This window comes from Mercenaria mercenaria, chromosome 8, assembly GCF_021730395.1.
Source record: "Mercenaria mercenaria strain notata chromosome 8, MADL_Memer_1, whole genome shotgun sequence".
In the NCBI taxonomy this organism is placed as follows: Eukaryota; Metazoa; Mollusca; class Bivalvia; order Venerida; family Veneridae; genus Mercenaria; species Mercenaria mercenaria.
Genome location: NC_069368.1, coordinates 72,972,975 through 73,033,212, shown reverse-complemented (window position 1 = coordinate 73,033,212; position 60,238 = coordinate 72,972,975). Strand labels below are relative to the sequence as shown.

The 60,238-nt window shown below is 34.5% G+C and overlaps 1 protein-coding gene across 1 annotated transcript; it reads left to right on the top strand.

The window, feature by feature from the left end:
* Window positions 1-8,777: 8,777 nt before the first annotated feature.
* On the top strand, window positions 8,778-59,068 carry LOC123566091 (uncharacterized). The gene is made up of 19 exons (XM_053549187.1): window positions 8,778-9,048; window positions 18,088-18,281; window positions 18,678-18,908; window positions 19,665-19,867; window positions 20,472-20,810; window positions 21,297-21,431; window positions 24,856-24,941; window positions 25,843-25,960; window positions 26,990-27,073; window positions 49,730-49,869; window positions 50,077-50,267; window positions 50,837-51,067; window positions 52,276-52,478; window positions 53,136-53,438; window positions 53,994-54,128; window positions 54,740-54,825; window positions 55,414-55,531; window positions 56,221-56,293; window positions 58,697-59,068. The coding sequence occupies exons 1-19, from the start codon at window positions 8,910-8,912 to the stop codon at window positions 58,910-58,912; spliced, it is 3,225 nt and encodes a 1,074-aa protein (XP_053405162.1). The 5' UTR covers window positions 8,778-8,909; the 3' UTR covers window positions 58,913-59,068.
* Window positions 59,069-60,238: the final 1,170 nt, after the last annotated feature.

Genomic DNA, 60,238 nt, shown 5'->3' with positions numbered 1-60,238 from the left:
AATTCCGTTACAGTACATGATTCAATCCGTTACAGTAAATGACTAATTCCGCTACATTACAATACTTATTTCGTTACAGTACATGTCTAATTCTGCTACAGTACATGCTTTATTCCGCTACAGTACATAACTAATTCCGTTGCAAAACATGACTAATTCGGCTGCAGTTCATGACTTATTCTGCTACAGTATATGACTTAATCCATTACAATAAATCATATAATCCACTACAGTAAATGACTTATTCCACTACAATAGATGATTAATTCTCCTACAGTACATGACATACTTCTTTAGAGTGTCTGCGGTACATGACTTATCTTTTCATCTACAATGCATGACACATAAATTCCACGAATCCCCTTTTGCTGCAATATGTGGCCTATATTCCTACAGCACGATCGTGCACGACTTATTCTTTTATAACTTGACGTACCACGTGACCGCACATGATATTAAAATTTAAGCATTAATTTTGAATTAACAAAGAACATGTCTGGCTTTAAATACATGAATGAAACGATAATGGTTTACAGAATATCTGATTAGATACTACAATGAAAATGATATGTAGTTAACATTTTTGTTCAAATTGTAATGACTGTGTGCATGTGTGCATGAAAGTTATATTTGCCGTGTGGTTGACCTCGTTCTATGGTAAGGTCAGATCATACCCGGGTCTAATCTGATAAAGTAATACAATACTTTATAAATACATTTGTTAAACTATCGATATCGTATGGAAGCTCTGGAGGGACACTTGACTTCCGTACTTTCAACTTTTGCACTTCTCACTTCCAACTTCAGGACTTCTTACTTCCTACTTCTAGCTTCTGTACTTTTGATTTCCAGCTTCCTGACTTTTGACTTCTGATTTCCAACTTCCAGAATTCTTACTTCCGACTTCTTACTTCCTACTTCTAACTTCATCACTTCCTCATTTCTGACTTCTAACTTCCGCACTTCTGACTTCCAACTTCTTGACTTTCGACTTCTGATTTCCAACTTCCGCATTTCTTACTTCCGACTTCCGAAGAGGGAAAGTTGGAAGTCAGATGTTTTAAAGATGGAATCCAGAAGTCAGGAAGTTAGATGTGCAGAAGTTGGAAGTCAGAATTGTGGGAGTCGAAAGTCTGAAGCTGGAAGTCGGAAATAAGAAGTTTGAAAGTTAGAAGTCAGAAATCAGGAAGTCAGAACTTAGACGTTTGAAGTTGGAAGTTGAAAGAGTGGAAGTTAGAATTCAGAGGTGTGGAAGTTGGAAGTAAAAAGTGTGGAAGTTGGAAATCAGAAGTCAGAAATCAATAAGTTAGAAGTAAGAAGTTTGGAAACTGTAAGTAAGAAATGAGAAGTTTCAAGTTATAAGTGAAGAAATTGGAAGTTAGTAGTCGGAAGCGTGGTAGTTAGAACTTAGAAGTGAGGAAGTTGGAAGTAAGAAGTTGGAAAGGTGGAATTTGGAAGTCAGAAGTCAGAAAGCTAGAAGTCAGATGTGCGAAAGTTAGAAGTTGGAAGTAAGAAGTCGAGAACTTGCAAGTGAAAAGTGTGGAAGTCAGAAATTAAAAGTAGGAAGTACGGAAGTCAAATGTCCCCCCAGAGCTTCCATAATATCGATATACAAGTTGAAGACCCACCACACAATAACTGTATTCTTCTATGACAGTAAATGTGTTACATTAAATCATTGAGGAGATACAAGTGTAACTATGTTACAGATACAGAACAGAACAGAACAGAACATACCTTTACTACCTCGGAACTTGTACATAACAGTTATTTGAGTATACAAAGCAAAAATAATATTCAATTCAATTCAACATGACATGGTGATATAAGCATGTACGAAGTCAAATAGCATATATAGTTTTATCATGGTTGTTGTTTTGTAAATCATTCAGAAAGATGATTAAATTACAAAATATATATGTATATATATAAAGCAAGAGTGAGTGGACCAACAAAAAAAGAAAAAACAAATTGACAGTGACGTAGAGGAGGCCAAGAAAATGTGCATAATGTCTGTACATTTTATTGAATTAATGTAGCAGTATGCAAAATACTTTCAGATGTATTTCGCACTTTTCCATCCATAGTGTAGTTGTGTTTTTAGAAACTTTGAAATACACGGAAAAGGTATTGTGTGAATAGAAAAGCTGAAAAGAGAAAACAGATAAAGTTGTGAAAACGTCCACCCGCCATCGCATTATATCTACCTGTATTATCAGAACGATTTTCTTGACATTCATGTCGAGACGGTGGCGGGAGAGCAGGTCACTAGCTTGTGGATAATAAGTACCGACTGCAGTGTACATCACGAAACAAAAATAATATGTCGTAAGATTTGGGACAAAAGTAGTCAGACTTTACACAGAGCATCAAAATTGTACGTGCAGGTAGAAAAATATATCTGCAGGTAAAAAATAGAAATGTACATTGAGTTATAATTTGTACCTGCAGATATAAATACTTTGTGCCTGCACGTTTAAATTACAACTGTAGTTAAAGTTTTATACATGCATGTATAGTTCTCTTTTGAAAATTTATAATTGAAAATATATAAAGGCATGTGGAATTTATTCGACATTTGTTTAAAGGAATGGGGATTCAACTGGGAGTAATACATTTTACGCGCAGGTACAAATCAGAGGTGTACTAGAGAGGTATAGTATATTTTATACTGCTTGTTACATCTGCCTACTTTTGACCCAAATGGTATGCTATACATCTTCAGTATCAGTCTCCTACCCAGTGGCCTCCCCTTACAGTCAGTCAGTCAGTTTGTATTTAATAAGGGTCCATCCGGCCATAAAAACAACAATAAAGCAGTACGCTATGTAAGAGTACGGACCCCCGGCATGTCACCAGGCATGCCGTTAAAGAGAACTTTTGAAGCCAAATAGTGAAGACCTCTACACAATTCCCGTAGAGTATTAGCCAAAAAATCCAAGTAATTTTGAAGCCATAAGTGGGTCACTGTCACGGTCAATGAGTCCATTAACGACAGAGACCCGAGACGGGGGCATCGCAAGGTCGCCCTACAAGGGCGGTTGGAGCCGCAAGTCGCTGGCTGGTGCTGTCGTCGCTGGACCCTCGTCGTGGAGTAGATGTGCCCCTCCCCTCCCGCACCCAATGTTGAGCGTAGGGACTGGGAAGCTCGAGGTCTTCTCTGCATATCGTCTATCCGCAGAACGTCACCAAGACGGTAGCTTCTTTCCTCACAAACGGTCCCTTTCAGGGCGACTCCCGCCGGCTTCAGTAAAGAGCCCAATATAATTGTGACCTAGTTCCGTCAATGCCCTGTGCCTTCTCGAGACGTGCACTCACCGGCCCTCCCCTTACACCCACAGTGATTATCAATGTCACGTGGTAGACGGGGGTGTTGGCTTCAGTATTTATTGCCTATGTTGACCGCGCAGTCTGAAGGTCTCTGGTATCAACACCAAAAGGATCACGACTTTTTTCCACGAAAAGGCCTCGATGATAATTCAAATATTGTTCAAGCTTTTCTTTGTATTTGAGCTGAAACAAATTATTTTAAACAATGTGTAAGCATAAAAGGACTGCTACCAACATTAATTGTTAATAAAAAGGTAAATGATCCGTTGGAAATAATCAACAATCCCAGATTTGATTGATACTCGTAAATACCTAAAACTTATCTTTCCATTCATTAATCTTTACGCGGTAAATTTAAGGGATTGTCAGTGCTAATCAGCACAGGTACAAGATGATATTTTGGCGGTTAAATGTAGACGAAGAAAGGCACAGTTCAATAACGTAATGTGATAGTAAGACAATTTTTTCATTCAAAAATCATTTAGAGATTCTGTGAAAGTAGAAGAGTTATTTACATTTTCAAATTTTAGGTGGGAAAAACATCCGCGTTTTAGTCAGGCATTGAAATAAAAACCCTATGTGAAATGCTCAATTCACAATTGTAGAAAAATTGTAATTTAACTTTTATTCAACAATCTCAACAACATCTTAATTTTGGCAGGAATTTTAAAGCTTGTGTTAAATATTGATATTTTACAAATGTCATTTATTTCTAAAGTTCCACAAATATACTTTATGTTTATAGAAGAGGAAGCACGGACGATTGGTAAATTTTGTACAAGGTTAAGCTTTCTGTACGATCATGTTTGCAAGTTTTAAGTATTATACAAGTTTACTGAAAATGGTGGGAACGGCAAAATAAAAAAAGGAAGATAAATCGAGGGGAGTTGAAGTAATAAGAGGGCTTCTGTTATACACAAGTGGATTTGGCTTGTAGCAGATATTGAAAATTATGTAAGCGTCCTGGTGAAAGCAGATTTATTTGTATGAACATATGACTGACTAAATCCTACTACCGACTTCATTTCATTTCCTTTGTAATGTTTATTTTGAAGCCTGAGGAAGGCTGATTCAGCCAAAACGTTGAAACAGAAGCGACTTGCAATATTTTGTAGTTTTTACTACTTTTAATACCTACTTACGACATAGTAACTCAAACGCAGAAGTTTACTAATTCCTACGTAGGATGTAGTAACTTCTAAATAGCTCATTACAATGTTCGCTTGGCATTTAATCAAGATCTAACTTAAATAATATACAAAATCATTTATTTTTCAGGGTCAACACAATAATAAAAATAGCAAAAATAAACGATGGACGATATCTGAGTTTTAGTTTTTATTTAACAACATGGAATATCATTTTACTGCACAAGTTGTTGAAGGTAAACAAACTTCCAGACATGTATCACTATCAGCCAATGACTATTCCAGGATCGACTACAAACAAATTTCATATGTTCACAACTTTAACGAACCAGTAAGTTATTGCGGGACGCAAAATGGCTTAACTTATTATTAATAAGTAAGTAAGTAAATAAATAAATAACATGTTCATAATACATCGCAATAAATACTACAGCAAAGTGGATTATGTATAAAATATAATCCCCGGTCAATTTGGACCTAGTAGGTCACCTTCGTACAATAAATGGAAATAAATATCCATAGTATGTGTGGTGCTATGGGCACCTTCTATATGTATTCAAACAAGTCTTTATAACACCTTGCTGTCTGCGTAAAGTCATAGCATTGTTAAGACTACAGTGCTTTCAAAGATAAATGAGAACGGTTACAAACAAATATGACCCTGAATTCGGTGCTAGGGGCATGAGGAGTGTTCTCTCGTGAACAGACTCGATCAAACCGAGGCTTGCTTTACGTTCTGTGCTTCAATGGGATCTTTTCACAGATTTTATTAACTACCACAACAGCAGTTAAGTGCCGTCATGCGGCAGTAAAAGTCACCCCGTACTTTGACTCAGTGTTGTTATATTTTCTGCTTCTTTGGGATCTGATGATTATGATGATGGAGAGTATTCATTTATACTTGAATAGAATTCCGCTTAAGCAGGTTCTGGAGAGGATGAGGGATGTTGTACATTTCATTACCTCTCTCAAATTATACCGAATCTGTTTTTATGTTGCTTGGTACGTCCTATGCTTCAATTGGATCTTTTCACAGATTTTTAATGAGTACCCGACTGACCAATGACACGAACTGTATTCTTAGTACAACAGCTAAGGAGTTTCGCGTTCTGTGCAAGAAATCAGTGCCATTTTCGTATTTATTGATCGCCGCGATCATATTGAATAGGTAAAGTATATGCGCGCTGGGGAAAATATTTCATGATGGACCTGTGAATTCTTTACTTATGGGTGAAACAGGTCTCATAAGCGTAAATACGACTAGCTTCTACTGATTATGAAACATACCGTACGATTTGTTGTGAATTAACTGTTCTTGTACTTTTAGTAGTTCAGCCGCCACCCTTGTTTAAGAGCAACATTTAAAAAACACGTTTTTTTTCATCCTCAAGTAATAAGTAAGTAGACTCGCCCAGTTTAATCAATCTAGACGCATAATCTAACTCTATACATAGAGCGCCTACTTCACCCGATTTACATTCGGAACATTTTCACGCGTTTCGGGCTTTATTGTATGTTTAACATGGGATTTTTGAACCGTCCAAAGATGTTGGAAATGTTTGTCTCATTGTTTATTTTTTTTTAATAAAAATGTTACTACTTTCATTGTCTACCACTTTTTTCCACCCTTGCCTGAAAAAAAAAAACAGTAATGAGTTTGTACACTGTTCAGACAATTGTGCTCTGTTGAAATTTAACCAAACACAAGTTTACCTGCATAAACAGATAGCATGATATGTCACAATGCGCGGATCCAGAGGGGGGGGGGGGACCGGGGGTCCGGACCCCCTCTGGAAAATCTTTAAAAAAGGAAAGAAGACAAGAAGGAAAGAAAATGTTTTTCGAAAAAGGCAACATTAGGACTGCATGTAAAGTATATGCGGCTGCTGCTACATACGACCCCGACATAATTCATATTATTTATCTAAAAGAAACTAAGAATTTTACCTTCAAGAAAGCTTGATTTTATCATTTTCCCAAATTTAAGAGGTTAGTCCATAAAACTGTCCCAGAATGCAAAAAATGAAGTGCTAAATTTCAATATTTCCAGTGGGCGGTGGGGGGGGGGGCAGGGGATCGGTTCCCCTTTGAGAAAATTGGCTGTGTCCGTGCATGGTCACTATACCTGTCCAGTACTGGACATTATGGTAAACGCTTCTTTCCTGCACAAATGACAATTTCGCAACTTCTGTCCGGTTTGTACAAATTTCTGGCCGCGATAAACCATTTGACTTGTTTAATGGTCTTACTCTTAACCTGCTATGTAGCACTGCGTTTTTGTGATAGAGGTTTCTCTTATCGAGCATGCACCCGTGTGTCTATCAATTTAATGAATATTAAATTGTACCTTTTGTTCAAACTTACGCTAGCTATACAAATATTTGAATACACAGCCAATTCATCATTGATAAAAAACACAGGGTACCTCGTTGGAAAAAAATCCTGAAAACTCAAAGATGTGAGAAATTATTTAATATTTGCTATTGTTGTCACGTCTGCGAATGGTTTCGGCTATGGATGAAAATCTCTGAAAACCGCTGAAAATGTCTGCTTACTCTCGTAAAGTGTATCAAATTCGAAAACCCTCCAGTGTGGTACGTGTATTTTGGCATTCTTTCTTGAGCACACTCGCCACAGTACGATCACCCAGCGTTCGGGAGATCCTTGGTTTTTATGTTTCGTTCCTGGTGTTGTTTTTTTATAAAATGGATAAGAACTTGTTAAAACGTATCCATTGCGAACACGACATTTTCATTAGTGATCGACTGGCTTCGTCACTTGTGAAAATATTTCATCCGGTGTTCACTCGGTAGAAGGTATTTCGATTTAACTCCAAAGTAAACAAAATATTCCCTGCTTAATGTGTACAATGAGTCAAATAATCACTGTAAATCTATACAATTTCAACATGTTGTTTAGTAATTGTATCATAGATAGTAAACAGTTTAGTCTCTATGTATTTGATCCGTTGTTAGTTTAAACATTTGTATATAAGTAAACTATCAAATCAATAAACTTACTGATTAAAACGGCATTCGATCTTTTTAGAAACTAAATAGGAGCTAAAACGCAGAATAACGTTTTTCTTTAAAGTAAAGTTTAGATGATCTCTCTGATCCTTTTTAGTTTCGAGTCTTCCCGACAGGTAAGAGGGGAATCGCAATATTATTTGCTTTTGATATGCAAGACTCAGCCACAAAAGAAATGAAATATATTGACTATATAAATCGGAGGTATTTAGTAAATATAAAAAAAAAACAATGATTGAGTGTTTTTTATTTAAGAAAAACACTTTTATTGAATTTTATTTCTTTTGCCCAGATTTATACAAACACTTCATTACGGCAGTTTACCAGAATAAAAGTACACGTAACTAAATGGCAAGTTTAGAATTGTACAAAAATGACAACCGTTTTGTTTCTGTGGCTTTTTTCTAGCTTTATAAAAAATAATGTTAACTACATATTTTAAGAAATAGCCACTTATTTCCTATAGAATAGAAAAAGTGGAAAACCTAAGGTCGCCCAACATGACATAAACGAAAATGTTGCAGGCTCGGTTTTATTGAGCCTGTTCAAGGACGGTAGTGGAAATGCAAGCTACCTTACAGGCATCCTAGCCCCGGGTTGAGCAGAACTCAACATTTACACATGTTATAAGCGGAGTATGGTCCTCAGTAAAAAAATAGCTTTGCCCCTAAACGAGAAAACAATGAGCAGAACTAAACAATCTGGAATTTAGAGACGGGATCTGAGGTAATGGAGCCTGCATATCACAGGAACTGCCAAAAGCAGGCACCATATCCAAGGGGTGATTAAACGATAGCAAAAGCTATTAAAGCCACCCAAGCCGAAAAGTTCAAGTTGAAAAATTAAACAGTACTCTAGCACAACATAAATGTCGTGCTGAATGAATCTAAAAAGATCGAAATATAACAGCTCTGATTGAAGGTACGGTGAGACTGTTTACGGCCGCCACACGGCACAAATAACGCTGCTGTGATAATAAAATAGAAAAAGGCATTGCGTTACAACTAAACAAGAAAAATAACCAAACACTTCCCCTCTTTACGGATTATTTGAGATCTAGATATCGCCACGTACAAATTCAAAGTTGCATATCTGCATATATAGTTGTCCGGATGAATCATGGTCAAACGGAACCCGTTCATATATTTTTAACATGAAGTGGGACATTTTGGTTCCAAAATGAAGTATACATTTAATTGTGCAACATTATATGAGTAAACTTCTTTAAGTTCTGTAAGACATTGATATACGGCAGACCTTGACGATCGCTAGTCAGGGAATTACATATCGATATTTTCGTCTTACAGCGTAACAGTCTGACATAGGATTTGGGCAGAGGCAGATAACAGCGTTCGGAAATATTAGTGCATATTATAAGAGAAGGCGTGCATATCATAGGAGAATGAATCGTGGAATACAGGAACTGGATTCTGTTTGGAGGGCGATTAAACCATGGGGAAAATTTCAGCTTTTCCAGCTTTTCCTTCTTCTACTGGATTTTTCTCCAGCATGTTTTGCTATTTTAAGCGCTGTCCTTACTGGTGAGTAAAAAATATTGTTTAGTATTATTCTCAGTTTTATTTTATTTACATATAAGGACATTTACAACATTTACTTCCTTAATGAATCTTTAAGTCGACTGTCAAGGAAATTATAGGATTACATTTCATATAACACGGGGAAGATGAATAAATTAAAATGAAAAAACAACAATGCGCTGAATAAAATCAGATAAAAGAAATAGCGGGCTATTAAATATAATTTCTTTTTCATGTATTTCAATATTAGCGTGAACAATTTATCTGTACAAGTTCCTAACATGTAAACATTCTTTTTTTTTTTAACATTTTGAAAATTATTTACGACACTAACAGTAATTCGTTATCCATAAAGCAGGTCGCTGATCTTATAGAGTTAGTTAATTATGAACAGAAAATATTACTTTAAAACTCTCACGTTTCACTTTTATAAAAGAGGTCGTAAGACCTAACAATAAAATCATATGGTGACTGATTTTTGTATTTTTATCGTCAACGGCTAACGGGGTCGTGAGTTCGATCCCCGGACGAGGCGTATTTCTCGGTGACGATTTGATAAAAGACATCGTGTCTGAAATCATTCGTCTTCCACTTCTGATTCATGTGGGAAAGTTGGCAGTTACTTGCGGAGAACAGGTTTGTACTGGTACAGAATCCAGGAACACCGGTTTGGTTAAAGGTTATAACACACTAAATAGTTGTTGTTCTTTATTCTATATAAAACTGACCTATTTCCAATGACCGCAGCACACATCAGGACTAATGTCTGTAACTTACATTTTCTTGAAGAATATTGTCAGTGCTAACTAAAAATCAAAAGAAAAGTGGGGCTCATGTTTGATGCAAGAAGAATAATTTCAGTCAAACACACAAACTGCAAAATCAGCTAATAAATGAGACCCCGAATTATACTGGTGGTGTATGATCTATGTTTCCATGAAAATTTTTGTCATGTTGTTATTTCATTATGAAAATGCTACCTACATGTCAAGCATAGATCTGTCATGTGATTTTAGCAAAAAAATTGCAAAGAAAATAAGGAAAATAGCTCTACAGAGCAAAAACTGAGGACTATTTGTATCCGCCATTATGCGACTACCATTTTTTTTCGCGCCATTTTTTTATTTAGTGTCTGTATGCCTATAAGAAAAACTTTTTTCTCTGACACTCTGCCAGTTTCATTTGAAATGTACAAGAAACCCAAATGCATGAAAAAATACAAGGTTTTAGCTTGATATCAACAGTTTCCAAGTTTTTACGGCAGTTTCAGTACCATAAGACAAAGCGTCAGATTTTGTCAAACAAAATTTTCGCGCCATTTTTCTATTTAGTGTCTGTATGCCTATAACTGCCCGCCGTTACATAACTGAAATACTGTTGAAAAACGGTGTTAAACCAAAACAAACAAAACAGTATTCAGTTAATCGAATGTAATCAAAATGTATTTGTATTTGTAGCTAAATTGTATGTTATGGTATAAGGCTTTATGTCTCACTTTACCAATTAAATTACTATATTCAAACAGGGCTTTAAGTTTAAGGTTAGAAAATGTACCAATTAATTGATTTAAAGGTTTAAGGTTTCCACTCTGTATCAATTAACTGGCTATATGCAGATAGGGCATTTAGATTTAAGTTATTAATTGACAATATTCCATAAGGTTTTAAGTTGATAAAGCTAAACTCTTTGAATACCAGATCAAACTCATTACAGAATTTCATTGCATAATTCTAAAATACTCGACTATTCAACAGCATTGGCAGTTTATTGAATATTACAGTCGAAAAAGGGCCATAATTTTGTGAAAAATGCAAGATAGAGCTATGGAACTTGTGCATTGCATGTCAGATCGTTACAGTGAACAAGTGTGTGAAGTTTCAATCAATTCCCTTCAGCGGGTATGCACTAAGATACCAGCTTACGCACAAAAACTTAACCAAACTTACTAAGTAGAAAAAGGGGCATAATTTTGTAAAAATGCAAAGTAGAGTTATGGATATTGTGCACTGCATGCCCGATCATCACAGTGAACAAGAGTTGAAAGTTTCTATCCATTCCCATCAGTGGGTACTGAGATACCAGCTTACATGCTAAACTAAACCAAAAATTTGAAGGTGAAAAAGGGGCATACTTAAAAATTTTGTGAAAAAGCAAAATAGAGTAAGTGAACTTGTGCAATGTAAGTCCTAATACACGGCCTGTAAACACTGGCTCGTCCTCTTTGAGGAGATGAGTTGAAAAAAGAGCCAATGATACTTCCGAGGAGGCGCTAATGACCGGAACTTCATGCAGAATGTAAACAAAGAAGAAGGGTGAGTTGATTGTTTCCTTTCTCAGATAAATGTAAGGCCCTATTTTAAAAAATAGCCAATGTAGTTCCACTTAGAAATGATTATATTTTTTATATATGCAGGCCATTTTGCAAGGTAAATGCATTCTTTGACGTGAGAACTTTTGAAAGTTGGAAAATACAGTAAGTCCAAACCAAAAGTGGACATTTTCCCATATATTTCACCCTAATTTACACAAATTTAAGATTTTATAGTCCCTGCATCAACCTTGCTGAAAAGCATATCTTACTACTGCATGACTTACGTGGTTTACTAGCGTGTTTATCCCGTACACGTGCATTTATCACCATGTGGAGGAGCCAACGCCGCAGAGGAGGCGCTAAGAACCGGAGTGGGAGCCAAAGCACTTTGAAATTTAGCTGTTTTTTTTAATGTGTCATCAGTTCTCACATACCAGATCTTTATCATGATTTCCTTGGATTGTGACAAACATCTGATGGATGATGTTTTAACAACATCCTATTCATTTCCTTAGAATGTATTACGAGATATTTACACTTCTCTTTTCTTTTGCACTTGTCTAATGATGGGCTATCATGGCGTTATAAGTTGTATAGTTATGATATTTTCTGTGAAAGGGACATTTCCTAATGCACAACGGTTTTCATGTCCAACGCATTTTGGATTTTTTAATAGTTAGTGTTAACTTTGTGGTAGTCTTGAAATGCAATTGCAACATGTGCTTCACTAGGTACTTACAAATGCTAAATAAATATAATTGTTTACTTGTAAATTGCTTAATTCGATTACATATACGTATATGAAAATGCTAACACTTAAAATACCTCTCCCAGATGTTCTAACGATAACAAAGAAACTGAAAACGTTATATATTTATTCCCCTGTCGAACCGCATGTATCATATAGCTTTTGTCTTATCCTTGTCCGTTTGTCAGTCGTCGTTCTGCAGTCAAAGTCATATTAATTAGTTATTATTTAGTACTGGGAGGGTGCCATCTGTTGAGGCAATATTTGATGTCAGATTTGTTTTTAATTAATGCTACGTAGTAAGAATGGGTATTGACCGTTACTGAGCTTACAGTTACAGAATTATAAATACAGTTTTCTAATTTTACTTAAATAACGTTTGTAAGGAAACATGTATGTTGATACTTAAGAATATCGAAAAAAAAATCATTTCTTATATTTACATTATATAGTAATGCTGCCTTTCTCGATTTTATTTATGCTTTCAAATAACTCTTAAAAAAATTGTTTCTAAATGAATTAGAAAAGACATAAATATATTGAAAAGATAAAAAAAAAAAAAACAAATTAGCAAAAATATCGAGGGAGTTTTATAAATAAAGTGTACATTCTAACATGACCAGCAATGCTTAAATCGTCAAAACGATATTGTGTTCACGTCGCAGTCGGAGTCGGCGTCGCCGTTGGATATTTATTTTTTTATAAAGTCAAATATCTCTGTTACTATCAAAGCTATTGACTTGAAACTTAAAACAGTTATTTACTATCAAAGTCTACACCAGGAGAAACAATCTCTATAACTCTGATTGAATTTTGACAGAGTTATGCCCCTTTTTAACTTAGAGTTTTAAGTTTTATAAAGTTTTACTGGCAAAGCTCTAATTCAGAGTCAAGTACTGAGAAAAGTCGAGTGGGCTGTCTTATGGACAGCTCTTGTTATTTTAGGTAGATTATGTGCATTTGGGTAGTATAATACAATTTCAAGCATCAAATTATAAACATTAAAACGGAATAGATATTACATTGCGAGAACGAAACCGCTTTATACGAGTGTTCATCACCCAGGAAATGAACTGGTCAGTGGCTCCGACTCTGGACTTTTGCGCCTCCTCCAAGGCTTTGGCTCCTCCTCTTAGCCAAAATTGAGCATAGAGGGGTAAAACCCGCCGTTAAAACACATAAATAATACAGATTTAAAGAGAATTCCTATAGTTTTTTTCCTTTCATAGAATTTTTTTAAATTCACATATATGATAGGAAAATTTGTGCTGAAAACAATGAACAAATAAAAACAATAGGTCACCAGGCTTGTTATTGTGAAAAATTGTTTTGTACACACCCACTGTTGCTGAAACTGCCAGCGATTTTTCAACATTTTCATAATTTTCTGCTTTTTTATAAATACCAACCAAAATATACATCCAGGCAGCACAATACGGTTTTTTCTTTTTACAGATTTTATTATATACTTATTTGATATCATAGTCATATTTGTAATACTCTATCCTTACAATAATGGATACAAATGAAAAAAAATATTGTTTCATATTTACTTTTGTAAACTTTTTTCAATGAAAAATACCCATAGTGAAGAATATTTTTTTTAAATTTTGAAAAAACTCTTTCATAGAATTTTTTCTTTTTCTTCTTGTGTATAGATAATTGCATTGTGAGCATAAAAATGGCTAAAAATGTATGGGTCACCAGGCTAAATTTTATGTTAAGACCGCTAGAATACAACACCTGTTCGGACGGAAATGGCGCGAACCTGGCCAAATTGATTACATGTATGTCTGCTAAAAGTTAAAAAAAGTTTTAAAAATTCTTAATTCTTTCTATAATTGAATACTAAATAATCTGAAAGGTGATATTGTCTTATCAGTACTAAGTAAATTATCTTACATTATATGAACAACACTGTCTTTGTACTAAAATGCGATGTGAAAACACAACCACAAAAATAGCAAGATACCTGTCAGGCATGATACTTGTCAATACAACATAAACCAGTATCAACATTTGATTACTGATATAACTTTTCATTCAAAATTCCTCATATTTAAGATTGTCTGTAACATGTTTCAACAAATGTTGACTTCAGTTCAGTTTTCCATAGAAAGTGTCGGCTGCGCAGAAAGATGCGCATAAAAAACTATAGGAATTCCCTTTAACATACCATTATGGGAAAAATTGGTACAATGTATATTTACTCTTATATGTGTAAATTGGGACGAAATATATTGGTAAATCTCCACTTTTGGTTCGAACTTGCCCCATTTTCCAACTTTCAAAAGTTCTCACGTCAAGGAATGCATTTACCTTGCAAAATGGCCTGCATATATAAAAAGTATAATCATTTCTGAGTGGAACTACATTGGCTATTTTTTGAAATAGGGCCTTACATTTATCTGAGAAAGGAAACAATCTACTCACCCTTCTTCTTTGTTTACATTCTGCATAAAGTTCCGGTCATTAGCGCCTCCTCGGAAGTATCATTGGCTCTTTTTTCAACTCATCTCCTTAAAGAGGACGAGCCAGTGTTTACAGGCCGTGTAATAGTAGGTCATCAGATTGAATAACAGAAAAAAACTTGCCTAAACTTAATTGGTCATATCTACCCAATATTTATAGACAAAATGTCAGATTATTTGTCTGTATAAAATCTAGATTAAGTTTTAATCCGGGTTATATATTTGGACAAAAACTAAATCACTACGTCGAGTGTAAGAACTAGTTTACACTAGAGGACACTTTCCGTTCTGTATCTGACCTTCATAGATTATTGACAGAATGCGAGCCTGCATAAACTAAATCAAAGCATTGTAAATACTGTAGGACGGATTGTCTTGAAATGTATTGATTCTGTCAGGTCCGAGATCAGAAATGTCCCTTTTCTGTTGGGACTGTTAAACTATTAAATGTCTTTTTCAGTTGTTTTTTTTTACAACAGTGTAACCATTTCCTTGCCAAATTTCTATGTTCATTGCGAATTTAATGACTAAATATGAACAATGCAGACTATCATGATCAGACTGCACAAATGTGTATATAGACACATACACACAATTACAAAACAAGTATACATGTTGTAATAATTATTGAGCAAATATACACCAAACTATAATAACATAGGGATATGAACTGAAACACATTTTTTAAGGTCACTGATTATAGCAGGGACGATCAGACTTTTAAGGAATACACATATAGGTGATTACCGTGTTTCAAATTCAAATAGACTGTAATAGCCAATCATTCGAGCATGAAATATTTTGTTTTAGCTCTAAAATAGTAATAACTTTTACAGATTTACCGAGAGCTGAGTAATATTCTATTCGGCAATTTAATGAATTCCTTTCTCAATAAATTTCCAAGTATCATAAATCATTGGAAAAGTCTTTTACTTCTTTTGATTATCAAAAGGATCTATCAAAGTTCTATTATTCTATTTCACTTCTTTGTGGTGATTAAAAATAACAAATATCCGAGCTTTTACTTCTCCTAAATTCTGAAGTTTTTAGTACAGCTAATTTATTTGTGAATTCCATTTACGTAAAATCTTCATTATAAAAACCGTCATCCAGCGATAAGAACACTGTCTCGTATATAAAGCGTGCTTAGTTTAATGGTCAGCGGGCTCATCGTCTGCTCACGATTATAGTGGACGCAACTTGACCCCGATGGTTGACCTTTGTATTATAATACATAATGAGGCACACCCTATTATTGAAAAGGAGTGTATGTAAAACGCTTCATCTCTTTGCATTCATAAATTTAAAATTGACGTAGATTTATCGTGATATAGATGTACTGCAACCCTTATTTCTACAATGAAATGACCGATATGAATAATCAGCCTAAGGTCAACCATCGCGGTCAAGTTGCGACTACTATATACTATACTAATCCTCTGCATTCAATTAAAGCGCGCAGTGAAGCGTGGTAATTTCAGATGTTCTATGTGCTGCCATTTGAGAACTATTTTCTTTCAGCGGAGTGTGAAATCTATGGTGGTTATCAAAAAATCGATTAAGCCGAAATTCGTATATGTATTATTGTGGTTCCACTGGACGGAATTGTCTTCGACAATCCGTCCAAAAAGTGGAAAACCGTATGTCGCCCAACACGATAAAACTGGCGTCTTTATTGTAACTGGGCACACTAGCGTCTAAAATCCGGACAGTATGTCAGATCATAGGAAAAAACTTGATTGCACTTACGAGGCAACATCCTCTCCCTGATCGTCATGAAACATGGCGAGAATGTTGGTCTGTATAAAAAATAGGGTTAATTTGTACCTCGGTCTGAAACCTTGTCATTTGTTAAATGTTAGAAATACCTTTTCAACACTCTGAACAGATGCCACATTCTCCATCCGGTCTTTATTAAGCCTAACCTGAATATATCTGTTAATGAAATAAAGGTCAAATTTGAAAATGGGTCAGCTAGAGTCAAAAAGAAGATCACTTGGTCAGGTTTAGACACCAGTCTAACTTTTGTTCTTACGAAGTCTAGGTCGAACTTGAAATTTGATCAACTGAAATCAATAACTAGTTGAAAAAACTTGGCTACGATAGTTTTTTATAGGTCACGCCAATATACGAGATGCTTGCATTTTTTCCGGACGTCAAACATGGAAAGAGTGCTTTTTGAACGATATCTATTTCAACAGCAGCTTCTAGAAACATGTCTTTTTGTATTTTCTTGCGGTAATTTATTGCATATATTCTGCACAACTAGGGAGGCATTTCAGCGTGTGTATTCTATAAGACTTTAGGTACTAGGCTATATGATGCAGTTCACAGCATAATTTAGTGCTACTAGATCAAACTCATTTTGTCTACTGTATAAGGCTCATTGTTTATATTCTTTATATATCAATATTAACTTAGTATCTTATACAGTCAGATCCATTTAGGGAATATCAAACTTATTTTCTCTTCATGACTTATCGCGTTGAGCTGCATAACCGCATCTAAATACAGACATTATGAAATTTCTAGATCCAGTATTAAAGCTACTCGCCCACAGTTGGGGCGAAATTTTAATTTTTCAACATATTAGTTTCCTTCAAGTTTGAAATAGAAGGTGTATATGACACTGAAAAAAATGATCATGTAAGTGAAAATAAGTGTTAGACGTTGGTGAAAAGGCAAGAAGAGTGTTGATTTTCTCTGTTATTTCAAAAGTGTTGCAACGGTTTACTCCCTTCTGCACAATAGTTATTCATTAGGATAGCTTGCAAAAAACAATATGGCAATAAGTTTGTGCCACTGGTCACTTTCACAGCACTTATCTTGATCGATTTATAGAGAAAACTGTTTTACTGAAAAAGTGTGAATAATGTAACAGTATAAAATGTAAATAAAAACTTAATTTACCCAAAAATCAGTCAGTAAGTAGTCATACGGGATATACGACTGCAGCAACTTTTTTTGTGATATTTTTGTCTGTTAATGGCAGTGTTTTGTAAACTATCATAATTGTCTTCACGAAGGTTGTGCTTGGTTTATCTGTTTATTTTCTTATATTACTGTATTAGGTTATCCAATGTTACAAACTAACTTGCATTGTATTACATGAGTGCTACAATGGTACCGAACGTTTAACCTATATATGATTTTTTAAATCATAAAAACGTTATGCAACATTAAACCACAAAGATTTGTTTCAGCCCGTCTCGACGGGTCGGTATTACGATAAGATTTTTGTAATAAAACAACGGAAAAGACCGAAGCTTTCGAGTACCATGGAGGCTTTTTTTACCTTGCTTTCTGTCCGAGATATTGCAAAAATGCCAGCTATTGCAAGAAATAAACCCAAAGGAACTCTTTATAAATGAAAGTTATTTCCTTTTTGCCTAGCTGGTCGATGGTATAAAAGTGTATATATTATCCAGACTCAGTAATGCATGAATATTAGCGTAAATAACGGACTACTGACTAGCTTTTGCATAGAACTAACCTTGTATATTCTACTTCAGGACATATTCCTGAATACACTTGCGATGTACCAGAGACAGGTGATAATGAAACGGATCTGCACGACAATTTCACGTATAAGGCCTCTCAGTGTGAATACGACGTCTACAAACATATTGGAAACACGTCGGCACTTGTAGAAACTAGAAAATGTGACAAGTTTACATTTTCAAACACGCTGTCATATGCATATGAGGTATGGGGTTTTCATGAAAACTAATCAAGTGATGTTATTATTTATATTATCACTTTATTATTTATTTTTTCAAATGCAAGTTGTCTGTATATGCAGAGAACAATAATAGATGATGACATTACATCTATAATATACACATCATGCGTTTGAAACATTAGGTATATAAGATAATACTGAAACTTTTATTTCTGTTTTTGACATGAAAAAAGCAGTATGAAGTGTCTTCTGGAGATAGCCAAGAAATAACAAATACCAAGACAGAAAGGGACAAGCTCCTTTGAAAATCAAGTAATCGGTCTCGTGTTAAACAATCACTGAAATAGTGGCTCTGTACGTCTCGTCATTTATACGTAACTAATTTTCAAATGTTATTTGTTTTATGCTTTGTCTTTTTAGTGGAACCTAGTATGTTCTCGGGCAAATCTAGCCGCTCTAGCACAGTCTTTGGTACTTGCCGGACAGGGTCTAGGAGCTTTGATAATGTCTCATTTAGCAGACAGATACGGCCGCAAGACGGTGCATGTGATATCTCACATAGGTGTAATGGCAACAATGGCAGTTATGGCGTCCTCAACAAATATATACATGCTACTTACCCTGAGGCTAGTAACTGGCACCTTTCAACAGGTATGTTCAGGTATTTGTGTCTCCTTCGTTTCAAGATTTATAAAAGAAGAGAGAATATATAGTTAACAAATCTGACTGTCTTTAGACGGGTAAATAAAATATGTAGACACGTGGTGTAAAAAAATGAAAGCTGAGCTTCGTTTCAGATAAGTATGTTTAATTGACATTTTATACAATTTCTTCGTTGTGAGATCAACAAAAACTGGAAATATTTTGACAGGATGGTTGTATCAATAAAATCTAGATCAAGTTCTAAACAGGAGTATCTGATGTCAAAAACAAGGTCATTAGGTTGAATAATAGAAGAACCTTTTAACACTAGTGGTCACATTTGCTTCTTGATCTTCATTAAATTTTGACAGAATGTTTTCCTGTTTAAAATCTTTCTTTGATTTCTTGGGTATGCAACTCTATCAAAAGGTCATATTGAAAATAAAAACTCGTGATTTGCCTGATTTACATTAAACATAGTCTGAATGTATATTTTAAGGTCATTAAGCAGTATAAGTAAATCTGGAGAATGAACTTGGTCAGGTGATCAAAAAAAAGGGCCTTCGTGGCCCACTTGTTGTGATTGTCAGTGTCAAATGCATGGGTAATTTATATTTTGTAGAAGATGTAAGACGAAAAAGTTTATCTGACACACAAAACTGAAGGTAATCGACAAATTATAATATCATGGCATGTTCCGAAATGAGTTCCTTTCATACTATGAAGTACATTTACAATTAGTTTCTATACTTTTAAATTCAACAGGGAATTGTTTGCACTGGAAAAATTCTAGCACTAGAAATGTTTCCACGAGAAGTCCGTTCACACACAGAAGTTGCAACTTTTCTGGCATGGTCAGTAGGCATAATGGTCCTCACAGTATTTGGATATGCATTCCGCGGACTTGACTGGCGCTACCTCCAGTTAGGACTGGCTGCATTTTCACTTTATGCTCTAGCCGAATGGTGGTAAGTGTATTCTACAAAAGAAGTAAACTAATGACAAAACAAATATTAATGCAGCATAAAACACTTTACAGAACTGTTACGTTTTGCAGATATTATTCTGTCTGAATAAGCGTCAAGATTATGATTTCTCATACTTGTATAAACGTTTCAAGATAGGAATTGTAGACGGAGTCAGTATATATCAAATTGATTATTATCTGTACTGTAAACCTCTCGACAGATGATAAGAGTTATACACCTTGTATGCCTATCTACTATAACTAAAGTCAGCTTCCTGACTATGTTCATTAATTGTCAGGAAGATATGATAAATTGCAAAGTGCTTTCCATTCGATGAATTCTTACATGAGTGAAATAATAAGCATTACTTTTTTCTGTTATTCGTAAATTCTCGGTTAGAACTAATGCATGTAAATGTGTACTGGGTAAGAAGTTGAATGGATGGGTTTCTTGCTTAAATACGCAAACTGTATTTAACTAATAGACAATATGAAAAATTGTGTAAACACATTGTCTAGATTGTCTAAATTTTCTAGTACTACAAAAAAGGCGATGAATAATAAAATTTGTTTAAGATCTGCTAATAAGTCACTATACATAACAGGATGCTAGAAGAATCCGTCAGGTGGTTAATTTCAAATGGAAAAATCGACAAAGCGAAGAGAATTTTGAAAAAGGCTACAAAATGGAATGGAGTTGGCTACAAGGAAACAGAAGAACTTCTTAATCAATGTGTCCATATTCCAACAACAGAAGCTGAAAGGTCAGACTCTAGTGACACGGAGATGGATTTATTTGGCAGTAAAAACGACACTTTATTAGATGGAAAGAAACCTCAAGTTGACAATAAGCTGCGTAACCCAACAGTCGAGAAATACAATGTCATTGACATTCTCAAAAACCCTGCCTTGAGAGCGAATACACTTATCCTGTGGTATTCTTGGTAAGCATCTCTTGACCACACGTTTCCTACTAAAACAAGTAAAAAATATGTCGTTTTCTTCGCCTCAAACATTGACTGACTATAAAATAATCGTAGAATTTTGAAACAGTTTTCCAAATTTCAGCATTCATTGAATATCACAACATTAATTTTGATTCACTGTCACGATCTTAAGTACAAGAAGATAGGATAAAACAATTCAAGAAAGAGTATTATAATTATAAAAAAGAGAATCCAAAAGATATTGTTCCTAAATTGATGAAAAAGAAAAGAAAACATTTAGATGTTAACTTTAAGAGGTTTCATCTATAGGAAATACCAAATGTTATGTTTTGCATTTTGTACTAAAGCCACACGTTTTTTAAATTTTAATCTGCGTCAATTACTACACGAATAAAAACAATAACAAAAACATAACGAAGATCCAAAGAAAATCTAGAGACTTTGTCTCATTTTGTAATATACAGTTTCTTAATATTTTTGTAGGATAGTGGCAACGGGGACATACTATGGTCTCACACTTGTGTCCTCTCACTTGGCTGGGGATCGATTCGTCAACTTCTTTTTGAGTGGCGTTATCGAAGTGCCCCCACTTCTTCTTGAAATTTATCTTTTTAACAAGTAAGTTGGATTAACTTTGTTGTTTAAGTTTATATGTCCTTTGATGGTCACCTTCACTCCGACGATATGGGTAAACTTATATGTAGTCATTGTATCCTTATCATCCATCTATGGGATGAGGTATGTATGAAGGTCTTGATGTTCTGATCGAAAATGTTTTCAGGCATTGTTTGGCCATGCGCTGTTTGTCAGCCTGTAACTTGATGTGCAATAATTTGTGAAGTCATTATGTAAAGATTGCCTCAACTTTGTTGCTTAAGACGGAAAGTCATCTAGTTGTGTAGATAATATGTTTTCATGGAGGAAAATGTAGTCCGATACGTTTGTTTTGTATATTTAAAAAAAAACTTCAATATTGTTGATTACTTCGGCGGAATAATACCGATATTATGTTTAGGCGGCAGGATTATCTGTTTTAGACATAGTGGAAATAGCGTATATCTTTCTCTCGAACTGGTATTTTGTTGTGAAGGATCATTGTCATTAGACATTCTTCATGTCGTCGGTCAACCATAAAGCAAGCAATCAAGACAAGGGAAGCTGCTTAAAAGAGTGACACCAAATATGGTTCAGTTTCTGGCATCTGGAAACTTTCGTATTCCCCATTTTTGCGTGTTTGTAAAAACGTGCAAAGTTGATTGCTAAGAGATCGCATTTTATGGTAGTAGTAGGCAAAGATGTTCGTTTTAAATACGTAGTTTTTCACCTCGCTTGTCAACCGTAAAGCAAGCAACCAAGACAAGGGAAGCTGCTTAAAAGGGTGACACCAAATATGGTTCAGTTTCTGGCATCTGGAAACTTTCGTATTCCCCATTTTTGCGTGTTTGTAAAAACGTGCAAAGTTGATTGCTAAGAGATCGCATTTTATGGTAGTAGTAGGCAAAGATGTTCGTTTTAGATACGTAGTTTTTCACCTCGCTTGTCAACCGTAAAGCAAGCAACCAAGGCAAGGGGAACTGCTTAAAAGGATGGCACCAAATATGGTTCAATTTCTGGCATCTGGAAACTTTCGTATTCCCCATTTTTTGCGTGTTTGTAAAAACGTGCAAAATTGATTGCTAAGAGATCGCATTTTATGATAGTGGTAGGCAAAGATTTTCGTTTTAGATGCATAGTTTTTCACCTCGCTTGTCAACCATAAAGCAAGAAGCAACCAAGGCAAGGGGAACTACTTAAAAGGATGGCACCAAATATGGTTCAATTTCTGGCATCTGGAAACTTTCGTATTCCCCATTTTTGCGTGTTTGTGAAAACGTGCAAAGTTGATTGCTAAGAGATCGCATTTTATGGTAGTGGTAGGCAAAGATTTTCGTTTTAGATACGTAGTTTTTCACCTCGCTTGTCAACCATAAAGCAAGCAATCAAGACAAGGGAAGCTGCTTAAAAGAGTGACACCAAATATGGTTCAGTTCCTGGCATCTGGAAACTTTCGTATTCCCCATTTTTGCGTGTTTGTAAAAACGTGCAAAGTTGATTGCTAAGAGATCGCATTTTATGGTAGTAGTAGGCAAAGATGTTCGTTTTAGATACGTAGTTTTTCACCTCGCTTGTCAACCGTAAAGCAAGCAACCAAGACAAGGGAAGCTGCTTAAAAGGGTGACACCAAATATGGTTCAATTTCTGGCATCTGGAAACTTTCGTATTCCCCATTTTTGCGTGTTTGTAAAAACGTGCAAAGTTGATTGCTAAGAGATCGCATTTTATGGTAGTAGTAGGCAAAGATGTTCGTTTTAGATACGTAGTTTTTCACCTCGCTTGTCAACCGTAAAGCAAGCAACCAAGGCAAGGGGAACTGCTTAAAAGGATGGCACCAAATATGGTTCAATTTCTGGCATCTGGAAATTTTCGTATTCCCCATTTTTTTGCGTGTTTGTAAAAACGTGCAAAATTGATTGCTAAGAGATCGCATTTTATGATAGTGGTAGGCAAAGATTTTCGTTTAAGATACATAGTTTTTCACCTCGCTTGTCAACCATAAAGCAAGAAGCAACCAAGGCAAGGGGAACTACTTAAAAGGATGGCACCAAATATGGTTCAATTTCTGGCATCTGGAAACTTTCGTATTCCCCATTTTTGCGTGTTTGTGAAAACGTGCAAAGTTGATTGCTAAGAGATCGCATTTTATGGTAGTGGTAGGCAAAGATTTTCGTTTTAGATACGTAGTTTTTCACCTCTATCTCTCAAAATGAATGAGCCAGTTGACTCTGCTATGCTCTATTTAAATTCCTATTTTGTTCTGACGTATTTATAAGAAGTGTATTCCTGCATCAGACATGATATCTTCTCCGAAGGTAAGTGCTTATTTTTTCTATGTTTTTGAATATATTGTATATGTACACACTTGTACGTTGACAAGTAAGTATGTTTTTTTATCAAATTTTCTGATAGAATATATCCATCAAAAAACCGATGGAATTTTATCTCTTTTACAGGAAGAAGTATATTTTTCAATGTGGCTTCATAGAAACTAATGGAATTTTACCTATTCAGCAAGTGCGTGTATATTTGAGTGGTGTCTAAGTGACACCTTTGTACAGACGGTAATGTATCTAAACTGCAAGTAGGTTTTTCATTTTGAGTGGTTTTAAACATATTGTGTAAATGTCATCAAGATCTTATATATTGTGTGCTGTATGATATTTCCGTTCGACAATAAACATGTACGTGTATGTTCATGTTAAACCTATTGTTTGGACAACAGAAGGTGTATGTGCAAATTGTGTGTGAAAATAGATGTGTTAAAGAACATTGAATTGTTTTCTTGTTTTTCAAATGCAATATACTTTATTTTTATTTTTCTATAATAATTGTTGGCCAAAAGGGCATTTTAATATTTTCAGTGAATTAAAACCTTTTATCTTTCGACAGAACTAGATGTCATCAAGAGTGAACACAAATTTCAAACCCAAAGAAGCAAATATTCTTTTCTTTTTGTGATATTGTAGCTTAGTTTATACAGAACTGACAGTTTTTGTTTCACTCCTAGAATTAAAGATCTTAACTCTACTAAAGAGTTCCAATGGCTTTTAAAAATGTATTTTTCTGTTACCAGACTCAAAGAATCATCAGCAAAGAATTCATTTCATATCTCGCTAATTATGTTATAAATATATTTTAAAGGGGGTGTAGAAGTCTAAAAATTATACCAAGTAATTTTCTATTGCCAGAAATAAAGACCTACATCAAAGGAAAATTATTTTTTTATGATTATGTTGCATTCTGTGTCAAACTATTATTTGGTGCGGTGTTAAATTATGGTATTGAACATAATAATGCAAAGTAATTTTCTGTTGACAGAATGCAAGACTTCAAAGAATATAGAATAATTTTGTGTATAGTTAAAATTCTGGTATTTGCTGTTTACTCATTGGAAGTAGGATGAAGAAGATATTTAAGATTTTAATATTCTGGCATGGTGTTTTAGGATTGGACGTAAAAGAACGATGGTTTTGTGGTTCGGTACAGCGGGAGTGTCTCTAATCATATCAACGGCACTGCTCACTGTATTCAGTAAGTAAATCAAATCGATACAAAGATTCAATTCAGAGATAGCAACCAATTCGGTAATATCAGCAACTAGTTCAGTCTTAGTATGAGGCGCTACACAGTTTAAAACCAAGCTGGCGGATTTTATTGTAGGTAAATTGTATAATAATACCTTACTGTATTGTGTAGGTATATAAGACAGTTATTGGAGTAACTCACTGTTTTAAATAGGTAAACAAAAACATTGTGCTCACCTATCTAGCAAGTAAAGAAAACCTCATTTATACCTACACTTAACAGTGTTTCATTGGGAAAAAAAGAAATTTGGATCTGCACTACACATATAAAGAAAACATCGGCGTTGCATCTGACACATGTAAGTTAAGACACACTGTCTCTATCCATAGGCAAGCCAATCAATATCTATCTTTTAAAATTCATTGTAAAGAGAAAAGTACATAATCTGTAAAATACACCATATTTGGCAGATGAACTTATACTGCATCAGTATTATTTCCTACATTTGATTGGTAAACAAAATTGCGTTTATTTTCATTTTCTGTACATTGAAACTAAATTTTTGCTTAAAATTGTGTTTGCTATAACATTAGAATACAAATACCATTCGCCGTTTTGTTACTAAGTAAGCAAAACATTTATGTGTCCCTATTATATATAACCTGTTAACAAAGACATATAAACCTTTTTGTAAGAAACGCATAATTATACAGAAACTTGTTTGCACCAATTTTATCTTGTAGCTGGAGCCAGAAAAGTATATTACTGAGAGTAGGATACTCATATTAGTGACATTCAACAGTAATTCAATGGATTCAAAGTTTGCATATGATGTTGAAATGGGAATGTTTCGTAGATGTGCAAATTATTTAACTTTATTGCAGCAGAATAATTCTATATATTCCAGAGAACAATGCAGGCGAGACAGTGGCAACAGTGTTTTCTCTCATAGGGAAAGCTTCCAGCACTGGCTGCTTCAGCACTGTGTTCTTGTATACTCCAGAGATATATCCTACAAATTACAGGTAAAAAATGGCGGATATATAATTATTATGCAATTTTGTGTTTACCAGTCCTAAGGTGCAATTCAAAAAAAAATATGTTTTAGTATCATCATTTTTAGTATCCAAGGCTGTCAATTGTTTCCATTTTTGATACCTATCGGGAAAGGTTATGCACGTTAATGATAAGAAATGTTGTCGATTGTACTGAGAGGCCCAAAGAGTCCTAGAATACACTTGTATAAACCGGAGAGAAATATCGCAAGATTTAAATGTTGATCCATTGGGAAGGTGAAAAGATAAGAACTCTATACTGACTTGCATATAAACACCCTGGAAACGGCTTCTTTAAGTTTTATGGTGCTACTGTAACATTCCTTCTTATGTCCTTTTAAAAGCCATGCCACCAGGTAAAATACATGTACATATAAGTTGTGCAAAACGTTTTCTTCGTACATAATGATCATAAGTTAAAGAGATAACATTTCTGAATTGTTTATAGCTTTTAATAACATTGTTTTGTTGATCAGGTTAGGACATGAACGAAGAAATATCTCAGTAGGGTCAAACTTTGATATTCTGTCATTCTATTACTGAAGGGTAAAACTTGCCTTTCTTCCAACATAACAAAATCAGTTGAAACAAACTATACCAGTTGTTCATTAGACTTATTAGTACTGTTCTAAATGTTCAACGCCTAATGCAACCTTGTTGTCCTTTGGGAGACGATTGATACTGTTAATTAAAGGAAATTTGAACTTGACTTTGCAATACAAGAAAATATGAAGTGAAACCAGTCACCAATTACAATGCATACTAATACTGTAAATAGGTTGTGTCAAACACATAGCAAGATCCCGAGTAGTGTTTGAAAATTGAAATTCTTCTGAATCTTTCATGCTATGCCAAATCTTTATTCTGTTGATCAATAGAGTGATAATAATGAGAAATGGACTAGCCAGTTCATATATTCATAAATATTGCTGTTTGGACATGATATAATCGAAATGCACTTCTGGTTTTGGCATTAAATTTTCTTCTTTTTATTTTCAGAAATAGTGGTCTCGGTATAGCATCTTCAATATCACGCATCGGCGGAATCTTAGCTCCCTTTGTTAGCAATTTGGTAAAGCTTTTGTATATTTTACACGTATTTCTGGTACTGTTATAGTTCCAGGATGATAGAATGTGTTTTAGAGATATAACACGAATATTACAATCCTAAAAGTTGCAAGCGCAGACATTTTCTAAACATAGTAACTGACGCCCGCTTTAAAATTTCGATCTAGAGCAAAAACGTTTTTAAAAGTCTGTAACAATTTGGAAATTGTATTTTATGAAAGTATTCTATCAACGCTTCATATCATTCTGTCAGTCTGTACGTGGAAATAGTATGAATATTGCAGGGTCGTAAACTAGACATCAAACACCGTTTAGTAATATAGCAAAATTAAGCCTCGATCAAGTTTTTCGCATCCATTCAAAGGCCACACTATTACATTCTTTTTCTTCGTCTAGAATTTCCATTGATCCTTACATTGTGGGCGTTTTGTTTTAACTGCCGCTCTCTGAGAAAATATTATTACATCACTAAGTCAATAGCTGAAGTAAACAGCTCCAGAAAAAATCAAGTGAAATCAAATATTTATGAACAGTTTCTCTTAAAGACTGCTTTCAGAACACATTGTCGATATTTATCGTAAACGTCTACGAAAAAAAACGAGAGGTGCTAAAATTGCGGAACAGAATTTGAAGAAACGTATTGTAGATGATTACTCTTGTTTGGTTTTGTTACAGTTCGAGTGTTTTGAAATTAATTTGATTTTTATCTTTTAAACGATTATGTAAAACCGAATCGTTTGAGGCTGCGAACTATAATTGGCCATATCTTTAATATAATAATAAATGTATATAAATTCGAAGCCAGTTAGATGACCTCTCTCAGATTTTGTAATCATTCTTACTGGTTTTAAGATTAACAGTGTGATATTATGTAATTGTAAGTTTTTGCTTGTAATATCTGCAGGATAATTGTTTTTTTTACGATTTTTTTATTTTTGTATTGAATGAATTCGGGCAAAGGTTTTAGATTGCTAACGTTAGTACAGTAATTAGTTCGAATTTGAAAGATACTCCAACTAATACAAGTGGATATTAAGGTTATAAAACAAACTTTATAATTTCTAGGCAGTTCCTTTTCTATATCTCAGCTATATAGAAACATATTTTGAGCGACATGACTGGCCATTGTTTTCTACGTCTTTACAATACTTATTATGTAATTTTGCAAAGAAACTGTCTTCAGTCTAGACCTTTTAACCTACTTATTTACGTGGTAATTAAGTGTATATCAGCTGCAGCCAACAGCATCCAATAAAGTATATGAAACATCCTTTGGAAGCGTACACCCTAGTTATTTACATGGTTATATGGTGTATTTGATATTAGCAACATCTCACAAAACGTATAAGCTGATCCCTTTGACGTATAGACACTGGTTCTTTGTGTGGTTATCTAGTGCATCAGGTATGGCCTGTTACATCTAATAAAATAAGTTTCAGTCTATGCTGAAATCAGCTATTCTGCTTCACACTGAACATTTAAAAACATCGTCGCACCCCGCCCGCTCCCAACCCACCCCCGCTTAGCTCAATAGGGAGTGATGTGCAGGATCTCGCGGACTTGGCGGGGTCCCGCGTGAGTTCGAAATCGTCGCCGACAGGAATTGACAAAACAACAAAAAAATCTAAAAACATCAAGAATAGCTGAATGTCTTTAGAAGAAAGACTTTCTGAAAATAGACAATAAAGCTTATGGATTTAGTTGAAGAGGTTTTACTAATAATATACTATTTTTTGATGGTTTGGCATTTGATAGCTTCGGATCCGGTGCAATATTTGCGGATTGCTGTTGGATAATGGGTAACGTTCGTAGCCACGACGAACTTGGCTCTACTTCTGATGACGTTAAAAGGACTTTGAATACAGTATCAATACTGAGTTACAATAATCTACTCTAGAAAGATTGAAGCAGTTTTTGTTTAATCATTATTTATAAACGCTGAATAAATTATTCAGACGTTAACATTTAAAAGTCTTTTTTCTGACACTGGTGAAGTTTTGCAGTGATACAATATAGTGACGTTTAACTAACTACTTTCAATCAAAGTATTGAACGATATTACTATGTGTAATTCTGTAAGTTTTCTGTTTATACGGTTTCTCTACATAGTGTAAAGCTACTTTTTTAAAAAAACAGGATGTTAAAAAGAATCATCACGAAACGGAAACCTTTTCTGAAACTCGGTATAATACTTACATTTCTTACAGTGTGCATGTACATACAGTATACTTCATCAGCAATGAGTTTTTGAAAGACAAAATACGTTTGTTGTAAAGATGTTTGAATTATACTATGTACCTTTCATGTGTTGCGACAATTTACATTGCGTTAAGGCGACATTACCGGTCGTTATCTGTGGTGTTTTACAATGATATTTTCTCAGATCTTTTTCATTTTCATCAACATTTTTTTAACGTTTAAAATGCTTAATAATTTAAAGATTCACCCTGCATAACCTAGCGTTACTGGTAATAACTAATTTAGAGATATGTGAACAATCATTTTATTTTTTCATTACTTATTGATGAACATACGTAAACACATACATTTCTTCTTACTTAAATGTTGTGTATTACGTGCCTGTGAGCACGTGTGTTGTGCGCAAGTGTGTGCATGTGCGTGTGCGTGTGTTTGTGTGTGTGTCTCATGATTATTATAGGTTAAACAATGTTGGCCCGTGGATTTAGATATGGAATAAACTATATCAGTCATCGTTTTTAATTTCTATTTTTTCCCATTACTACCCCGCAGCCCCGGACGCTTCCAGACATGACAAAATCTACACCTAACGAGGTTTTGAGTCCACAGGGGTGAGGGGCAAGTAATTTGAACTCAGCGACTTTGACCTCTCGATTACGAGGGTCCCTCAGATTAGCAATAATCGGTACTGATACTGTGACCGGAAACAATGAGATTTTTTTAGCAGAATACGTTTAAATTTCGTAGTTTCTTTTAAATAATTGAAACTGTGGACACTTTTCTCTGGTGCTATGATAATTATGAATTCTAAATCATATATATCTATGCACACACATTTATGTATGTAACGATAAATGAAAAAAGGGAAACAATCTACCACGTGCTACAATTTAAATATTATTATGCGAACGTGAATTACTTCCCCTCAGCAGTAAATAAGCTCATTTACGTGGCTTTTTATTAAGAGTGTTGATTTCTCTTGGTTTGGTCATTTTCTTTCAGTTGATACATTGATACGTACCCTGTACTTTTATATTATGTATACATTGACGGGTTCCACAGGAGATCTTTCACCGAGACTGATATCTGTTGTGGAAACACCGAGATATATACCTCGACCAAAACGCATATATGAACTTGTACGACTTTCTTTACATTAACTGTTTATGGCACGGAAAGTTTTTATGTAAAGAGACTGACAGTAAGAAATCAATTCCTATATTTTCAGAAATATTTTATTCTCACTTTGAATCCCCATGAACTTTGGTACAAATTATAAAGATTAATTGATTAATTGCGTTATTTTAGAGCACAAGGGTTCAGTCTATAGTAAACAAATTAAGTATCACAACAGCAATCTTTCAGAGCAGTTTAGCGGCTGTAAAAAATCTCCTCGTACTTGGATTCAGTGTTGGTATATTTTCTGGTTCTTTGGCACCATGGAGTCTATTCAATGCTTGTTAAATAGAGTTCCACTTCACTCCGTGCTATGGAACGTGCGGGGTATTGCACTTTCCATTACGTTTCGCGAACAGACTCAGTCAAACCGAGTCTGCTATCATTCTGCTTGGTTGCCTTCTCTGCTACCAAAGGATCTACTTACAGATTTTATTAACTATCAAAACAGAATCTTTAAGTGCCGTGTGATGGCTGTGAAATGTCTCCCCGTACTTAGATTGATACAGTGTTGTTATACTTTCTGGTCCTTTTGAATTGCGGTTTCCATTCAATGCCCTTGGTAATAGTGTTCCGCTTAACCCGGTGCTTTTTCTTACATGGTCTCATCTCGAAATGTTCTATTTCCAATTGATTTAGTGAATTAAGGTCAACTACACGTAAAGGCATGCTTTTGCTAGAGACAACCTGTGAAATTAACATACCATTAGTTTCACTCCGAAAATAAACATATTCGTTTTATGTTAATAAGTGAACAAAGACCAAGGTGCATAAAGGCCAGCTTTTGACTTTCTGAGCATGGTCTTAACATTTAAAACTGCTACAAACCATCAGTGAATAGATACCATCTAGCTCTGCAGACCATTAATTTCATTTACTAATCAAACATTTCAGTTTATTCCGATATGTGAATGAATACAACAACCACATAAAGAGTATTAAAGACCACTATTTTGCTTGATACTATCGTAATCCTTATCAAGTCTTAAAATTTAATAGTAAAGTAAAGTAAAGACACTTTAGCGAACAATTATGTCAAAACCTGATTTTAATAGGAAATTTGTTTACAAAATTCGTAAGATTTTGGGTCAGTCAACCTTTCAAACGTATTTCGTGAAGTTATAAAGCGTTTTAGTAGAAGAGAATTTAAGCCGATTGTTTTGATACACACCAGATGTTTGGTGTTCAACCTTTTTGAATTTGGACGCTACGTTATCTTCTTTGATTGGGTCTGTTGTAACAGGTGGTGGACTCCATGAAAGGCAGTACTAAAAGCCCATCGGAACTGAGCTGCTTTGGTCTGTTTCGTCAACCCCTTTATGGTGATGTTGATACTAGTTCTGTCTTCTGCATTGACAGTACGAGTACATGTGTTTATAGTTCTTCAGGCTTGCTTCACCATGCTTTCTATAAGCAGTATGTATATTCACCCATCGGCGATAACATTTTATACTGTCCTTTAACTTGGAACATGACTGGAATTCAAAATAAGGTTTGATATCTTCTGGTCTTTTGGGACCATGCGTCCATTTAATGTATATGTGTTTAATGGAATTTCATTTAAGCCGGTGCTTTGGTGCGCGACAGGTGTTTCGCATTCATCAATAGACCTAGAATCAAACCGGTTCTGCTGTTATTCTGCTTGGATGCTCTCTATGCCTCAAAATGATCTTCTTGCAATTTTATTACTTACTACTTTCGCACTATAAACTACCACTTATTAAATTGCAGAATCATCATATATCAACATACAGAACCACCATATACTTACGTTATCAAAATAAAATCACAATAAACGCTAAAGAAGTTTTTAAACAAAATCAGTGCGATCAAACACAATATGTACAGACAAAAATACACTTCTTTATATACAGCTATGTACAATTTACGTGAATATTTTGCCACAGTTGACAGAGCATTATAGAGTATACTTACTCTGTTGAACGTATGTCCTTTTAAAGACATATTACTTTAAATGTGTGCAGCATTAGGTCAATGTGAAGGAAAGAAAACGGAAATTTGTAAATATATGGAATAAATTTCGTTTATGTAGCAATAATCTGTAAATAAAATGCATTAGGATGTTTATAGTAAGCGTAAAGTTCTTTGACCTCCATATTTAAACAGACAAATGTATTTGATATCCAGAGTGTAACTTTATATCTACAGTCTATTCCTTAAGCAAAAGCAAACAAATTCATTAAAAGCAAACACAGTAAAAGCATACAGAATTTTCTACATATAATCATTATAATAATAAACAGTAAAAGAACACTAAGCTTCCATGCAAACTCATAATTATAAAACACAGTAAAGGCACACACATTTTCTACACAAATCATTATCATAAAACGCAGTAAAAGCAAACTGACTTTCTACTCAAAATCATTAGAAAAAAAACATGTTAGAAACATGAAATAATTTAACCCAAGTAAAACCATTATGTCGTAAAGAGCCTCGTAAATCTGCTTTGAGCCAAATTACTTCAAAACTAAGTTCTCAAATCAATGGGTGTCGAAATGTCCTTGTCGCAATAGATTTTAGACATCTTCTATGTATCATATTGAGCTTGAAAACCTGCCATTAACTTGTCAATTACAACACTTGGACACATTATAATCTGAAATCTGGTAGTTAAGTTGAACGAACATTCACTTAAAATCACTCCTAAGATCATACCCTACTCAGCACAAAACCAGTACTTCTGATTTTCTGCCATGTTTAAGTGTTTTCATATGTGGTATAAGATGAATACTTATCTGATATATAATAATGTACCAATATAGAGAAATCGAAAAACTAAAGGGCCTAAGAAGCTGTAGCTTAACTCCAGAAAATGGAGTTCTGGTCTCGATTTCTACATAGTAAATGCATATATTTAGTCTGGCTCGACTAGATAATCTTTTAAATTTCTTTAATCATTTCTCTTATAATCTGTCTTGATATTTGCTCTGATTATCAATGTTTTGAGAAGAAAAGAGACACACTCGTACAAATTTGAATAGCCTCGGGAGTTATGTGAACAAAACATACCCAGGATCTGAACACAAGACTAATAAATATTGTGTATATTTGCCTCCAGAAACTGTAGTTAGTTACTTGTTGATTGATTAGGAAGAATTTTCCGTCCTTTGTGATGAAAACAAAACGTATTTCGTATCCGCTTTAGAAATTTATCACATTAGAAATGCTTAAAACTTCGTCAACAATGTGTAGGGAGTGTTGCATGTACATAACGGTATTCGTAAAAACTGATGTAATGCATACAAGTCTGTAAAAAATGTTAACAATCTAAAGAAATCAAAGATGCGGGACGAAATTTCCTCCAGTATCATAATAAAAGAGAAAGTTTGAAACAGTTCTATTTCAATGTCTGTGACAGGTGTTACATTTATACATGATTTCATTATACATCAATCTCAGCATGTATCCAATCGCAGATAACTTATCTTCTGATTTAACAATTTTAAAACTTTTATTACCACATACATCTAACAAATTAAAGGAGGCCTTCAAAAAATCTTTTTTGTTGATTTTCTGAAAATCAAGATAAACACATCACATCCTACATGTTTACATTGAATTGAATATGCATAGATACTTCCTTTAACATTTACCTAAGATAAAACCTACCAAAATACACTTTGATTCTATATAAAAGCTTTTGTTAATTATATATTAAGTGCGGTTATGTTACCGAAATTTGTCTGTCTCATCAGATTAAATGTATTAAATTAACTATAAACAAGAAATATCTTTAAAAATGATGGTCGGCGAATTGTAATAAGGAAAGAAGTTTATGAATTTTTCATCTAACATTCATCTTTCATCTAACATTTTTCAAATTGCAAAACTAAACACCGCATTTTAAAAATTTAAATGGTTCTCTTTTAATTTTTCGCAAAGGTTTCGTAGGGTTGCAATTTTGTTTCGTTTATCCTTAGACGAATAATTACAGCAGTAGTTTGATGAAGATTCATGAAGCGGTCCATGAGAAAAGGTCTTTAAACGTGTTTATATTTTTAGCTAAATTGGTCCCTATCCCCATTTGTAACAAAATAGCAGGAGACCTTACGATATTGTTACACATCGAGTTTGATAAAAATCCATTACATTTTAGTGGTTAATGCGAAGAAAGGCATATCTACTTTTAGCTATAGTGGTCCCTAATAGGGCCCAAGTTCCTATATAAATAAATTTGGAAGAGTACCTTATAATGATGCTCCAGACCAAGTATGACAAAGATCCACCAAGCTGTTCATGAGACGCTGTATAAAGGCATTTCTAGTTTTAGCTCTAGCAGCCCCTAAAAGGGGTCAAATGTCCCAGCTAAACAAAGTTGGTTGCGGACCTAATGAAGATGCTACAAATCAAGTTTGATTAGAATACATGAGAAAAAATCAATTAAAGGATTTTTTCATTTATTATTTTTATTTATTTCTAAAATAGGCCAACTGATCCCGCTTTAACAAATGCATATTCGCTATTCATGAATCTTTGGACAATAACGTCACTCCTATAAAAAAGTGAAGGTCAAGCAAAACATACAATTGTAATTATTTCAATATTTTTGTTTCATAAGCAAAGTTTGACCGTAGTCATATCACATAGATAAACTGTATGCAGCGTACCTTCATTTCAGTGTAATGAGATTCAGTCATAAAACAGATTTCAACTGAGTTCAATATTTGCATACCATACTAAAGAAAAATATTCATATATAATAAATCAGTTAAATAATTTATAACAAATATATCAAAGCAAACAAGTACTCATTTTAATACGCAATCTGAATAAGTCACAAAAGCAAGAAACCTTTTCATATACAGACGACAATTGTAACAAGGAAAATCTTTTAAAAAGCACTTCTCTACATAAAAGACTCTTATCACACCCTTATTCATGTGATACGCAGACCGTATCCAGCTCTTTCTTTAATTTGATATATGTTGGTATTTGAACAGGTTTATTATCATATTTATTAAACTTACTTATCATTTTGAGATATATCAGTATTCTTGCTAAATATACTGAGCCAAAGTTAGCTTTAAAACTGTGAACAGCGTCGTTTAGGATAAACGCTTTGTCTACATTTCACTCAGCGTAGCACAATCAACCGAGTCAAAGAAATTGACACTCTCGTCCAATCAGGCAGAGTGTTACATAAATCTTCCATTTTGATAAATTATCTATAATGCGTTATCAAGTAGTTTGATTTGCAAACTGAAGACACGTGGCATAGGTAACGAAAACCAATTTAGACGGCGTTCGCCGAAAAATTGCTTTGTATAAACTCGAAGTGTAAAAGCTGATTAATATACGTTATAACGAAAAAACTGGTCCGAATCATGTAAAAGAAACACACACTGAAACAGCGAAGAAGTAAACTAGAGAAAGTATTTATATATCCTGAAATTGTGTAGAGACAAACCGGTACACAGCTACATATGTCAGCCAAAAGAGACTTGAATCCGAGTTACCAGAGGACATAAAATTAGTTTTAATAACTGATTCAACCTTCATAACGTCCGTTCTTTTAGTACATTGTACCGACCGTAAAATAGTGTACGGTTTTTAACTCACTTGATGGAGTTTATTCAAGGTTACTATAAACTAGAATTTCACTCTGGCAAGTGCTCGGGGCTTGAGGGTCTTGCAAAGTTAATTACTCCAAACTGGTTTCGCTTTTATTTCGCTTGTTTGCATTATATGCTTCTAACTGATTCCTTGAAACATTTAGGAAGACAGTTAAACAAGAGCTGTCGGAGGACAGCAACGCTCGACTATTCAACAGCCTTGTCAATTGAATGAATACAAATGTCGAAAAAGGGGCATCATTTTGTACAAATGCGAAATAGGGTTATATGACCTGCACGGTGCAGGACAAGTGTGCGAAGTGTCAATCCATTCCATTAGTGGGTACTGAGATACCAGCTTACATACAAAACCTTAACCAAAACCTTAAGTCAAAAAAGGGGCATAATTGTGTAAAAATGCAAAGTAGAGTTATGGAACGTGGCACTGCATATCAGATCATGTCAGTGAACAACTGTGTGAAGTTTCAATCTATTCTCATTATTGGGTACTGAGATACCAGCTTACATTACAAAAATTAAACAAAAACAGCTAAGTTGAAAAAGGGGCATAGTTTTATAAATATGCAAAGTACAGTTATTGAACCTATGTACTACACGTCATATCATGACAGTGAACAAGTGTGTGAAGTTTCAATCCATTCCCATAAATGGATACTGAGATACCAGCTTACATACAAAAACTTAACCAAAAACTGCTAAGTCGAAAAAGGGGCATATTTTTGAAAAAGTGCAAAATAGAGTTATGGGACCTACACAGTGCATGCCAGATCATGACAGTGAACAAGTGTGTGAAGTTTCAATCCATTCCCATAATTTTGTAAAAAAGCAAAATAGAGTTATGAAACCTGTGCAATATAAGCCAGTTTATCACAGTGAATAAGTGTGTGAAGTTTCAATCCATTCCCACAAGTGATAACTGAGATACCAGCTTGCATACAAAAACTTAACCAAATCGGGACGCGGACGCGGACGCGGACGCCGACGCACGGACGAGTCCAACAGCTCGAGCTAAAAATTGAACATGGCAATATGTTAACATCATTGGTAAAATAACACTCCCTATCTGATTCAACCACATCTCTAAGCTAAAATAAATATTTTTAGAAAGACAAACCTTTGACTCCATAATAGGTAACCTTTAAACTTTTTGCACCTGTTACATTAAGCGTACTAGCAAGTTTCAGTGGTTCTAATATTCCCACTTTCATAGTTTTGGGTATTGTATAATCACCCCTTGGATATGGTGCCTGCTTCTTAATTTGTCTTTTGACAGTTCTTGTGATATGCAGGCTCCATAACCTCAGATCCCCTTTCTAAATTCCAGTTTGTTTAGTTCTGCATATTGTTTTCTCATTCAGGACAAACCCATTATTTTACCTGGGGACCATACGCCGCTTTTCATGTAATTACGCGCTAGTGTATCAATGACGGTTCCATGTGCACCGCCGTATGAACGCATCTGCGGATGTCTCTAAATTGATGTCTCTAAATTATTTTTTGTACTTGTAGCATGTTGAAATGTTGAGTTCTGCTTAAACTAGCCGGCAACATTTTCGTTTTCGTCATGTTGAGCGACCTGTGGAGTTTCCACTTTTTCTATTTCATTAAAACCTACATGTAAATTTCTATTCGCAGAATTTCAGCCAATGAAAATGTAATTTTCACATAGACTGCCGTAATAAAAACCTGTAATAATCTTCTTGAGGTCAGTTTCAAATCAGTCTTGCAAACAAATTAAGCACAGGACCCTATTTGTTTTAGTTATATATTCAGGAGTTCTGAAAAATTAGTTTTAATCAATTTCTTTGATGTAGAAAACAATTGAGCCGACCATGCAGAAGTACCTTCACAGCACATTTCGGGATGCTACACTCGAATTAAAAGCCGTAGGATAAAGCTCTGTTAGATAACACACGCACTTACACACTCAAAGACCAACAGGGGGCCTCCGTGGCCGAGTGGTTAATGTCGATGACTTCAAACCTCTTGCACCTCATCGATGTGGGTTCGAGTCTCACTCGGAGCATTGAATTCTTCATGCGAGGAAGCCACCCAGCTGGCTTACGGAAGGTCGGTGGATCTACCCACATGTCCGCTCGTGATGAAATAATGCACGGAGGGGCAACTGGGGTCTTCCTCCAACATCAAAGCTGGAAAAACGCCATATGACCTATAATTGTGTCGGTGCGATGTTAAACCCAACACAATAAATAAAAAGATTAGCAGGCCGTCATACAACCACTGAAACATGTATTCAAAAGTTGAAATGTGTGTGGTACAAAGAAGCAAAGCATAGCTGCATCTATCGTACCAAAACTAAAGGTTGAAATCCGAAGTGTAGACTGAATAAATATAACCTGATAAAGTGTATATTACAGGGTAGACAGAAAACCTTTTAAATTGTTATTTGTAAACATGATGTGAATACAATTAACCTTGAAAGAAAAATATGAAATTCAAATTGAATTTGAACAGGATTAATCAAACAAAGACGCTATGTATAGGTTCAACGTATTTGTCACACATAAACAGGAGGTGAAGAGTTTAACATAGACGTTTTTTTAAAAGTATATTTAAAGAAAAACAAACGTTACATGCAAATAGATTAGATATTAAAGGCACTGACCTCCAGATTTAGCTAAAAAGTAATCTTTCTTTCAAATTGAAGTTTGGTCATATTATGAACATTAGAATATGAATTTTTGTTTCTAAAGTATTTTAAAAATTCCAAATCAAGAAAAAAAGGTGACCGCGTCACGAATTGTACCCCGGACCGCCGCGGCAATAAAGACATTTTCCCGTCGTCGTAACCAATAGGGCTGTAGCTGAAGTAGTGAATAATGACTTTAAAATATAGATATTTATAATCGAGACAGTTTACCTTGAGTAAAAGCGTGACAAACGCTTTTCGATTTTCATCGTAAAAAGTAGTAAAAACAGCAAATTCTCATGTGTTTCCGTAACATAAAGTTTGTCAGTAATTAAGTTTTAAAGCCTTCTAAGAAATATAGCATTTATTTCAAGATATCTAAAAAAAAATAATTTTTTTTGTTGTCGAACGAGCTGGAGGCCAGTCGCTTTAAGTTTCTCTCTTTACGAATAAAACATTGCATAATCATGTTTTAATGGTAATAATAAAATTTTCATCTTCAAACATATAATCGGAAATTTTATTAATTTTCATGTTTATTTCTCCTTACCATAAGTTCTTAAGGCACCTTCATATAAACTGCATTAGCCCTATAATCCGAATAGGCAGAGTAACCGACATGAATCAGTTAAAAATGGAAAACTGAATCGACAAATAAGTCACATCGACGGACGTAGGTCAAGTGATAGCGGTAGTGGGTTCTAGCAGACCACATGTTTGCAACAGATTGGCAGATAGCATAGTTTGCAATGCAAACAAATACATAAGCAGTTAAACAAAGCAAAAACAAGAAGAAAATCAATTGTCTGCAAGTGAAAATGAAGGAATTTTACAATGTTATTAATAGTAGACGTATCAACAATCTATGCAAGCACAAAGCACAAATGGACAAAGAATCACAAATAACCGTGTAGTAAGCTAAACAGTTAATACAGACACAAAATAGTAGATACAAGCATTACAACCTTAAAGCATTACAACCTTAATATAATTTGTAACACTACAAAGTTTCATAGCAACAGGATTGAAAGCACGAAAAACTATTGATTAAAAAAAAATATGCAAGAAGAAGAAAAGAAAAGAAAAATAACAAGAAACAAACAAACAAACAAAAAAATAAATAAACGCACAGCTAATATGCATACATACATACATGCAGTCAATGTCCACCCCCAAAAGTTTCAATACTTCCATCACAAGAAATTCGCCTGTTCCATAGATTAAAAAAAGGAGATTTTCCGCTAGTTTTCTACCATTTCGGCCTGGGTGGTTCCAATACTCCCGCGTTCATAGCCTTGGGTATTGTATAATCACCCATTGGATATGGTGCCTGCTTTTTAATTTTGTCTTTTGACAGTTCCTGTGATACGCAGGTTCCATTAGCTCAGATCCCCTTTCTAATTTCCAGTTTGTTTAGTTCTGCCCATTGTTTTCTCGTTTGGGGCAAACCTATTATTTTATCTGGGGACCAAACGTCGCTCTTCATGGAATTACACGCCTCAACACGTGTATCATTGAAGGTTCCATGTTCACCGCCGTTTGAATACATCAGTGGATGTCTCTAAATTGCTTTTTATACTTTTAGCATGTGTAAATGTTGAGTTCTGCTCAATCCGGGGCTAGAAGTGTCCACTTTTTTCTATTTTCTTGCCAACAGCAATAGCCTGAAACTTGTCAGCGTTGGCTTGCGTGTAATAAAAATGAAACCAATAAATGAGAACTTTGCTTTCACTGAAAACATTTACTAGTTCGTCAAACTCACATAATTGGAAAGAGAGCGTGTTATCATCTGCATAGTTGTATAACGTGCCCCCTTTGAATATAAAAAAGAATGTCATTTATAAAAACATTAAACAACAGGGGACCTAAGGTAGAGCCTTGAGGAGCGCAATTATGTATAACTGCCCAAGAAGTTACAATTCGACCTATTTTAATTTGTTGCTTTCTGTTAGATAAATATGATTGTAAAAGGTTTAAAGATTTATCAGATACCCCATAACGTGACAATTTATGTAGCAAAATTTCAGGGGGAAGGCAGCCAAACGCTTTAGATAAGTCCATAGGTAATGACTGCTACATATTCATTTCGGTCTAAAGCAAATTTCCAGCCTTCAGTCAATCTAATTAATGTATTTTTACACCCATGACCCTTTCTATAAACACATAAAAATATTAAAAATGTTATCAAAATAAAAAGACATTTGGTCCCTTAGAACTTTTTCAGAAATATTTGAGGAAATTGGAAGTATGTTCACTTTTGTCCAAGAGATCCTTTTATAAAAATTGGAGTAACTTGGACTTCCTTTAATTGATCAGGAAATACATCTGTTTCTATAGATTTATTTACTAACATAGTGATAGGCTGCACAAGAGCCTCTTTTTCAGCTTTTACCAATTTCATAGATTTTTTGTCAACACCAGTGGCCTTTTTTTGAATTTTACTAATCATTGGGCATTTTATCTATACATTTTTTACAGGAACATGTTTATCAATAGCTGATATCACTTCGTTTTCAAAAGCACTATACAGCCGATTCTGTATTTCAATACTTTTCAGAGTCTGAAACTTCTATAATTAAAAATTGACTTTTCAGATTTGAACACTTTATTGTTAATAACAGTACCAATAAAACTATGACAGTCACTAACAGCTGTTGTAAAGTTTAGGGTGTTCATGCGCAAATGTTTTTTTATTTGTTAGTATCATATCCACAAAGGATGGTTGCATATTTTTCATGAAACATGTAGACTTTCTGATCAAATTTTCAAGGTCAAGGAGGGTAATGACATCAAGAATTGGTTTCCCTATAGTTTCACTGAGTAAGCCATAGTTCATATCTCCTAGAAACATACAGTTTTCTAATTTTGTGAAACAGCTATACTTACGAGAATTCCTAAAAATAAAACAAGATGGATGTTTGGTGGTCTGTATATAAATGATATCGACCATTTACATTTGTTAAATACAATGTATAACCTCAAAAGTCCTACTTTAAAGATCTTTTGCTTCCAAATCATTACTTCTTCTAGCAGGGATGTCAGGCCTAATGAAACATGCAATACCTCCTCCGAGTTCCTGTCTCTGCACTCAAGCTTGTATCCAGGAGGAACAACAAACAAGCTGTCCAAGGAAGATGCATCTAATTTAGTCTCTGAAAAATATAACATATCCACTACTTTGTCGGACAAAATTTCTGAGAATTTGTAACGTAAACTGATTATATTTAGATGTGCGACAATAAATGTCAAAGAATGTTTTTTTTCGAAATTCACACAGCTCCTCGAAAGGAGATCCTATTTGTCCATCACAAGCAGATATCTGACTAATGAGTTTCTTCATACAGTCCGAATTTAGGGTCCGAAAAAAGGAAGGTATTGCAGTTTGTACAGATCCAAGGCTGGTGATTGGCACCAAGATGCTCATATTCAGCTGTGGTCAGGCCACATATGCCACGGTGGTGTTTTTTTTTTTTTTACAAATGCCCTGTTGCAGTGTCCGCATGGATATCTTATGGGATCAGGGTTTAATGAAATATCCCCACAAAGAAATAAGGGGCAAAGTTTATGTTTCTTGCTAATTATTTTGATTGGGATTGGTATTGGTATTGGCACAGTTATTGAGTGACGGACATGGTAGAATAGTGATAGAATATCATAGTAAAATTTTCTACAAACTGGCTGTAGAGCCTGCAACCCTATTGAAAAAATCACTCATATGTTGTCTCTCATATAATGTACATAGGCAGGTCCGTGCTGAAAGTTTAGCAGTACCGTTTTTTCATGGCAATGTTTACATCAACAACAAGTCTCTGTCACAGAAGTACACGATAACGTCTGGTAATCCAGATCGCTATAGGAAAAGTCTTTAAATTCTGATTTCTGCACAGATATATCAAAAGTTATGAATGACTAAATCTTTAAAAGTTTAAAAAGAATTACTTAATTGAAAAGTATTTTCTAAAATCGGTGATGTAGTTTTTTTTCTAATTTGCGCTCAGCGCATGCCCATCTTGCTTTCGTGACAATTGATAGTGTCTGTATTTCAATTATCAATGAATAACATTGACCTCGACGTTGAGTCTTTTTCAGACCCTGCTGAGGCACGCTCATTTGACTGGTCTAATACTCTGCGCATTGGGCTACAAAAATCTACACTGATTAGATAAATAGACACAGCTTGGCCCTCTGTAACTTTCAAAACATTAAGAGATACGACTTTTTTACATACTAGCCGAGAGAGGATCTTTGTTAGTTTCTGTGTAAGATCAAAATACTTACAATGTTTCTGCATTCACAACGGTAAACTTTACGACCCGTCTGGTTGTAATTTCTATTAAACTCTCATTGCTGTAATGTCATGTAAAGACATCTAACATTACAGAAGTCATGACGCCTTGTTGGCTTCAATTGTTTACATAAGCCACAAGGTGCACGCTACACATGCACGTTTTCCACGATGATGTGGCTCAACAATGTTTGTTATTCCAGCAGCTGTCGGTAGTTAAGAATTTGTTGTTTCAGAAATCTTTAACTTCAAAAGTATGCAGCAATGGGTAACTTTGCTACAATATGAGAGACTGTAGTTTATGATAAAAATCGATGTTTGTTTTTAATTTCATTTTGGGAATTTGGGGAACAAAATACATAGTACGATTAAATGTGAGGAAAAAAATAAACAAATTTTCAAATATTTCAAAACAGGGAATATAACTAAATCCAGTTGCAAAACGAACCCCGGCAGCGAAAGTAGCGGTATGGACGCTAAAAGCAGATCATCACAAATCGTCGACAAATAAAGAAACCTACGATTGGACGCAAAACGTATCTAACAAAGGAACACAAATAACACGCTGTTGCTTGCACTACAAAACGCCTTCAAAGAGGTAAAACGAAATAAAAGAAAATGGTCCCGTTAACGGTTGAAAACAACTGGGAGCTTAAACGGTGTTTTGAAGAAATTAAACATTATTTTTTTATTTTCGTGTATTGAATAGATTTGTAAATTTAACATATATGATCCAATTAATATAGTTTATAATGAGTTGTCGAAATAAGCATCCAGAGCGAAAGTTAGAAGTTCGGTATGTTTAAAGGTTAGTTTCATCACTAAATGTCTGATCAAAAGTATAAAGGAATTCCTACTTTTGGTCTGTCAAAATTTTTGTTGTTCTTCTAAATTGTGTAAGACAATTACTTGAACACGGTGTTGTTTTTCACTAAAATACGCTGGCTTCAAAAGAGTAAGAAGCGTGGATTAAAATAAATGTCCGTAACTGTTGAAATTTACAACAGGAAGGTCCATTAAGGTGGTGTTTTGTAAGAAATTAAGAATTTATTTATTTAAAATATTCGTAAGAATTTGCAAAAGACGCTGTTATGAAATTCTAACATATATGGAAATCCAGCATTTATAATAAGTTTCATTACCACGTTTTAGATGTTGTCGATAATATTATGCAATGCTGTCTCTGGTGATCCGCAAACTCTTCGACGAGATAAATTTTAATTTTTATAGGCGCAACAAATATTTCTAGTTAGCCGTTGACGTAAAGGCAAAAAATCCTTGCTCGATTTAAAAAATCAGAACGAACGTGGGCTTTACATATTTTCATTTTTTATTTTATATGATTTTTTTGTACGAGAAATCTGGCGATCAAGTTGGAGAGCTTCACAAACCTTTTTATAAGAAATGAAAGACGATTTAAATGGTATTCATTTGAGTCTCCCCGTACCGGTCCGCCCAAGCCGGTGCTAGGAATGTACGAGGTGTTGCACATGTCATTAACGACAAATCATGAACAGTCTCAATCGAAACGAGCAATAAAATCACAAGTATGAACTGAGTGAAAAACTTTGAACAATTAGAAAATATTTTGAAATAACCTAAAATTCTAGATGGTGTTTAAAAACGTGATAACTTAGAATATGTTATTGGTATTATTTATACTCCTTGTTCCAAAAAAGGTGTTAAATTTAATATTAACCTGTGTATGTTTACATAAAAAGAAATTAAAACTTATCTTAATAGAACTAAGATTTATCGCAGAAAACAAACTATACATTTTTGTATTTTACAAGAATCTATAAAACAGGGGCATATGGACCATTAAACGTTCAAACAATTGGAATACAGCACTGTAGAAGCATTCACCATCCTAAACCTATAAAAACACGTGTCTACAACTTTACTGACCATCCAAAACTATTGTAATTGACATTCAAAAGTATGTAATGCTTTCTATATATAATTGCCTAGTCCATTTCAAATGGCTTCCTCACATGAAGTATTCAACGCCCCGAGTGAGGCTCGAACCAATATCGATGAGGGGCAGGTGATTTAAAGTCAGAGACCTTAACCATTCGGCCATGGAGGCCCATAGAAACAACATATACAACCCTATGATTATAAACAATTGCTTCACGAGGGAACGTTCACCCCGGGAAGGGGCATCAGCGCTTTCAGAAATGGGGCTTGGCAGTTTTTTTTTTGGTGACTATATTGAAAGGTTTTAATCAGAATGAATTTTATCAATAATCCCAGGGGACTTTTAATTAATGAAAAATAACAAATTGCAAAAAGATCCCCTGGGACTTTATGGATAATTTCCTTCTTGTACCTCATAAAACATTTGGATTAATTTGTTAAGACATACACTGATATATGTTTTTATTTACCTTATAAGGTTTAAAATTATACAAATTATTGCGCTGCGGTCTACATGTACATGAGCGGAGAATTGTATATACATCTCTGTACAAATACTAATGTAAGTTCTGAAAAGCACGGCTCCAATTAATTATGTCAAATATACTTGTTTTCATAATGAGAATAGTTCATATTTTGGTTTAAATTAAATGTTACGTAAAATTGGAAAACAGCGTAACAAATGAAACATTGTTTTAGGTGAACAGCCCATAATTATTTCAACCTGGCTGAATTAACGGAATGATGTTGACGCATTGATTCATTGAAATCATTACTTACCGTAATTAAAATTCCCCGAGGATCATTAGGTTTACCCCCTCCAACCCCGCCCCCCTCCCAAGGAATCCCTCCCAGGTGAGAACATCCCCTCATATTTCTTATTTTAAGTACTTATATATACTCCAGTACAGGCATTGATTTGGAATAAAAAGGTTTTTTATAACATTATCAAAATTCCTATTAGAGGGGAAGTTATCCCCGGGAAGAGTGCTTTCTTTGGAGGCATCAATGCTTTTAAAAATGGGGCTTGGTAATCTTTTAGAGTGATTGTATTAAAACGTTTTTGTTAATAATAATCCCAGGGGACTTTTAACTTATGAAGAACATAATATTACAAATAATCCATGGAGTTCATTTCGTGTTAAAACATTTCAACACAGTCACCCAAAAGACTGCCCAAGCCCAATTTCTGAAAGCATTGATGCCCCTCAAGAAAACCCTCTTCCCGGTGAGAACATCCCCTCTGGAAGCAATTGCTCATAATTATAGCATTGTATTTCTTATTTCAAGTACTTATATATAAAGGCAAAAGTTTTTTTATTACGAAATTAAAATTGAATTTTATTTACGGTAAGTAAGATTTCAATTGGTTAACACGAGTCAAACATTCCTATTACCGTTTTATTTGACCAATGTACATTATAGATGATATGTGCCCACCCAAATGCACCCCGTTTCATATTATATTGATAACAACAGTGACACACGGAGCATGGGCTGACCATGTGTAATTTACATCATGGAAAATTAAAAGAAAGGAGATGTTCCGTATTGGTAAGTATTTAATAAATTTAGTTTCAGTAAGCGTCTACATAATACTGATTATTAGAAATCGCTTATATCATTGACTCTTGCTGGTAAGATTGGTAAGATCCCCCAGGGACTAACTATAGGCTATTACTTATTAGATTTGTACCGAGAAATGTACATGAGTGCTGCAGCGGAAATACTGCACGATTTAAGGAGCGCAATATTATTCCGCGAAAGATCGAGTGCATATTTTTGGCGTCACAAATGACGTCACAAACCCGATATGGAATAATATTGACGTTTCAGGTTGCACTGAAACTTAACGGAGTTTTTAAATGAGTAGAGTTTTTAAACTCTGAAAAGTGATTCAAAAGTTATCATATGTTCAAAATTAATATTATTACTTATTGTTCAAATAATATAACTGTAATTTATTTTGAAAAGCCCATTTCATGCTCCAAAATTGAGTGGCTACGTTTAACTCGTGTAATTGATTGCATGACCTTAGAGTAACTGACCAGCTTCAGAAATTGAAATTTTTCTTTAAAAAACGAATGTGACGAACATACACAGTATATGAACATCAGAAGGACAGTAACAAACAATAAATAAACTCTTGCCTAACCGACATAAGCGTTGAATATATATGCATGTCACTTCAATTTGTCTCTCAAAATCAGGTGACTAGGTGAATACGGGAACGTGTTTAATTATATGGTAATTCTTGCGTGAAATGATATGCGTGAAACATAAAGTGGACAAAAAGTACAGTTAAGTCTGTTTGTTTTTATTATGAATTATCTTATTAGCTGACAAACATAAGTTTATATGTTCGTTAAAATTATACATCACTGGTTTAATGGAAAACTCGTAATTTATTTTTTTAATTTCAATGGGTTACAACAGTTTACCGTCCAGCCTACGGCTTAAAATGTGATTTTTTATGAGAAATCTGCTCGAAAGTTAATGATAAGACAAAATTTTATGCCTTTTTGTTAAAGGATAATTGTTCATTCTTCTTTCTTAAATTTTCGTCAGTTAATTAAGCAAGATACTACTAGAAAAAGCTGTTTCTTTCAACTACTGCAGTTCTTCTAGAACCCAGTCCATGTTAGGTGTTTTGTAGGTTCATCATGCAAAGAAATGCTATGTAGTTGAGATTAAACGTTACAACGTGACCATAAGGCATATACCGAAACAGATATGTACAGCCACATTATTAATTCTGCATTGTTGTATATCTTGCTCTTCAAGTTCCGTAACCAAAACTCAGTCATATATCCGAAGAAACTTTATTGAAGTATATCTGCTTGAAGAAACAGAAAAGGTTACCTTATTACAACGCTACTTTAAGTGCGCCTTGAAATCTATAAATTTACATAAATTGCCGTTAATCTTGATATGATACTTGCCCTGCGCACGTTATACAATATACATAAAATCTACACTGAAAAATGCAAATACATTTCACACCCATGTGAATTTTAAAAGAAGTGTAAGAATGAATGATTTATATCAATTTGATGTTGATTTGTACGTGGATATATAAACAAGCGAAAACGAACTGAAAGTGTCATCTCAATTTTCATATAAGGTAAGCCACACAAAAAAGTAATTTTGCGTACCGCGTGTCAGTGGTACGGCTTAATAGCATACTGTGAGCCGTGTCATGAGAAAACCAACATAGTTGGTTTGCGACCAGCATGGATCCAGACCAGCCTGCGCATCCGCGCAGTCTGGTCAGGCTCCATGCTGTTCGCTTTTAAAGCCTACTGGAATTGGAGAAACTGTTAGCGAACAGCATGGATCCTGACCAGACTGCGCGGATGCGCAGGCTGGTCTGGATCCTTGCTGGTCGCAAACCCACTATGTTGGTTTTCTCATGGCACGGCTCCTGTAATGATGAGAAAAACTGTTTTACCTACATTATACATCATGATAAATTTTCTTTTGATTAATGCACGACATTTTATGTATTCGGAATACATGCATTTAAATAACTCTTACTTTGAGTAAAACATGTTTTGTTTTAAACATTACTTACTTTCATATTACAAGAACATATTAAGCAATGTATATCAATCTATACATGATTAGATAGAAAGCTGTCAGCTCGTATGATTTTGTCTTTAGCGTATTTCGTTCTCAAAGATATCTTCAAAAGTGATATGTTAACTTCTAGGGATTTGAAGTAAAAATAGTACTTCAAAGAAGTTAGCCACATTACTTTCATACGAAAGACCGGTGGTGATATTTCAAATTCACGATTTCTCGATTTCTTCTCGATTTTACTTCACAATTTCACTGTTTCTCGATTTTACTTCAGAATTGCACGATTTCTCAATTTCACGATATCTCGACTTTACTCCACAATTTCACGATTTCTTGATTTCTCGATTTTAAACTTAAAGTTATATCTAGAAATTGAGAAATCGAGAAATAGTGAAATTTTGAAGTTAAATCAAGAAATCGTGAAATTGTTTTAAGTGAATTCAAAAAATCGTGAAATTGTGACGTGAAATCGGGAACTCTTGAAGTAAAATCGAGAAATCGAGAAATCTTGAAGTCGTGAAATCGACGTTATTAAGTGTAATAAAATCGAGAAATAATGAAATCGTGAAGTGAAATCGAGAAATCATGACATTGTGAAATTGTGAAGTAAACTCGTGCAATCGAGAAATTGTAAAAACGTGAAATTGTGAAGTAAAATCGTGAAATTGTGAAATCGTGAAATTGTGAAGTAAAATCACGAATTTGTGTAATCGAGAAATCACCACCAGTCTTTCGTAGAAAATAAATATGCTTTTCCCGCACTTCCGAATATTCTTAAAACATGTGTTTTAAGAATTTTAATATACATTCAAGAAAAATATAAGTCTACTGTTTGTAATAAAAACACGCTAAATGTACATTAGGATTTTGACGACAAAAATGGTTCGTGAGTTGTCTTCGACTTCATCACGTGTAAACATTTGATTTTTGTTCATGCACGCAGCAGCACGATGTGGATCTGAATAGCACGAGCTACAATACGTGAACTATGTGCACAGGTGACAGTGGTCACGCTTCAGATATCACCAAATCGCCAAATTAGATACAGTTTAAGGAATGATTTTTTTGCCAATGTGTCTTTTTAATGGATCTTGTATTTCTAATTTTCTTTATTGTAACTGGTGGCAAAATATCATTTTATGTCAAAGCAAGTGTTAGTATAAGTGTTTAGGGTAATTACAGCATTATAATATAATATATATTTGTCATATAACAGATCAATCTAATTGGCAGATTGCTAGAGAACGGTGACCTACATAAAGAATGGAAGGTGGAGTTCTAGAGTTTGACTCCGTTTGGAGGAAGATTAAACCCTGGGGAAAATTTCAGATGTTCCAGTTTTGTCTTATTCTCATAGATTATGTTCCTGCGTGTTTTGCAATTTTAAGCGCTGTCTTTACTGGCAAGTATATCAATTCTTTTATAATTAATTTTAACATGCATACATAGATCAAGTTAACAAACTCAAAAAAGAACATACCGTTTTATAGTAAGTAAGAACCAATTTACATTTAATTACTCAAGTCATTACAGTGTGAAAAAATACTTCAAGAAGGATATGTGCTAATTTCAAGTCACAAACTTCTTAGATGTACATGTTTCTATTAAGGGTATATACCTGATTACACGTGCGAAGTGCCACCGTCTGCAAACGGAACTTCAGAAAAGGATAATTTCACTTACGAGGCAGGTGAATGTGACTACGACGTCTATCTACGCGACGGAAATACGTCAGTATTTGTAGAGAAGAGGGATTGTGACGGGTTTATTTATTCAAACACACTGACTTATGCATACGAGGTATGGGGTTTCGAGTAATTGCGATTTTTTGTTTTCATAATGAACAATACATTTAAAAAATGCTAACTTTCTTCAAATACCATTCGTGACTTACGTCATTAAAATGTTCGAGATTTTGTGTGTCTCAAAATGATATATTACAGATATATTGGAAAGTCTTATAATGGTGAACATTTTGCGTTCTCGGCCCAATATCAATTAACCATTTATAGCCCTTTTTCATGATCATGTATCTCACGTTCAAATTCTAGCCGCGCCCACAGCGCATAATTCCCCTAGGGTCAGACACAAATGCGTCATCAGAGGATAGAATTGGCAGCCAGAAGACGGTCAGATGCAGATATCAGGTTATGTCCCCTAATAATGCGTTCAACTAAATACTGTTTTTAAGTCCAGGCTACACAGACATTCAACAGGATTGTGAGTTTATGAATAGTTATTTGTGGGATAACACTGCCAACAAACTTTGAAAATTTCCCGGTTGCCGGGGATCGAACCCCCGACCTCAGGATTGGAAGGCCAGTGTGCAAACCACTGAGCTATCCGTCCACCTTTGTCTTTTTTTTCAGTGGAATCTGGTATGCTCACGGTCAAATCTAGCCGCCCTGGCACAGTCGTTGGTACTTGCCGGCCAGGGTCTAGGAGCACTGATAATGTCTCATCTAGCAGACAGATTTGGCCGGAAGACGGTTCACGTGCTTGCCCATATAGGTGTAATGGTGTCCATGGTTATAATGGCGTTCTCAACTAATATTATCATGTTGTTAACACTTAGGCTAATCACAGGGACATTTCAACAGGTATTTTATTTATGATATTAAATACTATAGATAATGTTTCTAGCCCAGCAAACTCTAATGAAATTTAAATTTTCCCGTTTGATTGACTATATAATGAGAACAAAGACATGTATTAAGATAACTTATTTTTGAACGAACTTATCATTACTGGCAAGAAAAGTTCGTTCAAACACTAGTAATGCGGTAAAATGTAATCATTACCCAAGCGCATTAGTATCATTCTGCAATGTTTCGGACATGTTAAAATTATAAATATATGCGAATACAAATTTCGCATCATTTTCAATAAACGTCCAATATAAACGGTAAAATTCTTCTAGCGATCAGGATTAATTGTATATATGTTTAGGCATTTTCGCGTGTGCATGCACTAGAATATCTTAATGGGAAGCCGAAATGAAGAAGTACAGCTCAAAAACTTATTGATTTTGTTAGTTTGTGGTAGACACACCACTGAAAAAAATTATAAATTTACATTTAAATTATGTTGTCAGGAGAGTTGCCTTTTAATTAACGGGTGATTTTGACACTATCTTTATCAGCGGCTTATCATTAGTGGGAAGTCAGGATAAATACCTGGGAACGATGTTAAGAAAGTACGGGCGCTGGTTATCAGGGAGATGCACTTTTTTTGAAGATGAATATTTTTGAACTGATGAATATTTCAAACACTTCTGATATTGTTTCCTAGAAGATGCGTTATCAAAGAAACTTTGATACTTGTGTATATGAAATTGCAACGGTTCAATATTCCTTTAAAATCTTTAGGGCCAATTCGAAAGACTCTAAACATTTTGAGTATAAAGTTAGAATGTTAATTTCAGTCGCCATGAAATAGCGTATATATTCGAAAGAGTAAATGATAAAATTTGATAATGACTTAATTTACATGAAAAACTAGACTTTTAGGTTAACTGACTCTTATGTAAGTTAACCATACCTTAATCAATAAATTTAATGTAAATATTTAAATTGAATATGGTTATTCAGAAATCACCGGTTTAGGTAAATTGATTTCGTATGATTAGTACAATGGATGGATTAGTTTTATTCACCGAGGGACGCAGTGACTTTACGTTGAATAGATTTTATTTCAGTCAAAAGAATTTCATAAACAGCACCTCGATTTTACCAACCTTGTATAATATTGTATTATATGTAGTTAAAGTTCTCATAACCTATTCATATTTTTTGTTTAATTTCTGAAGGGCATTGTATGCACTGGAAAAATCCTGGCGTTAGAGTTGTTTCCACGAGAAGTTCGTTCACATACAGAAGCAGCATCATTTATTGCATGGTCTGTAGGCATAATGATCCTCGCACTATTTGGATATATTTTCCGTGGGGTAGATTGGCGCTATCTTCAGATCGGACTAGCAGCATTTTCTTTTTACGCCTTGTTTGAGTGGTGGTAAACATGTTAAATTTCTTTCTCGATCTAATGATATAGAAAAAATCAGAGGTTATTACAATGAAGTTATTATATGATGACACATAATACGTTGAAAACGAATATAATGACCAAAATGTAGTACATATATCAAATAGATTAGACTGAAATATGAACTTAGTATTGCAGGAAGTCTGTAATGATACTTTTTACAGGTATTCCACTCAGTCGGCTATGCTAGTGTACCAGATTTTGTGCAAATACCAAGTTGCCATGTGCAAGTAACTCAAAACATTATGACATGAATCAAATGTTAATTAGTGCTTTGTCAACTTTCTGACACGAATCAAAGAATACTGGGAATATTACCGTCATGGCAAACATGCGCCTTGTCCGGGCTGTAGAAAGTCTTGTCCTCTGTCAGCTATGTACACCTGATATGATATACTCCTATTTAGATTTAAAAATAGTTAAAATCAGAACAAAGATCTGATACTATATTGTTGCCTTAGAAGTTGCTGCGCTAGAATTATAATTAAGAAGAATGATATGAATTGAAAACTCTTGAAGAATATAAGCCTTTGTCCGGACAAAAAACTTCTAATGTAAGCCAAGGAAAATTTCAAAGGCAAAAGTGCTTTTAAAACTATAATTTCATTTTTTTTATTATCAAAACAGGATGCTGGAAGAATCAGTTAGATGGCTACTTACCAACGGAAAGGTTAAACAAGCTAAGAAGATTTTGAAGAAAGCAACAAAGTGGAATAAGGTTGAATACAAGAAAATCGAGGATCTTCCTCATTTGTCTGAAAAATCGAAATCAGTTGAAACTGAGATTAACACGATTGGAAGTTCATATGACACGCTACAAGATGGTGGCGAGAAGGGGAAACGTGATAAAACAGCGGTAAAATACAATGTCATCGACATTCTCAAAAACCCTAAGCTGAGAGTGAATACACTTATCCTGTGGTATTCATGGCAAGTATTTCCAGGCAACTATATAATGAATACAGTCTCTTTAAATAAGTGTTCAGCTGATACATTTGTAAAATGTTTTAGTCATTAAATCAGCCCGAGTCAGAGTTCTGAAACCACACATCACTTTTGCAGATGTAGTCATTTATTTATTTTGTTGGGTTTAACGTCGCACCGACACAGTTACAGGTCATATGGCGACTTTCCAGCTTTGATGGTGGAGGAAGACCCCAGGTGCCCATCCTTGCTTTATTTCATCACAAGGAGGCACTGCAGATGTAGTCAGATTTCAAATTTAAGCAAGTTACAGTTTCTTCCTGAACTATTAGTCTATTTATTGCCCAGTTGTTTTCAGTTTTATCAACAATTATGATGGATTCGCTTTCAATGTTCCGGCTTTTCTTATTCATTTGTAATCAAACGATGATTTTGTTTAGCTCTAACGTCCAAAAAATAGAAACATTATTGTCTCTGCAACTGTGTTCATACTGGAGAATATTGCATATTTTCCCTATTATAAGACAGATAAAAGAATATAAGAGCCTTTTATATCCCCAGGATAGTGGCAACGGGGTCATATTATGGTCTTACACTGGTGTCAACTCACTTGGCCGGGGACCGGTTCGTCAACTTCTTTTTGAGCGGCGTTATAGAGGTTCCATCACTTCTGCTGGAGTTCTACCTGTTCAACAAGTGGGTAGAATGAAATATATTTTTATTCATTCAACTTCTGTAACATATTTTGTTTATACCCATTTATCTTAGCTCGATTCAGATGAAAACTTCGAGCGCATGCGAACCATTCTCGACTCCGCTTCTTGGAAATAACGTGGGGACCCCAGCAGATTTGTAACACAGTGCAAGTATCACCAGAGAAGTGTTTTAACGACAAATCAATGTTTGGGACATATTACATTGTTTTTCTTGATAAGTTTTAGGATGTGTACTCATAAATGAAAAGACGTTAAAACTTTGATGACAATAATCGACATCAAATCATGAAATAAAACAAATAATCGGCTTTAATATATGTCTACGATTATTTGTAAACAAGTTCAGAATAAATATAAATTGCTCTTTTGTTATCTAATCAGAAAAATATATCAGAATTGATATCTATTACTTTTTATATGCTTTGTATTCGGTATTTGGAACACGCTTACAGTTTTTGCATAATTAAATGAAACAGTTTTACTATTGATAATTTAATCTTACCTTTGGTAGTAAACAACTAATGTATGTTATTGACTAACCCCTCTTGCATGTGAAGCAACATATATATATGCAGACATAATGAATTTAAGGATTGGGCGTAAAAGAACAATGATTCTATGGTTTGCTACAGCAGGAGTGTCTTTAATTATCTCAACTGCACTGCTCACTGTATTTAGTAAGTAACAGTTTTACTGCTTGTTGTATTTAATAAGTAAAATGTTTAGTGCTCAATGTATTTAGTATGTAAAATCTGATTAGTAAGTGAACAGTATTAATAAAATCTGCGCTTCTCGCTATGTTTAGTAATTTGAAAATATTATTAAAATGTGTACTGCTTAATGTAATAAATTAAAAACAAAATCTGCAGATCTCACTGTATGTGAGTAGGATTACAAAAATCTGTATTGCTCACTGTTTTAAGTAAATGAAAAATATTACCAAAATCTGCATTGCTCACTGTACTGAATAAATGAACAACTTAGGAAAGTTTCTACTACTTACTGTACTTACTGTATTGGCATACGAATTCAAAATACATATAATCTCTAAGAGTGTTCCTTCCTGCAAAATAGAAGAAGAAGTTACGTCTGCTGGGTTGCAGCGGACAGACATGAAGACGTTCTGTAAGCTGCATAGCCTTCTCCGTAGTGAAAGTCAAACCAATATCTTGTGGTATAAATGACTTTAACCATATTTTTATACATTATATTTTATAATAATACATTTTATAACCTTATATACTATTATTATAATTATATTTCAGAGGATGATGTGGTGGAGACAGTGGCCACCGTGTTTTCTCTCATAGGAAAATCAGCCAGCACTGGATGTTTTAGCACAGTGTTCTTGTACACGCCAGAAATATATCCTACAAATTACAGGTAAGCAGTTTAACACTGACATTACGCCGGTCCTCCTACATTAGAATATGTATAAGATAGTCCAGTTACAGATTAAATTAATATTTTACATAGAAATGATGGCATTTATTTCAAGATGTCAATATCCGATAAATACAATGAGGGCGAGTATCATTTCTTTGACGTGAGGTAAATCAATTCTTTCTTAGATTATTCATACCCAGTATTGAGGATATCAGTGTATGGTCAACACCAGCACCTTTGACAGTAAGTGTGAACTTAAAAATTCCTATACATCTCTGTAACATTATTATTTACAAGAGGCTCTATCAATCGTAGCCCTGGCAATTCCACAAGTGCAAGGCGAAAAAGTCACAAAATTTAATCATAAAGAGTCTTAATAAGCCTAGAACATACGTATCCCTAGTATGATTTTTGTTTGCAGAAAATATTCGAAAATGCTAAAATCTTTAAAATTTAGGAAATTTGGACCTCTTTTGTCCAGGCTTAAAACATTAATATCTATTTCGTTCATTGCTTTTATGATAAAACGAAATACAAAAAGAGTTATTTTGATTCGAAAATACTTGTTATACAGATCTTCTTTTTATTAGAGAGAAACAGTGAAAGGTGTTCCCAGCATCTTCTATATATAAAGGCAAAACATGTAATAAGATTGGATTTAACATTTCATATCTTTCTCTTTTCAGAAACAGTGGTCTCGGTATAGCTTCCTCAATTTCACGTATTGGTGGAATTTTGGCGCCCTTTGCCAGCAATCTGGTAAGCATCATGTTTGATATTTTCGGCGTAGTGAAAATACTTACCATATGTTATTTATAACGTCTCTTACATTTTATAACCTTATACTCTCGTGTAAAAGGCATACAATTAAAATTATTAGGGGAGACCGGGGATAGTTGTTACATAGGGTAGGTTGTTACATTGCAAATATTGAAGTGATGACGCATCATATAAAGTCACAGATTATGCCTGTTTGTTAGTTTTAAAAGTCGCCATCTTTTACGGATGCGTTATTTAACTTGGTGACAGCTATTTGAAAAATAGAATTAAAAGCTAGATTTTGGGCAACGTAAGTAAATTTTCGAGTTTTTCATACATTTTTGGTTCATGTGCATACTTGAAATATATATAAAACTTTAAAAAAATTTGTTGAACTAAGCAAGGAATTGTGCTAAATATCGTAAAATCTCAAGAGGTTACATGCTTTCTCTGAGTTGTCTACCTTAGATATTGTCACGTGTTGTGGGGTCGGGGCATGTTGTTACAATTAGTGCGGGGCACGTTGGTACATACTAGCAGTTGATCCCAAAGAGAAGATTCACAAGAGAATCTTTATTTAAGACTGGAACTTCTTGTTTGAGACAAGGGAAACCAGAACACTACGTTTGTTATAGTAAATGCCCGATTGAACCAGGAAGCTGCATATGGGGATGGACATTGTTGGCTCTATGCTGTACTTATATTGAATAGCAGAGATGACAACTACCCCATGCGCATACTACTGAAAATGAAGTGAAATGACCATGCCAGTTACTATATAGATTTTTCAAATGGCCAAAATGTAACTGACGATATTAAGCGCTGTATACCTTATATTGTCGGCTTTGTGTAGCTGCCTTGGCACCTCTGCCATCTTAAACTGTAAGAGCTCCTCTGGCGATACAACATTATTGCAATTTGTCTATGAAGATGTCGTATTCAATAAAGATATATATATCTTGTCCTGATTGGTGTGAATGGAAATGAACATTACAGTGGCGTCAATAATGTCTAATAGAGCACTAATAGAGCAGCTAACAACTACAACAGGCCTGCATGCGTGATAAGAAATGCCAATTTAGAATGACTGCTGGATGGCGAAAGAATGTAAAAGAGCTCTTCTGACAGATACGCCCGAAAAGAGTGCTAACATAGTAAGATAAGAATTCACCATGAAACTGTGGAAAATTTGCTAAAAATGAGCAAAACAAGTGCTCAAAACTAAAGAACAGAAAGCAACAAAACAAAAGGAAAATGTAAACAGATGTAAACGTCCTATTTGTCATCATTGATGGAGAAATGGAAGAGATGTTTTGATTTAACCATATTGTATTGCCTATATACATGCAAATAGATACAAAAAAATACAAGAAGCAGTTTCAGTAAATAGAAGGGGCCTATAGCATTATTCAGGTTTCATTAATGCCGAAAAAATAGAGTATGGACCTGTACGGTTTGAAATTCGCAAGGTTTTTTTAACTTCCAAGTCTACTACCAACTCGGTGAAATGATTCATTTGTGAAATGAAAATGCTGTGTTATACATGTTATAAACAGATTGGAAAGCATTGTATGTTTACTGTTGTGTTGTAAAAATGTAAATTCTTTGTAAAATTGTAAAATTGCTTATTGTAACAATTTGCCCCAGACGCTGTAACAATTTACCCCAACGGTGCGGTAAGTTGTTACATTTCACCAACATGATACAATTATCTTATCGGATAGAAATATTCTTCGTTTTAGAATTAATAGTACAAATTTGCAAATTGCAATGAATGAGCTTTACAAAGATAATAAACTGGACAAAATCGGTTAAATAATAATCCGATACAATATAAAATATGAAAAATGTAACAACTATCCCCGGTCTCCCCTACTGTCCATGATTCAGTTTTGCCTGTCTCTCAGTACGAACATATTGTGACAATTCAAAAGTCCGATAAAAGAATTTTCATATAAATACTATTACATTTTGTATTTATCGTTTGTGTTTGAAGCCTGAAACTTGCAACTAAATGTCATCGCCATTACAGAAAGTTAAGAAAGAAACTTCTATATAAATGAGCTAGGGACGTATCACAAAATATAATAATACCACTGGTCATTTGCAAGGATCAACCAATCAAACACGGGAAAAATCTTTTCTCTAAACCCAGCATTGAAGCCTGGGAGCCACACTCATTTTTCACTAATGCTTTCAATTCGAGATAATTGCAAACTTAACTTGTGTAGAAGCTGCAATACGTTAAACACTCACATAACAGTAAACTCATCAAAAATGTTGCTAAAATATAAAAAATTCCAGATCAGACAGTTTACTGAAAACTGGGTTGTTTTCAAGCAACACAAGAAGATTTATATATAACTTTAGGTCAATTAAGTTTAGATTTTTTTTCTTTTATAGGCATTGATAGCGTTATGGATACCCGGTGCAATATTTGGCGGGATGTGTTTGTTGGTTGTGCTTCTAGCAATACGACTTCCGGAAAGCGCCGCCCATGAACTTCCTACAACGATTGCTGAGTGCGATAAATGGGAACAGGACAATATATCGTCAGTGTCATTTGAAGTTAAACCTGACCCATCTGACGAAGGTGGAGAAAAGTCTGTCAGACTTTAAGCTGGCAAGGCTGTTGAAGTTGTTGAATAGTCTGTGAAGTCAGTCAATACAAAAGATACAGACTGGAAATTCAAATGAAACTGTTACATTTATATATGTAATATATTTTATATCTATATCTACTTTTTTATTCAAAGACTTGTTTTCCAATTCTAACTGGTAGCTTTGTATGCCATTTTACTATATTCTTATATGATTTGTAATAAAAATAAATGATGTTTAAATCCAAAGTGATGTGCTCTATTTGATCTCATGATATATTGCACAAGGCTCAATCAGGGTATCTGTGGCCAAGTTGTTTAGGCCAATGCCTTTGAATCACTTGTCTCTCACCACTGTGGTTTCGATATCTGATAAACATTCCACCTGGATTACGGAAGGTCGGTGATAAAAAAATGTGTGAAAACCGTCAACATAATACAGTAAGCTTCCACTAGAAACATTTTAATCCTGTCCTGACATAGTTTTAATGTAGATAAAACTTAAGCTTCACACAGATCACACCAGCGAATATATACTGATGGTAGTAAAATCCCAGTAGTAATATAGCGGGTACAGCCCTCCCGTGACCGACCCTTGAACTAAATCCTAGGATCTCCATTGTCCCGTGCGAGGCAATGCACCGAATTTGATATCTGAAACACAATGACAACAATGTAGCAATATTTACCGATAGTCTGACTACATTTAGTATGATCAGGCAGGTCACAAACAAGACCAGAAATAATTATAAGTAGTTTACATAACATTTTCTAATATGGGTACCGAGTCATAAAGGCGTTATGGGAAATGAAAGGGTCGATCACCTAAACGAATATGGTTTCACAAACGGAAACCACCACCCTGTCAGACTTGCGGTATCAGAAACCTACAGCTGAATAAAGGCAAAAGCAAGGGGAGTGTTTGAAATAGAGACCGCTTAAACAATTCACAATGTGCTGTGTTCTTTCACAAGGTGTACTCAATCAAATGCAAATGAACAGTTGATTAGATTATATCGAGATTAAGGCAGGACAATTCATACAATAATCTATGCCTACACTGTCTAGAATACGAAACGTGTAATCAGGTGTTCTTTGACATAGAATGCCGACAACATAAAAAAATTGGAATTTACACGGCTTAAACTCGGGTTGACCTGTATAGATGCAAAGACAATACATAGTCTCTTCTTCCCGCCAAAAGAAGTTGAGTAGCAATTCTAAAGCCTCATATCTAACTTCATATCTAAACAGAATATTAAAAGGGCAATTATTTTAAGATTATCCGATAGGATATCATTTTAATAATAATGTTCTCTGTTGGGACTCCGCATGTGCTACGTTG

Bases quoted from the DNA above. Each gene is read 5' to 3' on its own strand.
- LOC123566091 (XM_053549187.1), top strand. From the start codon at position 8,910: ATGAATCGTGGAATACAGGAACTGGATTCTGTTTGGAGGGCGATTAAA. The intron at 25,961-26,989 runs GTAAAAAATGGC...TTTTATTTTCAG, and splicing joins ATATATCCTACAAATTACAG to AAATAGTGGTCTCGGTATAG. The intron at 56,294-58,696 runs GTAAGCATCATG...TTTCTTTTATAG, and splicing joins CGCCCTTTGCCAGCAATCTG to GCATTGATAGCGTTATGGAT.